Here is a 70965-nt window from a genome sequence, read left to right as displayed (position 1 = left end):
CTTGGTCAAAATATGAGACTTCTCAATGGAAAGCTGTACAATATGCACTCTCTATCTTCTACCAATTCCCTTTTCGTCGCATGAGCTTGGATGTGAGCGAGTTGAAATTAGAATGTAAAAGAAAAAAAACATTCAAGTTCTTCTTCATGTAATCGAGTGTGACACAGGCACAGCAAAAATATTAAAAATCGCGACCTACCAAACCAAACAAACGAGCTGCAATTGAGTTCACTTAACGCTGACTGATTTGTGTTCAATTGCAGTGAACTCTTGCGGTGAGCGGTATACTGCGAGCAACGAGTGAGTGAACAGCGTCCCAGGCAACCACCCCCATCCCACCCCAAGATGAGCAGCCCCACCGGTGGAAGTCCCTCGAAGAAGGGCACAAGCGTGGACATGCAAATATTTGCTTCCAATGGCAATACGATCGTGGACGAGAGTTATGATCCCCATCTGCACCGCAACCGACCGCACCCGACGACGTGAGTATGCAAAGGGAGGGAAACACACCTCCACTGCCCCACAGATGCGTGTCACACGTCACGTACGTTTTCCCATTTATTGCAGTAACTTCGAAACGTTGGTCCACCTTCTGAAGGGATCGCTCGGAACGGGCATTCTTGCGATGCCGCAAGCATTCTACAATGCCGGCTACATCTCCGGTATCGTTAACACGATCCTGATCGGCATCCTCTGTACGTACTGTTTGCACGTGCTCGTCCAGGCGCAGTACGCACTGTGCAAGCGTCATCGTGTGCCCATTCTCACCTATCCAATCTCGATGAAGATTGCGCTTGAGGAGGGCCCGGCATGTTTACGGCCGTTCGCACCATACGCTGTGTAAGTGTCGCTGTGTTGTTGGGCATTACCGCCGTACATTTGCTCATCTTAACGTTACGCATCGCAATTCCAGTGTTATCGTTGATGGCTTCATGATCTTCTATCAGCTGGGTATCTGCTGCGTGTACATAGTGTTTGTAGCGACCAACATTAAGCAGGTATGGTACAAATGGATCTTTTCTGGAAGACAGACTTCGTCTGAGGCACTGCAATTTTTGTGATCCCTAATTCGTCCACAGTTGGTTGACTACTATTGGTTGGAGCTAGATGTGAAAATCCATTGCTTGATACTTCTCGTACCACTGATAGGTATCAATATGATACGCAACCTAAAGGTCCTGGCACCATTCTCAACGTTGGCCAACCTGATCACCTTCGTCGGTTAGTACGCCTTTACCTCCAGCAAACACACATCAAATACTTATTCCATTCTACTCACAGGCATTGGATTGATATTGGCCTACATTTTGGATGACATCCCACCGATCTCCGAACGTCAGCCAATAGCTGAGCTGGGCAAATTTCCACTCTTCTTCGGTACCACACTGTTCGCACTGGAAGCAGTTGGAGTGGTAATTCTTAGCCAACTCTTCGGCATTCTGCAAGATTTCCATTGATCACTTTACCCCTCAATTTGCACAGATTATAGCACTGGAAAACAATATGGCCACACCGAAATCGTTTGGTGGTACCTGCGGAGTACTTAACGTGGGCATGATAGTGATTGTCTTCCTTTATGCCGGTATGGGATTCTTGGGCTATCTGAAGTATGGTGCTGAATCGGCGGGCAGTATAACACTTAACTTGCCACAGGAGGAGATGTAAATATGGGGTTTCCACCAGCCCACCCCACCATTCCACCAATGTTAAATGTACGAACCTATTTCCTATGCTTCTTCCAGTATGTCCCAATCGATCAGAATTTTGTTCGCCGTGGCCATCTTCATTTCATACGGTTTGCAATGCTACGTACCGGTCGATATTATCTGGAATGTTTATCTGGTGGAGAAGTACCGTGACTCCAACAACAAGCTGGTATACGAAATGTTGGTCCGAATTGTTGTCGTCATTACAACTTGTGAGTAGGAATTGGCGTTTTGCATGGGTTTGAAGTCAAATGTTGTAATTGTATGTTTCGTTTGCTTTCACAGTCCTACTGGCCGTTGCCATTCCACGATTGGGTCTGTTCATCTCGCTGTTCGGTGCATTCTGTCTGTCCGCGCTGGGTATTGCTTTCCCTGCAATTATGGAGATCTGTGTGCTGTGGCCTGACAAGCTGGGTCCGGGTAAGATCACACTCTGGAAAGACATCATATTGATCATCTTCGGTGTCATCGGTCTGGTAGCTGGTACCTACACGAGCGTGCGGGATATTATTCTCAGTTTCATGTAACTCGTCCTAATTATACATCTGCACACAAAAGAGTTCTATGGCAGATCACGGAAAGCTCTCGATTAGATCGCAGAACGCCCCTAAATTGAACAACTTACAGGAAATGTTTACCGAAACCAGAAACATAAACTATTTATAGCAATCTTTCCTAGATAAGACGGTTGTGCACTAAGCTTCCATAGATGAGGGCATTCCCTCCGCCATTCGCGGTACGGATCCAACGGCGAGTGTAGCGGCTGGCTGGTCTGCCGCTTGCTGGAAAATTCGTCTGCTGGTAGAGAAAGAAGATTTGTGACATATCATTTGTAGATTTGTAAAACAAATACTCAACTTACTGATTGTTAGCTTTAACTAGCGACTCATCGGCACAAGATGCGGCTGAGTAGCGCAAAAGGAAATTCTTTTATGTAGTGGTGTGCAGATGAAATTCAGTGTTTTTTCTCAAATTTGTTTCTACCACAAACCGCAAAGCAACCTCAAAACGAAGGGAAGACGACGATAAAGCCTATTTTGGTGTAGATTTAGATTTGCATACAAACGCCAGGCGTTTAGCACGCGCGTTATTCTTAAAGGCCGGTGAGCTTTGTACAATCACTCTCAAACGCACCACGACGGCGATTGCAGATTATGGCAGCGAAAGTATTCGATTAAACGAACTCTACTATGCATGTGTGTATGCTTTTACGCGGTGCTGATGCCACCACCCAATAAAGGATATATTCACGCGATCAAACCCAACCCGGCCGTAGACAGTGGCAGGAAAGAATCATGCAGAGAAGAGAAATTATGTTTACATTTTATTATAAATAGATTATTACCGTTACACACTACTAGGTCAGCATCCGGTCTCCACTGCTAAGTGATATGAAAATATAATTTTCTTCCGCCTCTATTACAATCTTCTCGATGTGCTCATCTTCTTATGGAAATTAGTATTCTGCACCTAATGCTGCTACATCGGTGTTATAAATATACGGATAATTTGTACACCATTTTCAGCCCCAGCCTTGCCGGCGATCGAAAGTGGAGTTATTTTTAATTCATTGTTTTCGCCGTAGTTTTGCGTGTTCCAATTGCGTTCTCGTTGCGAGGTTACGTGGTAACCTCGGCCAATAGAGTGATCGTTTCTTTGCCGGGTGTTTATGTGAACTTTTTGTGTAATGTTTGCGTCGGGGGAGAACATACAATAGAAAAACGAAACCATGCTTAACCGGCTACACATTTGTTATGGCAAAAAATACATGTCAAAGGTATAATATTAGGGAAAATTCAATGCAAAAGAAAAACAGAACGAAAAAAAAAAACACATTATGTCGATTGTACCTAAATCCTACCCTGCCTGTTTTGCTTAATCCTGTGTCTGACACCTTTTTTATGCACTGCATTGTTTACACGATCACAGTAGCTATCACAAAAATAAAACTAAAAGCTCTTAACTAAATGTCCTCTCACACGCACACACTTTAGGTAGTTCCATCGATAAATGGAAACACTAGCTCGTTGGCTGACGGTAAAATGGCTTTCATGGAACTGAAACCTATCACCTACACCGGTACTACTGCTCCATACCATTTTTCTGCTGATCCCATTGCACTAGAATCCATCGTATCCGTGAACTACAATTGATGATTCGGTATCGAGTTGGAATCCTCCGGAGTTATAGTATCCGCTGCAGGCTTTAGTTCGATGTCGCATACGAGCGAAAAATGATCGGAAGGATATTGGAAGCTAGGAGTGCGATCGACTCCAATTTCTTCGCCGGAAGGGAACATTAGACAATTTTTTACCTGCAATTGACATAAAACCGAGAAAACCTTCATTATTTTTAACTGAAAACAACATTATTCTGGCTCCACGTACCGTCAACTTTTCCTTGGAATAAAACACATAATCGATCGTATGGCAGACTTCTCCCTCTTCGCGAATCTTCCACGTGGTGTAAGGTGGTTCGTATGCAGCCGACTGTTCCGCCTTCGTCCTGACACCATTGGAGAGTCCACACTCGTCGTTGATACTGTGCGCTGATCCAATACTGCTACGGCTACACCGTTCACCCGGTTTTGTGTTCAGTGCGTTCTGATTGTTCTCGTCCTGCGATTCCTCAGCCAACAGATCCGAATACGCACTAGCCAATCCGAGCGGTTTATAGTTCAGCACCGTGCTATAGATCGGTTCGATCGGTTCGGCATTAAAATCGCCGCACAAAATTACTGGCCGATTTTCCGCAACACCATCAATAAAGTATAGCAGATCCTTGCCCTGTTCATTGCGCAGCTTCGACAGCAGTGCTCCTTTCCTTGCCTTCAAATGTGTAGTGGTCACACAAATCTCCTGGCGAGTATCACGTGTCCGCAAAACAGCCGCTATCGCTACCTGGTTGCTTTGCACACGCCACACCTCCAGCACGCGGGTAAAATGGTTAACCATCTCGAGCCGATCCTTCTTGTAAAACACGGCGCATCCGTCCGGGCCATTGTTACCATTGATGTATAGACAAGGCGAGTCCGGTTTGGGGAAGAACACACCTTCGTAGTTCTGTGTGCTGAGTATCTTTTGCAGGAATTTAAAGTGATCCACCTCCTGAGCAAGAGATAAACAAACGATTCGTTAAGCCGTGTTAAAATCATTCGCACCTTATATCGTACCTGCAGACAGATGATGTCGGGATCGTTTTGTACGATTTCCTCAATAAGCTGATACCGTCGACAATCCCACGTTAGTGCTTCCAGCGGGCATCGGACGAATCCGTCGTTGTGCATACCGAGCGCTACAAAGAAAAACAAGCGAATCAAACGATTGGGTCAGTTAATACTGTCAACTCTTAACAAGTTCTACTGGACTTCTCTTGGACTGGACTTGTCTACTTCTTCGAGGTGGAGTATCACCTAACTTACTTTGTGAGAGCATGTTCCATTGAAATATTCGTAACTGTGAAGCGATCAGCGATGGTTCACTGCATGCTGAAAATGGTAAAGAAGCTACAATTAAGACCTACTGTCCATTCCCCGCGTTGGCTGTAATCATTTTTCACAGCGGATGGTTTCCACTTACTCTTGGATATAGAATCTAGGTGGAGCATTTTGAACCCGTCCGTCAGATCGGTCCGATTTATGTTATCGCCTGGCTTGAGAAATTTGCGCTTTACCAGCGATGGTCGATCATCACCACGTGCTATCCGGCAGTATTCGACGAGATCGGGCACGGACATACCATCGGTAATTTCCAGCTTATCATCCTGATAGTCCACGTTTTTGATTTGGGGTGCGGACGTGAATGAGCCCATTCTGGGTGGAAGTGAAAATGGAAAAAAGAGAAATGATACACATGATTAAACTGGGAATCCTCTGCCACTCTGCAACGACTCTGATTTAATGATGAATTTTGTAAGGTAAGCGCCCACTACCTTTGCAGCATCACCCGCTGTAGATGACTTTTCTTCAGTGCCCCATTCATTGGCACACCTCCACGAACGGAGGATGGCTTTTCGGTAAGCTGAATTTCACTGCCCGTATCTAGCATTGTTTGCGAATGTGAGCGTCCGAATTCTTCGACAACCAAACCCGCACTAACCGAAGGATCGCACTGCTAGACGAACACGTACCAAACACGGTTCTGGATGATCTATGATAGCGTGCGCGCATATTCCACCTTACAACAGCAGAGATTGAGAGAGTCTGGGTGTGGTGGCGTTGCAGTAAATCTATGTAGATCGCCAAGTAAGATGCGCTAGTAATTCAATTCAGTGACCCCTGTTGAAAATGTTACCACACGGTTATCACGATTTGGAAGACTTTCTATGTAAAACGGTGAACAACATATTTTACTTAAAATATGCAAATAATTATCTTCCATGCTATGGCGTAGACGCGAGCCAGACATAGACGAATCGTTTACTGTTGTGTAGATCTGTCCGATTCCGGTTTGTGAGCAACTAATGTAAACTAAAAGTTGTTGAAAAACTTTTTAACGTACATTTTTGTTATTTCAAATTATTCCTGAATGTTCCTTCACTCGTGTCGTACACATCGGACCGGGGACACATGTGATAATTTTGCTAATTAACAACCAGACGCAAAAGTAGGCTGTGTTTTAAAAAAAAGCTCAACCCAGTGAAAGTGTTGGACCGTGTTAATCACGATCACGACGAGTCCAAAATTGACCATGTAAATACCCTGTCTACAAGTACAGTCGCACAATTCAATCTGCCGTTTTATATTACACAATATCACAAAAAATAACTTACAGTCATAAAGATCCCTTTTAAAACACAAGAAAACTTGTTTCATAATTCAACCAACATTAAGAGCCAATAAAATTGGCAGGATCAACAGAATTCGAAGGTCAAGGCAAAACAACCGACCTCTGGCCAAAGTGTGGGTGTGCGTTTGTCATTTTTAAACAGGTGAGCTGTAAACATTTACTTGCGCTAGTGCAATTATGGTTCCATGTTTGATCGATGAAATGTTAGTTGTTTTTTGGCGATGAGCATGAAACTATTTTTTTACTTTCATCATTGGATCGTGTGACGCGGGAATTTGATCTTGTCTGTTGTGTTCGCGAACGAACCTGCAACAAAACAAACGGATGATGATTATAACACACAATGGGCAGTACACGGTCAGCAGGTGCGCATTTGTTTGGCACACACAGAAAAAGGCAGAAACCATTCCCAAAGTCCCACGCAATCGGTGGCAGGCGTTGTCCTGCGTGTCCTTACAATGTCCGCTATTACATCGAATTTGCACAAACTGCGTAGAAACAGTGGAGCTGTTTCGAGATGCACAAAAAATCTAATTCAAACAATCAAATTACAAACACAATTTTGGGGAGCTGGAGCTCAAAAGCTTCCGTGAGGTATACGCAAACGGGCACCACCGAATTCACCAACATGAACTTTTATTTTGAATGTTAAGTAAACGTCGATAGTGATTATTATTGCACCTTTTCCTATTCCACAAGTACGCACACACACGCACGACAGTAGTCACCACACGGCCGATCTTCCTTCTCATCGAGCACCGTACCGATTTGGTCGTGTTTCTGCACCGCAAGAAGAATCGCGATTTGCGGATTTGACACAGCGCCTGTTTACATCATCTGCTTGACCGATGCCAATGACAGCGGGCGAACGGAGCCCTAGTTTGACAGTAGCGCCGGAATGGAAACATTTCATGCTTTCGCCCTGGTGTACCGATTTCAATCGTTTTTCAAAGGTCGTTGGCTTCGCTCGAGTCGTATTTTTTTACATTACACAGTTGTAAAAGGCATTAAATGGTAAATTCGAATGAAAATTTTAACATAAAACAATCAACTTCCTAAAACAAACACTTGGTGTACCAACAATTACCTTGGAATGAGAAGCAAATTCTTGAATCGCTTCGTTGTAAATACCCATGTCGTTCGAAAGAGAAGATCCATTCTGGTGGAAGTTGAACGAACGTTTATTCTTTGTGTAAATCACGTTCGCTTTGCTTACTTTGGTTTCTTCTCCTTTTCTTCGAGCGTGCTGTTTTGTAAGGTGAAAAGTTATCTTAACGTTAATATACGAAAGTATGCGTTAATTTAAATGAGTAACAATAAGCATTTATGTGAACCAACAGTGACGAATAAGTTTGTGTTTGTATTTTTGACGGAAATTTTGTCCTTAATTTACTCAATTTGTTACTTCCAATTTTTGGTATTTATCCCGTAATGACATGTTGCATTTGAAACCTAGCAATGATCATTTGCCCAGGAAGAAATCACAACTTAAAGAAACACGATCACGCTCACTAATGCTAGAAGTATTCCTCCAAACACGTGTTCTACTTCCGCAGCTTCCGGGCAAAAAAAAAACTCATCGATGGCAGTAGCACTAATGTTGATACAGGATCATGTCATTGCCCCGACCGGCCACTGAACCTTCACATTTATTCGGATCGATAATTACGCCGCGTGGAGTGTTGTCCATCAAACAGATGACATCGATCATCAACGATCACCCGGTACACGAAAGTGAATGGTTTATGTTCAGTTGGCAAAATCCACACACCACATCTAACCAATGCTCCAAAAGCCAAATGACGCAATGTCGATCGACAGGGAATTCCAATTTTTGATTGCAGTTTGCAGACATTGGAACATGCAGCGAAATGACCGGAACTGGAGCGATGTTGTGCCGGGCCTAATAATACGTCCGTTATGATACATGTTCTCCGATGTTGGCGATCGGCACCTGTTTGAAAGGAAGGGGTTATGACCTAGGTCACGACCTGAAGATCGCAATCTCCAACCAACGAACGAACGGTTTAGTGCGTCAATCTATGGAAGGGCTATGCCGTGCGGTGCACCCAAACGCAATAGCGTGCTCGGGCGCCATACGGATATGTGTACGGAAAGCACAAGTACATTCGTACGTGAGATGCATACAGTCATAGGCTTCGGAACTGGTTTTTTTTTGTGTCATACTCGTCGATTTAAACTGTTTTGGTTCAAACACAGTTTTTTTTCTTATCAATCAAATCAAATAAAAAAAAACATCAGCAGGGTGTTATCATTGATTGATTAGGTTACACGTTACAATTAACAAAGGAAGAGCTGCATAATTGTTTTAATGCCTAATCAGTGTCCAATTTGTCATAGTTGCATTCTGATCTAACATTTTGCAATATTAGATACTCCAAGTTCAATAGATGTCCTTAAAAAGTTTGAATTAAGTAATGACAGCCGCTACCAATACACCACCGGGCCGCTCGAACGAAATGCTTGAATACTCCAAGTTCAATAGATGTCCTTAAAAAGTTTGAATTAAGTAATGACAGCCGCTACCAATACACCACCGGGCCGCTCGAACGAAATGCTTGAAAAATTGAATTGCTTCGAAAGATAAGCTAAATTTTTAACAAACAATTTGGGATTTGATAGAAAGAGAACTAAAAGTCATTAATAGAGACGGACAATATTCGGAGTTACCCAATACAGTAGCACGTCGACTATCCAGGGCCTGCTTAACCGGCGGGCGGAACATGAGGCTTTACTATAACAAGTTTATTAAGTTAAACTCTCTGGAAATCTTGCATTTTATTAATAAACGTTAACTTCTAATACTAAAAATATGTGAATGTTTTTAGTGTTGACCTGCCACTTTCATCTTCAATGATTGCCCGTACAAAGCCGAAGGGTTTGTTATCCGTGAAACGGCATGCGGTCGTTCCGCAATTTACCGGATTATCGACGTTCTATTGTAGATCACGTAAAATTCCCCAAAATCTAAACAAATAAAAAAAAAAAAACAGAAAAAACGAACGATACTTAGTTGCGCACCTAATAAGCAACCTTCAACACTACTTGAGCAAAACGAGTAGTTAATACTTGCGATCACTTTCGATCGAAAACGTGCACAAATATTTTCGGGATGGTCATTGAGGTTTAAAAATATCTCAAGGTGCTGACTTAGAAAATGCGCCATGAGCACTTGCCCGGTCCGGTTTCGCCGATTGCATCCCATCCAGCCATTTCAAGGACCACCCTACGGATCGCGCACACATGGGCATAGTGGTAATTTATTTTTATGAGCACGGGTACCCCGTCACCCACCCTCCCCCATCCAACACCCACCTGTTGGAGAGGTCACGAAAACCGACCACATTTCGGAAGAATGGTCGGCTGTGTGGCCGCCCGAGGGCGAGCGTTTTATGGATGTGTCCGCCGACTGGAGGCGAGCGATCTTGCAAAATATCGTCAAGGTTGCGCGGGCCGACCAAAGCCGGCCCGGCACTAACTGTTAATTTACATCTCCCATTCCGCTTCCGCAACAGACGCTGCACCTTTCACCCCTCCGGTTTTCGCCGCGCGGTGCAGGTTGCGTATCGGACGCGTCGCGGCTCGTTGCAGTTTCGATGCAGCCGGTCGATGGTGCATCGATCTGATCGGTGCATTTCTTCCGTGGATGCATTTTTTTGATTAACGATCGTGGTATGATTGTACCGTTACGGATCGGGAAATCAATGCCTTCTGGAGCTGGAGGGGAAATAACGTAGCAAATTCTCGTACAGCACAGTTCCCGTCTCTCGCTTCTCGATCCCGATCTTTAGTCACGATTGAATGTGCGATCTAATGCTGTAGCTCTTGCTAGCATTAGTCAAAGCCATAACGGTAAGAACGCGCCGGTAAACAATGTTGGTGTGTGCGTCGTGTTCTATTCTAATCGAAACCGACACAAAGCGTAATAAATTTTATTCGCCCAAGACGGAAGCGTACGGGGCTCAAACTTCAGTGGCAAAGCAATAGAAAAGAGATTTTTTTCTCTCTCTCGCTGCTGGTAACGGTTGTGTCTATCTTCCACTTTGATCTTAACCCTTGGCAAACGTGCATCGTCGAAGTCATCCGACGCAGGTGGTGACCTTCAAAGCTGACCGATTCCCGGTTGTTTACGCCAAGATACAAAAGTCCGTCCGGATCTCGTGGTGTTCGAGTCGCGATCGAAGAAGGGACACCACGTGCTCAGACGTAAAGTCCCTGAAGGAGTATGGCAAACCAATGACACCCTTAGCGCACTAAAAGATTCAATCATGCAAAAAGCTTCCTTCCAATGACTCGTCACAAAGCAAAACCGAGATCCACAAAAAGCTTCACGGTAGGAGCAAGGGACGGAAAAACAAAACTCCATTCGTCTGGCAGAGTATCCCGAAATGACTAAGGGTAAAGTTTAGCCCCAATGGTCAGGAAGAAAACCTTGGGTGCAGCACACATTTTGCGTCTTGGACGATCAAAGACGTCGATTGTTTTGTTGAGAATCGGGACAAAACACTTGAAAAACCCCCAACCTTCTATTGTTGTTTTGCTTGAAACGATAAAAAAAACCCTCGGTGGAGGTTGTGAGATATAAATACAGCTAAAAATTTTAAACAGCATGCTCAACGGTAAACACCACCACAAATAAATCAATTAAACTAAACGCCATGCTGGGTAGGTAACGGGCTAATATTTTATTTCCGATGGTTTTATTAACAACCTGCTGCCATGATGTCATGATGATTTTTTTTTTGTTTTGTCGTGATCAGTAAAGCACTTTTAAATTTTTTTAGCTCACGAAAATTTTAAGAATGGTAAACAAACCTCAATTCTGACCGGTGGAATGACAACCCTTCATTAAACGATCGTGGCGACTTTGGCGCCGCAGAGGTTAATGATCCTGATCAAAACATTAGCCCAAAACCATACTGGCCGATTAGCACCCTCTAGTACAGGTGAACATTTGCATAATTCTTACTGCGTCTTAAGTTTCTCCCACGGGATCTGTTTGTTTTGGAATTTTTAGAGGTTCTCTGAGTCACCTAATTCCAGCCTAAACCGGTTGAAGTCAGATGTCGGGAAGCATTCTATTCCCTTTCCAAAATATCCTCTCACTTTAATGGGAATAATGCGAACGAGGACAAAAACATTCGAAACATCGCAAAAATCTTGCAGTTCTGAACTCTTAAGCCAATGAATCATTTTATTTTAGTCGTTGTTGTGCGTGCTTTTCTAATTAAAATGCCATTACAGTAAAAATTCTACCACCACAGGAACAGGTACAACGAGGATGAAGGGAAGCGCTGGGGCGGTTTGTTTATAACTTTTGGGACCATTCGGCATTGCTGGTATTTTTTTTCTCTCTGATAAATGATGAATTTTAAGTTTGCTTTATTTTGGGAAACTTGTTGAAAACAACGCAAAACGTCATTTGGTTGTAAGATGGTCTCTGCGCAAATCGTAATGCACGGTTGACTGAGCAGTACATAAGAATTAATGATACGAACCATCGTATCCTAGGATGGGTGAGTAATATCATCGGATGGGGTATATTCTAGCAAACGGTGAAGTTCTCTTCTATGCTCCAATAATGTAATCGGCGTCAAACCTTCTCTATTTGAGGCAGAATATAATTGTCAGCAGTACTGTTCACGGTTGGTTGCCGGTGTTTGTTGATTGGTGACGATGTTAGTCAGCGACACCGCGTAAAAATAGCGCTTCCAACAAGTAGAAAATAAATATAGCAACGTAATTTCATAAAATGTGCCAAACCAATGCACAAAGGCAATAAAAAGCACGACAAAAAACTTCCGGAAGGTGGGCTCGTCCGGGATTTGAACCCGGGACCTCTCGCACCCTAAGCGAAAATCATACCCCTAGACCAACGAGCCCGTCGAAAGACCTGCTGCATAACGCCGTACCGTATGTACGCGCCTGTCGCACATGCGCCTAATTCGCTCGTCGCTGTTGGAAAGAGGCACAAAAGCATAAATGCAACAGTTCGCCGCTGTGAGGTGCGGGAAATCTTTATTCTGCACGTCTTTCGTTACGCTGCATTAATGCGACACGACATACAGTTACACAATGGAGCACACGGGCAAATAAAGGGTAATTTAATGAGAACAAAAAGCAGCCCATAAGACGGATGTATTAATCTTTCACCTCATTAGGCGTTAGCCTCACCGATCTGTCTCATATACATGCAGCAATCTAACGTCACATCGTTTATCAACAAAGCACGGAAAATACCCAACGTCCCCATGATGAAGCGAGATTCGTCCCCACACATTTAATCATCCTTTTTATTACCAAGCGGATGTGCACATCATTGTCAGCGACATACGATCGCCTTAGACTACATCAGCACTCCAGAAGTGCACTAGAAGGAGCACCTTCACAATCTTTCTCGTACGATAGTTCTAAGTGCAAAAAGGGTAAGAATAGCTACAGGGAAACAGACGCTTCCCTTTCTCTTTGTGAACTGATGAGCTTCACCACCTTCATCGCAGGTGACAGATCATGGTCGGAGGAACTGCGCGGACATTGGGTAGTCCCCCAAAACGCGCTTCCGCTGAAATACGTACCTTACCAAGTACATGAGCAGTTGTCGTGGCGGAATGCAATCCAATTCGTCGATCGGTCCGGTACCGTCGGGCGGGTACGGCTCACCGAAACTGCCCTCCATTTCCAGCTTCCTCGCCGCCAGCCGTCTGTTGGCCGCGACCGGCGTCATCATGGACGCCTCGAAGATGGCCAACTTTCGCTTAAAGTACGCACGCGTATCTTTTTCACTGGCGAACCGGCTCAGGTCGATTTCGTCGTCATCGTTTCGCACCGCACCGTGCCCGCCCGCGGTAGCGTCCGGCTGTACGCGATGGGTCGCCAGGACGCCACCATCGGGGAACGAGTCTTTGCGACAGTTGCCACGCAGGAAACCGACCGAACCGTCCGGCAGCATCCGCGTGATGGTGCCGATTTTCTCCGTCAGGGCTTTCGGGCCAAACCGGCCCACCGGGAGCAGATCCATCACGTTCGCGTGATCGGTTGTTGGTGGATCGGTCGTAAAAGGTGGTCACCGATAGCAACAAAACCCCGGCACTCTTATTCACTATACACCGAACCGACCACGGTACTGTCAATCAGTGTCTTTTTTTTAAGTTCAGGTGTCCTGAGCTAGCAAGAAGATAAACGTTCCAAGCGCCAGGTTTCACTCAATTAGTTACGTCTTTACCGCGTTGTTATGTTTTGCGTTATTGGACTACGCACGCGATTCACTATTTGATCGAACGCGATGTGGTGTTCGCATGTGATGTTCGCTAAACGACGGCCCACAAGTGACTGGCAGCAGCGTGCCGAACACGATCTAGCCCGTTCACGATCATGTCTTGCCCGGTCGTCTCTAATGTGGACCGCGTCCGACGGGGGATATATCTAGCGTACACGCGTGTGCTTTTTGTTTTGCTTCTCACCGTGTGGAGTTTGTCGTTTTTGTTGTTGTTTTGTTGCTGATGTTGTTCGCCGTAGTATTTCGGGCCCGGTTCGCAAAGAAGTGGGACGCGTACAGGTCTCCACGGGGCCAATGGACGCAGGCTGGTGGAGTAGCAGAATAACCGGCCGCCCAGATGTTTCGTTTCTCGGGGCGCTACGATACTTTCCCAAGATCAAGGTCGTTTCTTGGTTAACGACTCACGGGCTGAACGTGGTTCCGGTCGTTTCGCCGTACAGCGAAAAGTTATAAAAACACGCGCACACGTCGAGGAATAGTTTCAAATTCAACGCGATTTTCACTCAAATTACATGTTTTTTTACGATCATGCACTAGAATTCTTTAATTCTTTGTACTTTTCTGAAGGGTTTTTCGTATTCCAAATGTTTTACTACTCAATAGAAGTGAGTTCCTGTCTAAGATAAAAAACTGCTTTGCACTTGATCGCGTCTAATCGATTCGATATTGCACATCAAGATTCACCTTACGTCACTCTAGCTAATCCCACGGCACGACAAGGCACGATTTCAATAATCGATGTGGTAACGAATGCAGGTTCGCTATGATTGTTTGTTTGTTCTTTTTGTTGGCGACACATCGGCCAATCTTCGTCACGACCCGTGGCGTTTGCAATTCTGGTCCACCACGTTCATCCAAACGTTCAGGTCCCGATCAATCACGATAAACGCATTAGGTCGCATTAGTCGCCACCAGGGAGTTATGATTATACAATGGCTTCACTAATGAATTACGATTATCGCCGATCTGGTGTGATCTTCCAATCGACACGCGTCACAACCGATGAGAATATCTCAATGGAAGGAAATTTTGGCATGCTTTACGATGTTATCGTTCCAGATTGCGGTTCAATGAATTGTTCCCCACTTGGCAAATATTCAACATCCGTCATTTAGCTTGTAGCTTCTTTATCCCTACAAACAATGCTTCAATAATCGTTAGGAGTTGCACTTTGTTTGAAGCACGACTCTAAATTACTTCCTAACCGAGGCACTACCTTTATGCACGGGTTTCTCTTACTTTAACACAACGCACTCCAGACGCTAGCAGAGTATCGAGTACTGGGGCCAACTGAGCTAAACTAAACAAGTTTAGCGCGCGCACTAGATAAAAGCGGAAGAAATTAAAAGGCACAAGCGTGTGCAGCACAGCACATTGCTTCCAACTTGTTCAACTGGACGTCCGTGGATCGGAGGGTGTATGGGATCGATGGTGTACCGTACTTGTGCTCACCGTTGCTCAGAAGCTTCAATGCGTTCGACTAATATAGGAAAGAGAGATCACAACGAGAGATCACTCGATCGAGAACCGAACTGCGATACTGAACGCGCACACGGTGCCAAGCATCGATTTTATCCATGTTTGTGATCAACGAACCACGGCAGGGTTGAGACGAGGAGTGCGCAACAGAACGGAGGCGCTGTAATTCCTCTAGAGATATACGTAGTCCTGGGATGCTGTTCTTTAGAGCTTTATGGTAAAGCGTGATCGTTGGATAGTGTGGGAAAGAAAGAGAAAACACCCTTCGCGTTCGCGGTTCAAAACGTGGGGAACTGCAAGAGAACTGTATAAACATTCGACATCGTGTTGTCCAGACTGTGCCCACAGAACGTCATGATGGATTGGGTTGAAGATGCAGGAACTGCATGCATAATTTGCGGCATAGGTGGTTTACAGGATCGTGCTGGGATCCTGATCGAGTTTGGATAACGTAGTTACTGGTAGTTTCTGATATATAAGAATATCCACCATTTTCACGCGGTTGAAAGGTAATTAACAAACACTTAAAAAATCATAATGTTCACCTCGGCCTGTCGTATGTGTCGTTGCCCCAAATCGTTACAAATATTGAAAACAAGCTAATGCACGTAACATAACCGTCGTAAACACCTACCGCAATGTCTATGGCCAATCGACAATAACATACACCCGCTATCTCTTTCCCGACTACGGCCAAGTTACTCTACAATTACTCTCGGGTTTCGGGTAAGTAAACAATGTGGCCCTGTAATGGCCATCTAGCGACCGATACTAGAAAAAACTAGTAGCCGCTTGAAGCCGGCTGTTCAGCTTATCACCGGCATGAGCTGGCACAGCAGACTTTATGCCTCTGCTCTGCCGTCTGCTGATTGCAGCTGATCGTCGATGCTCTCTTTAGAAGGGTAGGAAAAGTCCCAATCAAACGTACCCACAGCGAAGTATGTAGGGACGAGTATGGTAACTTTCCAGAATAGGGCTTGATTTTTGCAGAATCAACTACTGTACAAAGGAAATTTATCAAACGAGGAAGCTTCTAAGCCACTTGACGGTAGGTGTTAAAGAAGTGAGGGTGAACTACAGTTATCAATCTTTGGGGAAACAGCACAGTGAGGGAGGTTTGACGCGATTCCTCAACGGCGCATGCATTATGAATCAGGTCACGTTTTTCTTGTTGGCCGTATGTCCACCTTCATTGTTCGTCCGACGGTTGGGTCGATTTGATAAAAGTGAGCGCACCGTCACGATTATGCTTAATCACTTGCGCACGGTAGCGTTCTCTGTGCTACATGGTGGCAACCGTTGAGGGTTCTACCAATACACCAACACACGGCCCACACTTCACCTTGAAACGAATCAACCCCTAGGGATCTCTTCTTCGGGAGCCCAGTCCTATTACACTAACCTGCGTAAAAGTCGTGTGCGATGATGCATCAGCTTTCCAAATTCGATTGGACATGTTATCGGGCACGTTGAATCATGCCTGGATTGAAGCAGCACGATCACATTTCGTGTCCTGAGCTGTTGACGAGGCATCAGCACGATATGAGACAGAGATCGTTCGCGATCTTTCCTATCTAGTGCCTTTCATTTGACCGTTCCATCGATTGGATGCGTAATAATCAGTGGATAGGAGCTGAGGTGATTCCTTTTTTTTCTATACTCAACTGAAGAGTCGTCCTGGGAAGATTACCCACGATTAAGCTGAGAACGTACGTTATATTACAAGTTTGAGAGGTTCTGTTTTTGCTTTCATTTCGTCGCCCGGTTTGAAGGTGTAAAAAATCATATATGCTCCATCATCAACTTCAACTGCCAGACAGTGTCTGTAAGAGCTGTTGAAATTTTACTTTACTATGTAAATGACTCACTAATGAGGGGTACAGAAACAAGCGAGTCATTTTAACGATGAATATGCACGATTCTTCTGTGGTGAAAAGAGTACAGATCGATAGTTTTCCCGGGTTCAAAATACAGGATATTAGGAAAATATAAAAAAAAAAGATCTGAAGTAGCAAAAAAAAACAATTGAATCATAGTTTTGTTTGCGTTTAGGTATAGTGATTTGCTACTATTAAGCAGCCAGAAGGTGTTGAGAGAACACACATTAAACAATTAAATGCCTTGCAATTACACGCAGGCACTGCCGATTAATTATCGCGACGCGTCTTCTTACAACCGATGCCGTTTGAACCGGTTCGCGATGGAAAGCAAAAGAAACCTGCCAGACGGTTAAGTGCGCGATAAATTGCAGCCCGACGTTCATTATTCCGATCGGCTCTTCTTTCATTCCAGCGCACAGTGGCGCGTACACGCAAACACGCGCGCGGGTGATGGATCGTTTTCCGCCTTCGCGCATCTTGATCGTGTTCCAGGAGGAAGAGCGGCGTTTCGCTGGGTCAAAGAAGGTGTGACTATATCGTAGGGCTGCATGCAAGTTGGTTGAACTTCCTGCTTTATCGGTTAGTTAACGCCGCTGTTACTAATTGCTCGAAGGTCACCGGGAGAAGAAGTTTGTACCGGGAGAAAATACCCCATGAGTGGAGTGGTCAGTGTGAAAAGAATGCTGAGTGGTGAATTTAATGCGCAATTTATAATTTTGCGACAGATTTTTTTTTTGACTTCTTACCCAAACATTCGCATGGAAGCCAAATCCTGCACAGCTCTACATGCTTGTGCCAATGTCCGGCTTTTGGAGATAACCTCTCGTACCGGTGTAGGTCAAACTGAACCCACAACAAACAGTGATAAGCTATACCGTAGGCGTGCGTCCTTGGGAGTAGCTTTTGGATGGTTTGTTTTGGCAATGCGTTTCTTTGAACTGTGTTTCATTCAATGCCCGTGAAGTACTTGCAAGGGTAGAAGGTAAGTTCGTTGTATTGAGCGTTGAGATTGATCTCAAGTTGAGCATACTTCCAGAAACGGGCTTGGCTGTCAGTAATAACGGAAATCGTTGTAACTCAGTTGTTAAAGGTACTTCAGTCTTGGCTAGAAGTTCCGCGCTACTAATTCTCGTGACATGAGGACACGATTACGATCGAGTACTTGCGTGCCTCAAGTTTTACAACATAAAGAGATTAATGGAGCGATTGAGCTACTTGCTCGAGACGAGAGCACTATCCCAAAAAAGGAAACTTGCACTGCATGTTGATGAAGTCAGCTCGAGCTCAATTCACTTCCACTTTACCTATATTTATTGATCGATCGATGCATTGGGGTTCGGATCGATGAGAGATTTTCGGATTTTAAGAGCCTCGCTTTTTATCCTTAAAGCGTAAAGTTTAGACTCAAGATAACAATTTCTATTTCTTCCTCTGTACACCAGATTGTACTCATCTGATACAACATTGAGCTGAACAATTGACTGCACTGATGCAAATGCAATGGCTCCAGCCAGGTTATACTGGCTCAGGTATATGGCTAATAGGAAAACAGATAATGCAGATGAAGCGAAATCGAAATTTAAAACCGGCATTTTCGTCAGTTCTAACCAGTTCGGACTGCTTTACGTTCCTCTGCTGCTATACAACGCACTCTGATAAGCCCGGTTCGTCGGTCGACTTTATCAGTGGGCTTTTTACAACCCTCAAATAAACACAAGCACTCTATACAGGGAAAAGGCACGCTTGCAAACCGTACGCCATGTGTGAAAACAATGGCACATATCCTTGGTTCAACAACGCGACTTGTCACGTTTGGTTCACATGATGCTAATTACTCAGTGAGATTTGAAAACTGGTGCACCACTTACCTGCTGGCTCTGCTGGGTTTCAGAGAAATGGTCCTGTCATTACCGGTGATTGATCAAAACACACTAGTGAAGGTTTACAGCAGCAAGATTGCAGCTGTTACTAAACTTATCACACTTGAAGCGTCAATCGGTTGATATCACCTTGACTCAGTGATCTTTCGACTTTGTTCCTGACGTTTCATGAGTTCTGACAGATGGTTGGTACTATTTTTACCCTTTGAAGTGACACTAACCAGAAACTGCACAAACTGCTCACTACGCCACCCGGTGGCTTGGTGGCTTGAATGCCGGTTTCGGTGGTTTAAATGAGCCACGAAGCAACGGAACCGCACAACTGCTCGGTACGAGGCGTTAGGACGAATTGAAACAGCCCGGCCGGTACTGGGCTCATTCCCACAACGGAGGACCCACGGCGTGTTTCTTATCAGCTCCAGAGAGGAACATTATCACCGGTCGGTGTGGTCGGGAGAATATACAGCTGATGTTGATGGTGTTCGTTCCATGTAGGCTCGCGGAAGACATAATCAGTGAGTTGGTGTGTTTGTTTTGTTGCTTGCAAAGATCCATCACAGTACTTTCCATTACAGCTGTCCCTTGAGCAAATATGCTAGTGCAAAAACTCATTTCATTGTGGCTTTCGCAGTGTTCCAAGTAAAGTGAAACTCACCCGCGTCTACTTGTAACTGTAGCTGGACAGTTCCTAAGCAAAAAAGAAAGTACATAATATTCCGTACACCACTAGACGCGTGTCGTTAGTGGGTCACACATTCGCAAAGATTGTGTGACTAGCCGTTGTGTTGTAATCATGTTTAGAAATGTTTGTCCTTGCTATAGCCTTTCAAGAGCTTCCAGCGGTCTTCTTCAGTCACGATCGTTGCGCATGAGAAGGCGTACGATGATAAATATATATATTTACTATAATTACGCATCTTGGCGATGATTACTATCAGCAATAGTGGCAACAATTGCAAGATAATGCACTACGCGTACGATTATTCTAGGCGGAACTGGGCCGCACTGTATGTGTCCATCCGTCGACAGGTGATGTTTCTGATACGATTAATCTAGCCAGACGTCGCAAGTAAATGACGCAAGAACTGACTTGTTCGACTTGCAATTCAATGAACCGCAAATGTACTTGTAGTGGGTGTAATAGAGCTAGTCCAAACACATTACATTACAACTCAAATCTGGCCATCTGCTGCTCTTCGTGGTCCGTTTCTACTGCCTTCAAAGAGCAGTCCTTGGACTTGGGTAGCGATTGATAAGGACAACCATGTATTACTCTGCTCCCGTACCGGTTTGATGAACTGTGTGACTGTTCTAGGTCACAAAGATAAGTTTTCGTCAAAATTATTCAACATGAAACTGGTTTGGTTGAAAACATAGATAAACGGAAATTCACAAGTAATATTCAATCACCATACATGTTACGAAGCTGGATAGGGCCAGTTTAATATTTTGCTGAACAACTCATTAGCAGCGTTATCACAGTATTGTCTTCAGTTTCTTATCGGCGAAAATACTAGAATAGCCACTTATCTTTTTTTTTGCTTCACTAATCAACATCCTCAGGGAGGACCTGAACTTTTGTCTTCTTTATTGTTTCTACATTCAGGACGCATTTGCGGCGCTGGTTCCCATCGTATTCCTGATTGAGGTGTTTTGTGTTGTACATGAACCGATTGGTGCGGTCATTCTTCGACGTAGTCACTTGGCTTGAAATGGTTCACTACGTTCACAGTCCAGTCCGAGTCGACGCCTTTGGTAAATTCCTTGATAAATCGATAGTTGCAGATGCTTATTTTGTCCCGGAACTCTGGAAGAACGCTGTGCGAGAAAGATATAATGATCAGAAATTGTTTAAATCTGTACGTCCACAAAAGCATCAAATCTGTTTACCCAACATTCAGCGGAACTGTTTCACCACGTTCAATCATCCCTTTAAGACCTCTGAGCACGTGAAAAACCATCGTAATTTCGACGAACCGTTTCTGACTATCATCGTTCGATTCGTCGAACATGACGCCAACTTGGTAAGGAAACGAGAAGTATACATCTTCCTTTTCCACTTGTATGTCATAGCGTTCGGCAACGGACATTTTAGCAATCGACTGCTTTAGGTCATTTAACGCGGCTCGGTCAACCAGTCCTTCTAGTTGTTTTACCTCTCCTCCGGCAAGCGATGAAGATACCACCTATAATAATTGATTCAAGCTCAGTTATATGACCATTTAGCATGTCTGTACATTATTATCTGTGACAAATGGCACACCTGCAGTGCTTGTTTCGCTCCTTGGATGAAATCGGGAAGTGCAAACTCGCGGTCAAAGTACGGTCTGATAATGAAGTGAACCATTATCCAGTTGCGGATGGTTTTTATCACCGAAGGCCACACCAGTTGCGGGAAATCCATAAGCGTAAGAGGCTTGCGAATCCGTTGCCGGGAAGATTGTTCATCGGTGGAATTCCATCGCGTTTGCACAATATTGTGATTGTTGTTGTTTACCACTGAAGAACCGCTGAGAAGACCGTTCGTGCCTGGTGACCACACGGCCGTAGTACGTTGGACATATGTGACACATAATGGTAAATTAAATCCTACAACTTTGTGACTGTTTGCAATGCTGTAAAAGCGCGAAAAACTATGAAAACTTCGAGTAAATAGCTTGAACTTTACCACACCACTTTGAACAACAAACATTGTCGATGACGGATAGCTAGAAAACGCTTGGCACATGTCATTTAATGGAAACGCTTCAAACGTCACGATGGTGAAACGCTCGAGTAGCGTGTATCGTGGTCGTGTACAAAAAATGTTTTTTGGGTGAAAAGTGCCGTTAAAAATATTTATTTATTTCGGACTCTTTAACGATAACCAGATCGTACAGCTAAATTGTTGCAATATTGTAGAAGAAATTTATGCAATTGAAAGAAATTGTTAAAGTTGGGCAGCTCTTTTCTAACAAGACTTCGAATATTCAAGTTACCCAGAATAGTTTCGATTGATTTCAACTTTTTTTAAGGTGGTAGTCCAACTTCTGATAATTCTAGTTGCGTTGAGAAGACAAAACTGGTACCAAATAGTTTCGGAATAGGATACTTAAGGCCATAGCATCACAGGCAAGATTTAAGAGATGTCTCTGCCAAGGAGAAAATAATTTCTATTCGAACTGAAATGATTTGTGAAATAGTAAGGATTACTAGCCAGTTTTTCGAAATTTTTTTTTGGCACGGTGTTGGATCTAACACGCTTGGATAAGAACCGGATGAATTTCCAGCCAAATGGATGCGGAGGCAAATAAAGACAAATACTTTTTTTTGCCTTTTTATTTGTATTTAAGATTGTACCAGTTCTCCCAAAAAGATTTAAATTGGAGATATTTCCTAATTGTGCAACAAGCGAAGCGAACATATAGCGAAGTCTGAAGTCTATAGTAATATTGGACACCACAATGTTCGAATGCAACAATCTCAAAAATGACACTATCACTTTGGTAAGTACTTTTGTATAATTTGAAATTTTATTCATTTTTTATAAATTACTCTTTTTTCTTATTCTTTCAAATTATATTACTCGTTTAACAATTACGATTTTCTTCTATTGATTTATTTAATTTGTCGATAACGACTCGTTGGTGTGTTGGTAGCGGGAATAGTCTTCACACGATAGGACCATTCCAAAATCCGGATCAATGCATCAATGGTGTGCAAGGGCTATCCGGTTTCGTAGTAAAATAAGACAAGAAAGTTAAGAATGGCAGGCATGAACTGACAGGTCGTTACGCCAAGAATAAGACATATTTTGTCGAGCAAACATTTACAATAATTCAAACATTGGAGATTCTCTCGACTTTCAACTTTTTACCATTCAAGCCATTCGATTTCCGTTAAATCATGCTGCAAAACAAAAAAAACTCTATTGATTGCCTATTCACAGCGATTGGGTAAAGAACATTTTTTCAATCTCATTTCAGCGCCAGTTTTACAACCGTCAGGAGCTGAGGGCGTGATAGTAACTCGAATCAAGTTTAACGATTAAATAATTGCCCTTGGAAGTTCTAATGTCCAAATAAAAAAGGGTTTGGGTAGTCATTATTTTGCCAATCGTCAAAATATTTCTTTGTAGAGCATACAACTTTAGACGATGTAGGGGTTTCTGATGCGTTTTGGATAAGTCTTTCGGGAACTGAAATTGCACATCTGAGATTTTGACGAACAACGAGAAAAACCCGCTGGGTGATTGATTGACAGAATGATTCCCGGGGGTCATGGGTGAAGGTTCGCATTTAATCATTAATTATAAGTTGAAATCAGTTGACATTAATTGTTTTAAAATTTTTATTTATAATCTTTCAGAATCTTAACTTTACAAACAAAATGGGTGATGATCAAAATCGAATGATGATAATCCTAAACGGTTCGAAATACCTTTTATTAATAAAATACTCTTGTAAAACAAACTCTTGTAAATTATTTATCAACACAACAGCAACACGACATCAACAATACCTCCAAATCCGACACTGGACACTGGATAATCTTTTTTGTACAAACAAATACACAAACAAGTACACTGAATCACGCATGGAGTTCACGTTCTGTAGGTATATGATCATAACTTTCATCATAATTGTCAAATACACTCGGACAAATCACGACAAAACAACATTGGCTTTGCATAATCCTCGGATATCCCTTTTCCAGACGACGGAATCATTTAGCATAACAGCATAATGATTTACCAGCTCAACCTTCCCTTGCTTTCGAAATTTACTGAATTTCCAGTCTATCTCTGACCACACTCTTTATTCGTTTACCCTTTTTTGCGAAGGGATCGTACGACCCCGATACATAGCCTCTTATGAAAGTATGACACGCCCTACCACACCATTTCAAATCTGTTAGTTCCAACGAGGGACAATTATTTATGCGATATTAAACCACCCCGAGAAAGTGACAAATAGTTATTTTATGTCCTGTGGGGTAACTCTTCGGCACCTAGTGGCATCCGATGGTTTTGCTCTGTAGTACGACTTCTCATTAGTCAAATTAGTTTTACCGAAAATCGTTGCCTTCGTAAGAGCGTATGCCGTAACTCCCTGCACAATACCCTCCGATCATCGAAGTAATCGATTAAATTATGACTATATCATTTTATGACTTTCTCTACCGTCTCTACCGAATTACCGTGATGAAATCCGGGGAAGATGTGGATTGCGCAACAGTAGCATGTCATTAAAAGTGATAAAAGTTCCATCAAACAAATTGAGTCCACTGTCGCACGAGACACAACACGGTTCCACCGACAGTTGTTGCAAGTGCTTTCGCTCCATCGAGACACTTACCGTCGTTATCGTTCATGTTGTCCTGTTCCAGAATAGGACTAGCCGATCCGCACGATGACGAGCTGTGTTGTGGATGCTTCTCGGCACTCATGCTTGAGCCGCCAGTCGGACATCCTCCTGTTCCGAGTCCATTCGCGGATGTCCCGTGTGCTGGTGAACCTGCCCCACTCGGTGACTGATCGCCGGCCATCGAATGGTTAGAGGACGACGTTGTATTGAGGTTCTCGGTGGAACCAGACGAAGGGTTCTTGTTGTTGTTGCTATCACCACTGCTGCTGTTCATGGGAACTACGGTGTCTCGGTCCCGATCGCCATTTCCAGCCGAATGAATCAAGCCGGGCGTTCCGTTGTGTCCCGACATGCCGACACCGTTGAGATTCATCGACAGTCCGTTCGCTAGACCGTGCATAGCGGCATGGTGTGGATGGTGGGGATGGTGGTGCGGGAGACTATTTACCAGCGAGGACACCTGGCTATGATGGTGCAGAAATTGACTGGTCGGTAAGGCGGGTGTTGGCAAGATGCTTGGCCCATAGCGAGACGGTGAAAGTAGTGCCAACGAAACTGGAGGCCTGATAGATGAGAATGTAAACGTTTTCTGTTAGTGCGATATTAAAAATCAATAACAAGAACTTAGGCAAGTTGGGTTGAACAGTAGTCCAGATCTTACTGAAAAGAACATCAAATTAACCCTTAATATGAGTTTCAGGTACTCTACACATTAGTAATACAATGGCATATTGAGAAATTGTAACATAAAATTTCAATTCTCACCCAAACACTCCGACGGCAACGGCTGCTTCTCGTAAAACTCGACCCTGCTCCATATCCCGCAGAGCTTCCGGTCTGATTGTTGCTGTATTTCGTGGTTGACGCTCATTTTGTACGGCTGAAACGAAAAAAAGGAAACACATTAGACACGAGACCGCGTGGGTTTTTTTTGCACAAGATTTTCGCTAATTGATAGGCATGGATCACCCATGAAGGTTCACACCATTTAGAAATCCTCCCCAGGACATGTGGAAGGTCAGTTCCACTTTTATGCATAATTTATTTCGCCATATTTGCACCCGTAGGCGTCGATTAAATAAACGGAACAATTTGTTACTTGCTGGGAACAGTATGGCTACGTACATTGGTTGTTTTTACTCCTCATTAACATTAGCACAGAAACCGTGGAACGTTTTTTTCCTTTAAACAATTCCACGATCTTGCCATTTTCACACCTCATAAGTGTCCACATACGACCATGGAACGGCACGTGGCAAAGCTACGTCGTTCGGGACAGCAGGAGATTCCCCAAATTGTGGTTAAATTATCCACAACCCAAAGGAAAGCGCTAACCCGACCGTTTTATGCAAACGAACTCTCACAACCACACCTCGACCCTTTTCGGGAACCGATCTTTTGACATGATTGCTCATACATCCCGCAAACACCTCGCGCACGTACAACGAAATGCCATGCGGCGATGTCTTGTTAGCATAACCCGCCTTCAGCACTCTCATCACATCCGAAAGACAAACCAATTTGTTACACAAAAATAATTAGAACATTGTTCACGTCATTCGACTCCAGAAAGCCGCAGCGAACGCGTGCCATCAGTTTGTCCCGGCCACGAGAACCTGTGGCTTCGGTGGCCTTGGTCGACGATGGCCAACGCTGGTGCTTGTCATGGGTGCTTTACTGAAAATCGAAAGTATGAGATCATTTGAATAAACATACATACAAAACGGTTCACCCTACAACGGGGCGTTTAAGCAAAGCATGAGAAGGGGAGGGAAGGCCGTATGACAGTTTGTCTAACCTAGTGCGCTGAGGGAGGATTAAAAAACATAGAACAGTAAAGTTAGTGGCAGGTGATGACGGTGGTTACCAAATACGTCAATAATTCCTTTCATCTGCTGCTTCAAACTCCCTACGATGCACTGTATTGCTTATGAAGCGAGGGATGAAAAAGAGAGATAGAAAGAAACAAATACAAACACGAAAGTAGCACAGTTACGATAAGAATTTGGCTCAAAATCCACAACAAATAATCATACAGGCTGTGCAGGCAATGCATCAATTGACTTTCTATTTCTTTATCCCTGTAGATCTCTGTAGATTGTTTTACTGCGAACGTTATACTAGCAATCAATTTGACCAAAACTTCTTTCGTAGTACTAGTAGTAGTAATTGATAATTCAATTCACTTCTTCATTATTTTAAAGATTCGATGTACTCGATGATGCTCCTACACCAAACAAGTAGATTTCTTATCAAATTCCCCAACCAGATTATGTCGCCTACCCATCAACAGGTGCTCCATACTAAGAACGGATTCTTTCTTGCATAGCATTCTGTTCAATTTTCTTACCGAAGCTTTCATCCGATAGAAAGGAACCGTGCCCAGGGCGACATTCTCGCGTTATAATCTTTTCCGATTGTTTTCTGGTCGACCTACTGTAAGCCGAGTTTCGGTATTTTATTGTTATCATTCTCTGTTGATGGATCGTTTGCAAGTTCTTAAAACGTAATTTGTAATGTGTATTTAATAACAAGCAAAACGCAGCTTAGTGTAATATGGTTGACGAAGTCTGCTCTTCTCCTTTCCACGCCTAATATTGGTTCAGCTTTACTACAGAAGAATGTTGTTTTGCAGCTTCACTACATTGAGGTTGTTTGGGAGTGATTCGACGATGAGTACGTGCGAGTTTTGTGCCTCATTTGCGTGTGCCGTGAGCGCAATCAGTCGACATTGCCGCTCGACTTTGATGGTACCATTAATGAGCAAACTGATGATGGACCCCCGGGGGGCACCTTGTGAGCTTGTTTCAACATGGTACGACCTTCGGTTAGCAGCTGCAGGAGGATGAAACCGCGCACGTGTCTTGTAAAATTTACACCACCCAAGTGTGGAAACGACACAACAAACAGCCACACTCGAAATTAACACTCCGGAACGGGTGTGATGATGGAGGACATCCTCAACAATGTTGATCATCTCCAATCACAGCATGAAACAAGTTTTTCCTTTGACGGATTGCAACAATTTTAGCATTTACTCGTGAATAACCATATACGAACAAACGCCGTGTCATATCCGCAGTATTTCTAACAGGACAGCTTTTGATTGAGCCATACTAAGACCACAAGAAAACATGGCTTAGAACTCTCTAATCAAGTTTTGTGTTCCACTGTCGTTCGCTTTGGTGTTAGGCACACTCATGTGACTGTGGAATGTATTCCTTCGTTATTTCGGCGCATTTTCCATTCTATGTGCTTTGTTTCGCATTAGTGACTGAATTTTATTTTGCAAATATTAACAACGGCTTACGGACAGACCTGCAAAAGTACTTTGATGAAGCTATCGGTGAAGTTGACAAAAAAACGCATCATTTCAGTTTTCTCAAATTGCAGCATAACAACGTAACACAATTGTCACAAATTTTATTTCAAACGAACCTTTTGAAACGGATACGAACCAATTATCGGAGACAAATGCGCTATGTGTTTTAGTTTCTGGATGGATAGGTTAGGAAATAGCCAGTATTGGGAATGGTTTTTTCACCACAACTACACCACATCATACAATTGTGGTCTAAAATTAGAGCTGAAAATTTTCCGATACATTTTGCATTTGAAAACCTGAAAAGAATCGTAATTAAATTGCAATGCCTATAGTTCTTAAGTGCACTAATCACATCGCGTCGAAATGCTTCTGTGAGCTATGAAATTCATCAAGAAATCCAGTAGAAATGATGAAATGAAGAATTTAGATGGCAATGGCAATGGAAAAAAACATCAATTATTAAAGTACGCTTTACATTCACAAGGATCGGTCAATTTGCGTCGAAGGTATTTTCAGATCTGAAATCGGATTTCCATACCAAATATCTGCAGAGATGAACTAATCAGTTGAAAATTAATCCTTGTTTTTATTTAAGCTCCGTATTCGAAATGCGTATTGAATTTCGAGTTTGAGTCTTTCATATAATATTTTGCAATCTTTACTGAAGTTTGCGGCAAGGACACAATTCCTGGTCCTGGAATACTGGTCTAGCAATAATTTCACTTTCAGGTTTGGAAACGCAAATTTAGAAAAAAAAATCTACATTCCATATAAATATAGCGATCATAATCGTGGCCAACACATAACAACCATTATGTTCCCATATAAGTTTATTCGTAGGAACAACACCTTGCAATGAAGTTGCAGAACCTGAACATTTTTCATGACATATGCGACCCCATGACTCGGGTCTAAATTATCGAGTTAAAGCCATAAGCTCACACAAATTCACAGCCACCAAGCGTGCAGCGATTATAGCCCTTCCAGGAAACACACAAAGTAAATGCAAAGATACGCACCTATTCGCATCTATCCTCTCGCACCACAACCGTCTTGTCTATTTGGTGCTCTTCGTTTACTAGTCTAAATGAACAGAATTACAAGTACTCTCTCAGAGTTCCTCCATACAACAAAACAATGTTTAATACCGGATCAACTCTTTGCATTTTGGTGGGCTGGCATTGGTAAGCCCTACAACGTCGCATCGAACGCTCGAATCAACGTTCCTCCGAATCAACACGCATCCTGGCATTTGGGAGTATTCGTAATCTCATTAGATAGGATGCCACCGAAAGGGAGCTGTTAATTGAAATTGAAGTGTTCGCATGAGTCGTCCGTATGCCAAACGTTCACTCGTACAGCCTAATGCTCCACTCGGGATGGACAGACGTTATAGCTGGAGGACGGACGCCAACCATGCAAAGTTCAATGTGCCAAAGTGGAAAAGCGAAAACACAATTTTCTTTCCAATAAATTGAATACAACGAACAATGGTCGATCCTGGGGCACATCAAACCAACACACAGTCGAAGGTCCCATCTGATGCGTTGCCTTTTTTGAGGGGTTTAAGTGTTGGCTGGTGTGATCTGGTGTGTGTGTGTGTCTGGTCTCCGTTCGTCACGAAATGTTCGATCATTGCCGTTCAACTGTAGGAAGACAGCAAAATGGTGGATACGAAAAGACAGAAAGTGAAAGTGAATAAAAATAGAACCAGTGCTTAATTTGCACAATTGCGGACGTGGTGCTGTTGATTTTTCGGACTAGAAATAGTTTTCGCCACACATTTCAAACGAATTACATTTTAATGCGTAGCTGTTGAATGCAAATTTTCTTATTTATCTGAAATGAAGCTGTATTGACATTGATTTGTATTAATATGACAGCTTGACTCTAATATATTCTATAATTAATTGTAAAGTTTTGTTTCAAATTAATGACTTTAACTACCTCAAATAAACAATTAAAGAATCAGCACCACGAAATGGATCAAAACTATTTGAAAAAGTTATCGTTTCTCTGAATTTGTCAGAATACAGTATTTAAGAACAATCAAAACTGCTCAAAATACTCTAGTTTATATGTTCATCCGATTAACTTACTCATTCGCACGAAGAATTCTTCACCTGGGTTTGATACGATTTATTTATTCCCCTTATAATTTTTATTTAGTTACTTCCATTACCAGTAAATAGCGTTTAAATCTCTTAACATCTCAAAAGCAATGAAAAATGATCTTCATCTTTGATGAGCATCAGTAACGCCGTGGTCGAAAATTCTCCATTCTTTTTCGCATGTTCAAGTGTATTTTGAGCAAAACTTCAATCGCTCCCCTGAGATTCAACTATCAAACCGTAGGAGAAAGACGCTTAATCCTCGATCGATCAAAAGCATCTGTGCTACTTGCACAATCATCTCTGATATCAGATCTCCTTCTCATTTGAAAATCATTTTCTATTTTTTATTCCCTCCACGAGAGTACAGACAGTGAAACGACCCTTAAACCCCCGAAGTTGGCGTCTGCTCAACAGTGCACTTATAACTTATGACTATTGTAGCGAAAGAAAAATACATTCATTAAATCTCATCCGCCTCCTTCATCTTGCTCTTCAAACCGACCGTTTTGTACAAAATGCGCAATAAATCGTCTGTATCCATGATCGATGATGGCAAAATAGCCTGTCTGAATATTCAACTTCGTTCATCCTCGTCACACCGACCATTGACCAACTGCAGATAAAGAATATATAATGGCTCCCTGACGGCTTCATATCACTGACACTGACGAATAAACTTCAGCTAGTATCAACTATACTGTCCATCGACTACATTTAAAACCCTTTCCATCCATTTGTATCGCACCGCCACGTCTCTCACTCTTGACAGTATCAAGCTGAACACTCAATACGACTACATATCTATCAACGAAACGCATGCACCACAAATATCAAAATGTTGAATCAAAATTTGAGTCCACTCTGTTGGGTGTATCCCGCAGTTCCCCGGGGTTGGCCACGGATTACAGTGGGATTACGGGTTTGTATGATTTATGAAACCAAAGCTCCGAAAAATGATAATGTTCTTGCTGGAGGCCCAATTCCCCGGACGATTCTGGCACTACCAGGTGGCTCAGGTGGAAAAAGTCGATGAAGTTTAGGCGACACTGGGACATGAAACAGATTACACGTCAGGATGTACCAGGACCAGCCATCGTTGCTATCGTCCTTCACTTTCATATCGCGATGATAAAATGGAACCACGCTTTCTCGCTTTTTATGTTGCTTCATAAATCTGCTGCAGATGTGCTGAGCAAGACCCATCGACAGGGGTGGAAGACATCGAGTACCACCATTTTCTTTCGAAATCCGAAACTTTGAAGTAATAGCACTTCGAAAAACTCTTTCGTACTCTTTCGGGACATTGTGTAGTACCGTTTTACCTTCGCCTTTCGCTATCACGATTGTCTCAAAGCTCTCTTGAATTGTGGGTCCAAAGAGTTTCGGGAGTTTCAAAAACCATCATGCTAAGGTATTCAAAGGGAAACTCCTTGAATCCTGGGTATCCGAAGCATATGTTTGATTTACAATTTACGTACCACCATGAGCTTTACCAGGTTTCCAGAGTTGTAAAACCATAAAATATCAATTAATCATAACACCATTTAGTGGCGGGGTAATCGCCTCATGCAACGCCCTACGATCTCTAGCTCCGAAAACTGGTTCCCTTTCACGCCTCACACAGTTTGGGCAGCGAAACGGAACCCAACCTGACAGAAGGCACAAACCTCGATGCGAAAGGATCAGTGGTGAATCCTTGCACAAATCCTACACCAACTGGTGCTAGTTTACACGCAGCAAAAGTCCTAGGGACCGTTTTGGTGTGATCTGGTCTTCCCTTTTTTTAAATATGCCACATATTCTTCACGCTGGTCATTGTCAATCGTACCCACGAGTAAAGTGCATTAACTTCACCACGCATCCGGCGGCATCATCCCGGACACAATTGAATGGTAACATCTGATCGATTTCCGCCTAATCTTTCGTCTACCGGGAACAACTGGAAACTATTGCTACTTCAACAACTGGACTCGACCTCGGACCCGTTGCCGAGGGGTGCCGGGTGAATTGTTGATTAATTAGAATTTAATTTATTGAGTGGCACTCTAGCACTGGCGCTACCGACAACAACCAAAGCGCACCCCTGTTGCAACTCCTATCCGACTAGTCATCAGTCACGCCAACTTGGCGGTGTGCATTGATTCCGAGAGGGGTTTTTACGTTAAACTGATACAGGGATTAAGTTGTAGGATCTCGGGCGCACTTGGAAATCTGCCACCAATACGCGCGAGTCCTTTCCTCTGCACGGTGAGGTGAGCAATAGCAATAGAGAAAAAACCGAAACGAGGAACTCATTTCTATTCAAGGGATACGAGGGTGCTTCTCGTAGAGGAAATGGTAAATATTTACCAGATTTTGTTTGCCCGACGCGACCTCGCTGGAAGGCTTTAGCCTGAGGACCACTCTGTGTCGCTTTTCTTCCTTTATTTGATTCGATTGTTATCGGCTAACGAGGAGGTGTTTTGATCGGAAAGCTATTATTTTATTTGCGAAGGAAATCGGGATGGTTTGTTGTCTTTCGAAAGCACCAACATCAAATATGATGTATGTCGAAATAGCAAACGCGTGTCGGGATTAGGGCTACAAATTGTTTCTGTTTGATGGATTGTGGTGGTGTGGAATAAATGTATGACAACATAGCTTAGCCAAGCATGAATATTCAGTGGAAGACTCTGATGGTAAGGATCAATCGGATACCAAAAATATAAAACGCACCTTTGTCTTTCAAAGACTCATATACACTAAGAAATAACACCATGACGTTTGAAGTAAAATATAAGTATCGTTTGAGCTATCAACCTCTGTGACTGTCATTTTATGCACTCGTACTTACCGATAAATCAATTTCCTCCGGACACTGCGTTTGAAGAACCCAGAGCATCCGTTGCATGCCAATATGCCGTAATGCTTTCCGGAGCTCGTATCTCCACATACGACGCAAATCAGACCGAGATTCTGAGCCTTCCTGGCTGAGGAGCTCGAACTCTCGTTTACATGCTGGGGAGGCCACGGTAATAGTCGATTCTGAGGTGAATAACACGAGATGGGTGAAGCCCGGTGTTCTGTGGACGAGAGCGAGAATGAAATAAAGATGAAAATTACAATCATGCCCATTTTGCACAGCAATGAGTGGACACCACAGTCAAACTCACCTCCTTTTCCTGACATTCCATTCTCAATGCGGGTTAGTCCTCCGTGAGTGGCATCATCAATGCCGAACGTTCTACCCCCATCGTCCTTCTCCAATTTATCGTAGAAGTCCACGATAGAACCTTTACTGAAGCCTGAAACGAAAGCCATTTGGGAATGATCGCGATCAGCACGTCTGTCTTGTACGAATAACACCGTTCTACCCCGTGTATCCTTAATTATCATCTCTCATCGTGTGTTTGCCCAGCTACTTCTGTTCCTTTCCTCCCAGCGATAGCATTGACCTCGACACATCACCTCCAACCTGCATCGGCCTAACAGCCGTCTTACTCGACTCAACAAACAGTCGATCGGACGGTTAACAAACATACATCTCTCGCATATCCCCTACGCCGGTTCAAGAGATACTGGAAGGTAGCACCGCACCGAAACGTCTTCCGCTACGAATAAGAAATTAACTACTGTTTATTCAGCGGTCAATTCCCAAACAGACACGGTTACTTTGTAGTTCTGTTACACGTGGCTTCTAGGAAAATCTCATTATTTGAGTATGATTTAACAATCTTTGTCTATCACGTTGGTCCATTTTGAGTATCTTCTACTAATTTGCAAACCAATCTTGGCAACTGTGAGGCAATGCAGGTTCTTCAATCAAATTTTCATGCCATTGAATGTAGATCAAACACTCACCCATCCCTACCTGGGAAGAAACGTGACTGCCATCACTAAATGCGGAATGTAAATCAATTACGTCTGCTACCAAGCAGAAGCTAACACCATCGACTTGAACTATTCAATAAGGACAGAGGAAACCATTTTGGTTTCAACACTTCACTTCATGAATCCACCATATCGTCTCTAGCTTAGGATGAATTTCAAATTTGCAACTCATCTTTAGAACATCTGTAACAACAAACCGTGAGCCCCCATCCATAGGCCTGCCGTTGAGTTATGACAGACGAACAAAGTCACCGCGTAGAATTAACATCCTGCTCAATGGCGAGACAATCGAAACAAACAAGACAAGATCATCTTTTTTGTAGCGGCTCATTTTCGCCGAATGGGGACTTAACTATACGCTTCTTGTTCACCAATGTTCTAGCGATATTTAAACACGCATCAGGTCTCTTAGTGCGATCCAATCGCTGATTCAACAAAGCTCCACAGGAACGAGTGGAACGTCTCAGAGGCCTTTATTGTGAAATTCCTCAAGCACGAAGCTACTTTGTGCACCTCAAAATACCATCAACAACTGTATCAATACGCTGTTGAATGACATCAGATCGGTGGAATTAGTTGTCATCATCTCTTCGCCGAGACAGTTGGTAACAGTGTTGCTATCGGAGTCGAATGGAGTGGTTGGGACTATTATTTCGAGGTTATACGATGATCATTTTTCAGTTTGACTTTGTGCAATGCTAGTGGTTGTCAAAACGACGCATGGATTACATTCTTTAAACAAATTTGTCGTGAAAATCAGGGAACGTATAGCCAGTGCGTGCCATTTGGCTTATTTTATTCGCTTAAACCTACCACGATTGAGGTAAATTTTGTTGAATTATGAGCACCAAAATAATGCAATTAAATTATTATCTAATTTTCTCATGCCTCATCTCATTTGTATTTTTTATATTTCTTATGACATTAGTAAGTTTGTGTTCCTAAACCATCTGCAAAACGTTTCTTATTGTAAAAAGCATAGTTTATAAATTCTTACAATTTCAAGAAACGCTCTCTTACGACGAACTGTTTGCTGTGGATTATGTAGAATTCCTTGTTTAATACACTTATTTGAATGGGTCAATTCAGATAGCTAACTAATGCTCTAATTAAAATGGAAAATCTCATCCAAACATCAGACAAACAACCTTGGGCTAGCAAGGTGATCAATAGCCCCCTTTTAGCTCACTCACCACTCTTGTTATCCTGCAGTACGGTCGAGCTGTCCATGTTAACGTTTTTCCTGCTGAACCGAAACATCCAAAACCACTTGCACAAAAGCTCTGTCCCGACGGATGTGCTCCTATCAGCATCCCATTGATTCTTGACGTTGATGATTAGGCAAGTCTCGTTCGCGGTGGGATGATATCGTAGTGTGTGGAAGAACAGTTTGCAACTTCACGAGTGTATTCGCTAATAGTCTATTAATCCACACTGTCGAGTGTGGCTATAGAACCAGATTCGAAAGGCTTAGTGACACTTTTCACTGTCAAACGTACATTCGTTTACTGCGCTGATTTGCGAAAAGTTATACCTTCGTGCACAAAAAAGCACATCACGCGTATTGAAATAAAAACTATCATAGTCTGCGGGACTTCACGTACTTCCAGAGTCACCAGAACCCATATCGCATGCTGTCAACAGTACGGGAACAATCTGAGTTCTGTTCGAAACCTAATTAACTTCCGACACGCTCAAACCGACAAATGCACTCACAGCAACATGCAAAAACTGCAATTGCACTCCTCAGAGAAACAAACAGTACGACTCGCAACAATTGTTTTTTATTGCAGACCTTATTTTTTATCGTCGAATCTGCTTCACCACTTTGTCACTTCCATTCTTTGATGCGTGATGTCTTCACATAAACTGCCCTTTGGCCCCAAAAACAAGCTGTCTTGTTCGGCAATAATACACTGCTTTCATCCGACGGTATGTTGCTGGCCCTCATCGACACCTTCGGCGACGGTCGTTCGTTCTGCTACTAGAAATCACTCCGTCAAATCGAACACACCGAACACACCAGCCAGCACCTTCGCCAGTTCCGTTGACACAACTGCCAATCTTTCGATACCGAAGCCTCGTCACACTGATGCTTGTGCTGCTGCCTGACGGGCTGCTACTGCTGCCTGTGTATTCTCGCTGACAGCAACTGACGATCGGGGCGAAAATTCATGCAATCGGAAATCTATGATTCGTCCTCTCTTGATGTCGAAAGTCCACATTTGTTACCTTTGCCACTTGTAAGCCCTAAGCTAACTCCTCCCTTATTGGTCGTTTATGTACATGGTGCGCGCGAAAAAGTGCGGTGAAAAGCGAGACGTCAGCCAGGAGTACTGGTGGTAAACGTTTTCCACCCCTCGCGAACTTCACTGGGAGGATGCTACGGCAGTCTCTCTGGCTCTGTGTTACCATTCATGTCGAAGGTTCTTTCGCTCACTCTGCCTGCTAACACTGCGCCAGCCAGATCGCCCGAATGAGGGCTACATCAAATGGTATGCTCTGGTAGCGATATTGTTGCTTTTTGTTGGCCGTTATCGCTCTTGCTTTCTCTCTATTTTCCATCTCCCTGTATCTGGTCGCGGTGGAGCCGTGTCTGGCGAACAAAACGTAACACACGCTTGGTACAGACTAAACACCAAGTGAACACGACATCATATGATGCAAGTGAGTCTTTTGCCAAGGGCTTAGTCGATCACGATTATAACGGGGACTGTGACAGTGACTTCCGAATTGTTTGTGACTGTGTTGTAATAGTTTTGGGTGCATTAAGTGAAACTAGAGCCATCATTCATTTTATTACCAGAAATCATGTTCGGCTTTTATCCCGAATAGATTCATACCTATTTACTTTTCATTGACGATAATTCTAATTCTTGAAATATTCATTCGTGAGAAAAGGTTAGTAGTTTGTTAATAATTGTTACCATTAGATCAACGCCAAGACAACAGCTAATTTATTTCAATTTATTTCGGAACGTTTCCAGGTACGTTACTGGACAGGCGTTCGACTATAATAACTTGTAGACTTTTATTCAAAACTATGAGATGAAGTGCAATGACAGTCTCGAGATGTCAGTAACAAATATTTGGCAGATCAGATCTCCCGTTAGCATCGACAATCAATTCCTATCTGACTCATTCTTTATTCGTCACTGTAAAGCGAACGCTTGGCAATAGTCGTAGATACTATCGTCGTTCTGCCACAATGTTGATCGATGAATCCGGTTCATTCCGCTTCCCAAACATCTGCACTCCTGCAAACCACCATCAACTGTGTATACATAAAATACTTTTTTCTTTGCTTTTGGCGGCGCGAATATCTGTCCACCACACACACGCGGAGAGTATACTACGATGACATTTATTACTAGCATAGAAGTGGCGCCCTTTAGTCCGCTGTTGCTACCGCTTCGCTTTCGGCCTTATTGCTGCAGCCAGCAGCACGGCTTTTACTCTGTACATTTTGCTTTCCCCATCATGTCATCTTGCTACCGGCCATCACAATGCGAAGGGTTATGCGCATGCCATTTCTCAGTGTGTTGGGTCCAGTGTCAGTTGGCGATGTATTCTCTCCGCAACTCCAAACGACGAGAAGATTGTGCATGCATGAGAGCGAAAGAGCCCAACTCGAAGAATATGAAGTTGTGTTCGAGGCTCGAAGTTTCTCAGTTTCTCAGATGAGTCGTCGCCATTTGTTGAGCAGATAGGACATGGAGTGGACTGAAGGATGACTGGAGTAGACGAAGGATGCGAGTAGTCAGCTGAACTATGACAGGCGCTTTTTCCTGGGGTTGCACACTCTGCAACGTACATCTCCTTCGTCTCTTGGCTTTCTTGCCAGTGAATCGTTCCGTGCGTTGGATCGCCGTCTGGCTGTGCGCTATGGCTGGTGCAGACACGCCTCTCAAAGTAGGCGGAGCATACGCAACGAACGCACTCATTTTGCTCACCAAAGGAAAATCTTGCATTTCGCCTTATTCGTCTTTGGTGGTGGAAAACCACTGCCGCCGCTTGATGTGGGTTCGCGCAAGAGAGCAAGAACGATACAAAAAGTCAGCTTATGTATCTACCAAAAGCCTAACACCATAAAGTGGGATTTCGTGCGACAGTTGCTGTTCAATGTGGCACCAGCAGCACATAAAAACGTTGGAGCGGGGCGGTTAGTAAGGTTAAACATAGATCGAAAAAGCAAAGCATAAATATTCAACACTGCGAAGGATGTGGGTCTTGCGGGTCTTGATTGTTTACTGAGCCTCGTTTTATTTTATTTTCCGTTTTTCTCTTTTCCACAATGGAAAACCTCTTGCTGGCATTCGTTCGGTTCGGTTCGGTTCGGATGGAAATGGATCGAACTGATTTCTAGTCGTTATCAGACCCTTTCCCGCCAACCAACACTGGTGCTCGATGACGCAAAAGGCTCGCAATCACCGAACAAGAGTCAGCGTTCCATCCCCAGCCCACTTTCAAAATGGGTTGCTCATTGGGTCCATCCAATCCATTCTCTCCAATGCGGTCAGTCATTTAGCGTTTACCCTTCTTGTGTTGATGTATTGATTTTTCACTAAAATAAACTCAATTTCTCCTTCGTTGTTGTGCTTTTCGGGAGGTTGAGTTTTTTGTTTGTTGTTTAATGCTTTTTTTCGCATGCAGATTATTTTCAAAGGCTCTGTCCGCCCGTTGGTCTTTGAGATATCGCTCCAAAATCAAAAAGAGCTCGGGGCGAATCGGCGTCAATTGTCGATCGTGTCGTTCGTACGAACTCCAACAGCAAGCAGCCTGCAAGTCGACCGAAAATGGTCCACCAGGACGTGACTCTATTGGACATCGTGTTGCACTTGCATTCAGTCGACTTGCAGCTTGCAGATTGATTTTTTACTGCTACTCTTTCGGTATGGCGGTTGTTCAAAGAACAATCGATTGCACTTCGAAATCCGTGCCGTGCCGATTGAACGGACATGTGTAATTTGCGAACCGAAGACACCTGATAACTGATGCCATTTGCACCGGACCTCCGAGGCTTGGCAGCAGACTTCGTAATTGGGTTTGCTGCATCGTCGATAAACTGATTAACGGCAATCATCATGATGCTGACGGTGACCGTTGAAAGAGTCTGTAGAGACCGTCCAATGCGAAACACGACCGAAACGTACAGTCTTGCGGCTCGCGGTGCAAATACGTTTTATTTGTGCAATGATGACCATTATTGAGAACGAACGCCCAGCATGTGAACGTGGGACAAATGCCATTCGCGACGAGCCTCCAAATGGAGTGGAAAATTAATCGACGCGAGTTCAGTTTATTGCGATTTCTTTTCAGTTGTTCTTGTGTGATGGAGGAATTTGATGACTTTTTTCCCTCGACCGATTGTTGATTCAGCTTGAACTGGCCGTAACATCAGTGGTACTACACATGGCCACTACTGATCCGAAATAGACAAAAATGTTAAAAATAAGCTTCATCGTATCCATCAACACTTCTGCAAACTAAGAACATCCCATTGTGTGATTATTCAAAAGTACACCGAACTTGTTTTACACTTGTCGCGTTGTTTTCTTTACACATTTGCTCCACATTTGCTTCACACATATTTGCCAATTTTCTGGATTGTGTAATTTGTAGATCAGTGATGAAAATAAATGTTACGAAATGGATCACTTAAAAGTCAACAACTTCCACATTGTGTATAAGAATGTTTATTGTTTTACAACATTAACTGCCGAGATATAGTTCATACATCCGAAGATGAGTTAATTTCACCGTAGGTTACATTTATCAAGTATACCTTAAACTAATTACATTCGATAGCGGAACCAAAAACCGTTTCCATCCAAACACGAACCCCACGCGGATGGTTGATGGCAGATGTAAATTCATTCTTGAACCCATTTATTCCCGTTCCCATTGCAAGAGATACCGAAAGGGAAACATTATAAATCTAACCCCTAATACTACTTAATCTTTCCTCGCGCTTGTTTTGCTCAACTTGCCACCTTCATTCCGCACTAGATGGCGGATGGCGCTTGTTCACTAAATCAGGTCCTTGCTCTGAAACTCCGCGCTGTATGTGTGCGCCTGTTTGCTATCAGTCAAATATGTAGTCTCCCTCATTGTATCCGTACATTTCCTTCTAACAAACTCTCTCTCTCTCTCTCTCTCTCTCTCGTCTGCCAGGACGGTAACGCTAGACGACGAACATAACAAACACCAAAGCCCCAGCAAATCACCATGACGACGAGATGAGAAGGGAAAAGTTTTCCCCAACATCATCCGCTACCGTGTTCCGGTTCTAATACAATTTTCATCTATCTCCCTCTCTCTCTTTTCCTGTTCCGTAACCATAACACAAATGCGGCCATCGTAAATGTCAGGACACCGAACCAAATGGAGACCATAACGTTCCGTAGCAAACGGTAATACGATGCAAAAGTGCCATCAGAGAGCTGTTGTGGGCTTAAACCGGAGTTGGGCGTTCGCTTTTATCGCCACCCACCCATCACGGGACGCCTCACGTTAATGGAATATTGAAAATTTGTCACAGATGTTTAATGGCGGCGGTTTAATCTAATATATAAGCACCATGGAATATAAATTATACATAAAAGATAACGTTAGAAAAATAATTCCTGTTGATTGAGTGGCACCCGTACGAGTGGTACGGAACGGTACAACGATCCCATCGTCGTTTTCCAGCACGATTCGCGAAAAGCGACGGCATGAAAGAGCGACTTCCTCATGTACGGTGTGGAAGAATGAGCCATCATACCAAGCACAACGACGTAGAGTCGAGAACCGGACGACCGAGTCCGCACCTACTGCAAGTGCGGTGATGATGAAAGACTCTGCCGAAACCGAACCAACGCAAAGGACGCTCAGGGCTAAAGGACGAACTTTTATTGAATCGATCTACGCCCGAAATGGGCGGCCATTTTCCGCACTCCACCGTTCCTGACCACGATGACAAATGTTCATCGATGTGCCGTAGAAGCTTGTGACTTCATTTGCATATCCTTCGTTCCAAACGCTCCTACGCTGGCAGTTGAAAACGGTGCGTCGAGAGACATCAGTGCGATAGGCCTTGCCTGCCGGTTGGCTCGGCGCTGGTTTTGCATACAGATGAACGTTGGCTTCCTGTGCACTGAACCGTGCGAGGATTGCAATCGAATAAATCCGGATTGCTTTATGATTGATAGGGCAAAAGGCTTGCTATTTTGTGCCCGATATGTCAGGTGTAATCGAGAGTCGCCAGTGCATTTGTATCGATCGACTGCTGCGTTGTTCGTCTGTGGGCGTCACATTATTTCTATCATGCTGATATGGTGAAATATGTCGCGATTGGAGTAATATTTGCAATTCTGTATTTGCTACGACGAAAGACAAATTTTTCGTGCTTGTTCAAGTGAATCTTATTTGTCGATTATTATTACTTCGCTTGATAAAGTTGTTAGTACTCTCGTGGAGAAGAAGACAATCATTTGTAGCAATTGCTTGATTTGAATTTGACTCACAAGAAGGTTGATGTCCAGGAAGCAGAACTTCCAAAAAAACAAATGATGTGAGTTTTACATTAGTATTCAAATATCTGCACATCACACGCTTATGATGTTCAAACATTTCAGATGTAATGCCCTTCAAAGGGGTTTGTTTGTTTAAGACACCCATTCCCACTGTCGAGTACATTTGATAATACAATTCTGCGAATTTCCCTGGTGGGGGAACCGTTTTGTTTACTTTTCACGCAGAGTAAATTATTAGCTAACGATCGGTTGGCACGAGCTTTTCGTTCCTTCCTCCCTGTATTATTTCCCACTTCTTCCAGCCCACCCTTACACGGACAATTAAATCCGTTTCAATACTTCATCTTCAGCTCAGTGGCCGGGGTTAGTTTCGCGTTGCATGCGATCTATTGTCTCTTGATTGGCAGCGACCGTTCTTTACATCATCATCATCATTATAATCGCTGGTTAGCAGTATTGCAACAGTTCCCCACAGCTTGCAGAAAGGTCAAAATCGATATTGAAATAGTGCACACGCCTCGAGACCCCACGCAGCCTCGAGACTCGACGCTAGCGACACGGAAAGCGTACCGGAAAAGCGGAAAAACAAACACTTCAACCCTCGGGATTGGGACCTAGAATCAGTCAGTCAGTCAGGTTCGTCCGGCAGTCAGTCAACCAGTCAATCTGCCCACCTTTGCCGCGACTGCCGTCAGTTCCACGGGAGGTTTATGTTTTGGAGGTTAGCCGAACGGAAGGCAAACTGCAATAGCCACCGCCACCGTCGTGGCGCATGCAGGGATGTGAAATGAATTTCATCAAATTTTTCCATTCCTGTTTTTGACGCGTTAACCCTCCCCTCGCACTCCGCCTCATTTCACTCCGACCCACCGGTGTTCTGGGTGTGTGCCTTTTTTATTGGCATGTTTGCATTCGCATGGGTGGTTTCGTCGGTTTTTGGGACGTTATCAATTCTATATTTCATTCACGCCGTTATGAGCATTAATAGTCTGATTTTATTATCCCAACAAATTTTCGCACAATGCCATAACGAGAGCGGTTTCCTGTCGTTAGGTAGCGGCCATACGCCACACAAAAGGAGGAGGCAAAACGGGAGGATGTATGTTTCGTTGCAGGGATGGTCAGGATGCAGGAGATGGCATACAACTAATCGAAATTACGCACGCGTGTCGAACATGTATGCACAGACCGATACACCTTTGTCATATTATTCTAATACAGTTTTGGAACAATGTGAGGCACTGATAGAAAAATTCCATATTGAATGAGTTTACAATAGAAATACACTGCTTAACAACGCTAAAAAACAGATGAAGGCTTTGAGAATTAACAAGAGGGTTAGTAAGTAACGGCACGTTTTAAAGAAACATCTCAAATAAGTACTACCGGTTAGTTGAATTGTGGCTCAATTGTAAAATAAACTGAAAATGATACATTCAGCAGTTGTGTTTTGGACGATGCAATGATCAGGCCATGCTTTTGAAAGACGGTCGTCCATTTGCTCGAAATGATTCAAATGGAAAATCACTCTGTTATGACAGTGCTCTGTCCCTTGCATACCGTCCAGACTCGCCACACCCTACAGAGTCCTGTCCTCAGCAGCAAAATACTCTGAGTATTTGTGTTTCTTTTTTCAATATTTTCATACTTTCCGCTATAATTTGTTCGAACTTACGTGTGGGTTGTCCAGTTTGATGAATACTCTCTGTTTCTGACCGCCGTCGGCAATATTTATATGGTTCTGCCATCAACAGCTTATAAGATCTCGTTTAGTTGCAGGATGGTAAGGACAGATAGAGATAAAAGCAGAAAGCAATCATTTCACTAAAACAAAGGTCAGCATATTCCGTTCAACTCGCTCAAACAGCAGCACAACGCCGTGAAAGATCCTTTCGCTTCTCTAGGAGCCATCTTTAGTCTGAAGTTTGTTTCCACCGAATGTTCCAACCCATGGAGCATCACAAGTGCTGAACTGAACTCACCCGATTGACAAAACTGTAATTTATGTTGATTGAATTACGTCGCTGTGCGTCGCCATCGTCACTTGCACTCGCTCGAACGACTTCTGGCGAGATATCGACTGGAATGCCAAGAGGAGCCGTCGTCCGGATTTGGCACTCGAAACAGGCACACGATTCGCTGAGCCGGAGGCAACTTTGAACTCAACAAATCAAATCAAAATAAATCAAATCACCGACAAATAAAAAGGAACCGAATGCCACGGTCGAGGTACGAACGAGCTGGATGAACTTTTCTCGACGGCGTATGCGCTCGAACACTTTATTCGTACTGTGCACGTTGTTGTCGGTTGGTTCTTCGTTTGTTATTAGACTAAAACCATCGGTTACTGAAGATTAAAAGGGATCTTTTGCGTTTATTCTGCGATACGTGATTCATACTATAAACAATGTATGATCTTGGTTACATCTACGGATAGACTAACTGAAACATTTTATAAAGTATAGTGAAAGGAAAATTTCTGGTTATTGGAAATTTCCAATGAAGATTTAAACCATGAAAAATATTCCATTTAATCAGAATGAATATTATCAATTGAAATGTTTGAGTTTGCAGTGGTTGACAAAGTTAGACTGGCGAGTTGTTTACTGTTCATTGGCGGCTCGGAGGTGGAAACTTCGGGGGCCATCTTCTATAAGTCAATCCAGATCCTGGCATACGTTGATGACATAGACTACGTAACGGATGCTTACCAAAGGATCAATCCTTACCAAACAGGAGGCAGAAAACCTCGGGTTGGAGATTAACGAGGCAAAAACCAAGTTGTTGGTGGCACCATCAGCGGCTCTGCTAACACATCCTAACCTACGCAGGGGTGACGTACAAATAGGTGAACGCTCTTTCAAAGTCGTCCAAAATTTCACCTATCTTGGGTCAAAAGTAAAGACCGACAATAACATTGATGTTGAAATGTGCGCTAGGCGCATGACGCTTTTACACCTCTTCAATTAAGACTGACCACGGCTCCTTCATATGCATCCATATCCATAAGTCCACATGAAGGAATCAAAAGACTGTTATAGTCATAGTACATGTACATTCAGTACAAATACGTACATACTCTGTATATAATATACACTTTATACCGAGTACACCCAGGATAAAGTGCATCCGTAGGATGAGGGAAGGAAATTTACCCCATCCTCATAGCTATAAGTTGTTTTGTTGTTTTAATTTCATTTTGTTTTTTTTTGTTTGTTTGTTTTGTTTGTTTTGAAGAGTTTGTAATAAATACGTCCCAGCTGTTCTTCCGTGAATATGAAAAACATGTTGCTTATTTATGAAGATAATCAATAAAATTATAGACATTGTTGAAATTTTAATGGAGATCAATGAGAATTGAGATAATTTCTAATACTCTATGTGTTCACCATGCTCAGGCTCTCAGATTTCATTTTCTTAATGCACCAGCGCTAGGCCTCTTTTCCCAACACTAAAGCGACAGTGAATTTTTTAATGTTCTAATAACACAGATAATGAACTATTGTTAGTTTTTTTTTAATGATAAAGAGTTTCATTGTTGGGCGCAACACCTTTACTTTGCAGTGTGTCATCAATGATTTGAACATAAAGATATGACACATAAATGATATTATTCAATTATTTATCAAGATATAACTTTGCAAGTTAATTCAATATATTGTTCATACATGAATGTTGATTAAAGTGATTTGTTCAGGTTATATTTGTTCGGGGCAGCCAGTTGTGTATTGGTTGCGGCGCCGGTTTTCAAATGACAGGAGCGGTCCAAAATCCCATCAGGACCAATCCCCCGTATCTAGGACTGATTATCCGGCTACGTGATAAAATCAGGTCTAGTAAGCTATAAATGTCGGGCTTGACCAAGAAGGTTGTTACGCCAAGAAGTGAGAGCGAGAGAGATATTTGCTAGAATGCAATTATTTTATGTTCACTTATTTGCCTGGCCTAGGCAAAGGCCGCTTAAACGCCTAGGCCGAATTATATTTTTAAGATAAATCTTTTTTTTTGCTCCGAGAAGCTTGCCGATCCCTGACCTACATTATTTTAGGGACATTTCATATGAAGTTAAAATTCAAAGCAACTAAAGTTGTTAAAGTGATTAAAAATAAAGTACTAATAAAAGTATCACTTTAAGAGACACAAGTTTCAACTAATTTTGAAATACACAGATCATTCCGGATTTAGTAGATGAACGTTTGAAATATTTGATTTATTGGATCTTTGGATAGTTGATATACAACTTAGTGCCTTAGTACCGTTTTCACTCCAAATAATAAGTATTTTAATGATGGGATAAGTCAACGTAACCTTGTCCGTGATTAACCCCTTCGTCAAAAATTGGTCATGCAATAGCTTAGGAATTCAGTGTTCTACAGCAAATACAAATAATGAAATACTACGATTCCAAGGAATACAAAAAAATTGTGAAATATGTTAATTGAAACAAACAAACATATAAAGTGCTGAAATTGGACATTAAACTAGATACCGTGATTGTACAACCTTCCGATTCGTATGGTCAGTCCTTCCTATCGCTTTGTACTGTTCCTGTACTCGATCACTCTTAAAACTGAAATATTATATTTTAGGATTTTTATAAGACTCGTTTACATACACTCCTTGAGCACCCTGATAACATTTTTTAAACAGCCTTTCATCGTATGCGAAGCAAGTTTTTTACTGCAATGCATAACCAAATCCAAATATCCATTGACATTGAATAGATCACAGTCTGTTTTCACAGCCGAATCCTTCATTTGAACTGTTTGCTTCTATCTTCAAAAGGTAGGTCAGTATGGCAGTTTTGGTTTTAATTATAATAGAAGTATTATCCACATTATCAGAGAAATATTTTGTATGTAACTCCAAATACAACAATTTTTCGTCATTTAGACTATCCAGTTTCTAAAGCAGCACTTCAAGTTATTTTGATTTATCCGATTTATTATAAAAAGATTTATTTAATAATTCACCTATGTTTGAAAGGAGCTTTTAAACGACACCGCACCGCACCGCAACGACAACGCAGCAAAAATCAACAAAACCGATAATACGTTGTTGTATGTTGCAAAAATCGGGTTTTTTGTATACAAATTCCATTCAAGTCAACAACGCCATTCAAGTAACATTCCAGATAGTTTTTCTTTTTGAATATCACGAAAATTCATTCATTCATTTGAAACTTATTTTTTTATATAATATTTGAAGGGTCTATTAACCCATTACAACGATTGATTCCCTGTAGAAGTTACAAAAGTTATAGTTACATAAGTCGAATAAAAATAATAAAGTAAATTAAAATAATAAAGTAATAAATAAATAATAAAGTTAAATAATAAAGTTGAATAATAAAGTAGAGCCTTCTGCAAACAAACGAATATAAATTTCTTCTGTTAAATTTAGTAAATTGAAAAGGACGAGTTGATGGTGCAAAAAAAGGGAACATCTTGTTGCTGTTTATTATTAGCTTACTTTCTCCGGTAGTAGTTGCAATTAAAGCTTTAACAGCTAGCAAGTACTGAATAAGAACTAATAAAAAATATTAAAGAAATCTCTAACTCGAGTAGTTAGGAAATGTAGATGTTTGGTTTCTTAATTTTCACGGAAAGATAGCCAAAATGCTACCACCCTCTTTCAACACAAATCCCCTCCCCCGTCTCTTACATCATAGCGTAAATAAGTGGCCCCAACTATCTTCTTCGCTAAGGGACCTTCGAAGAGGCTTGATCCGCCACTGTAACTAAGTGAAGTTGTTGATTCACTTCCCAGAATCTTTCAGTTTCAGAATCCCAAATTATCTTTCAGGTTTCATGATAGGGAACATCTTGAAAGTGAACTTACATTCGTGGTACTTATTGATAAGGAATTCAGTAAAATCTAGCATAACTGCTCGAAAATCCTAGTGCGATATATTTTATTCAGAAAAATTTCCAAAGTTTGCAAAAAGCTAGCCATGCGTTATGTATTTTGCACTCCTCAGGTCTACGTGTATTGATCATTTTGGCATTTCAATTTCATTAACATCATTAACATCATTGGTATCTGTGAGAATTTCACACGCAAACACTGGTTGTGATACGGAATTTTATATTTTCTGCTTCACCAAAAAGACTGTGTGTCTCGGGCGCCGTTCTGTTTGATACTGTTTATTCACTTGTCAAAGAGTTCAATTTACATTGCTCGGTATCGATTGTCCAAGGTGTCTAGTTCAGTTCTTAGCTTGAAATATTTCATGAAACTTTTCTTCCTTCAATTATTGTAGATTATTCCCTTTCATTTTACACATTCCCGGCCACCAAAGAAGGAACTTCTTTATATTCTTGAAATCTAATTTTGTAAGTTTCGTGTTGCACCTACTTAGCACTCTTCGTCGGACAAAGTATTAGGATCAGGCAAAATTGCAATTCTAGCTGCCGCTCGAACGATTTCCTTTCCTGCACCTGTACGTAGTGTTACGACCCTAACTACACCGTCCTTTCCTGGATGTAATACCTTTATTCTACCCATCGGCCATAAGGTAGGTGGTACATTATCTTCCTTGATGACTACCAATTGTCCTTCCTTTAGCTGAACCGGTTGAACCATTAAGTGTTTCGCGCGGGCCTGTAACTGTTGCAGGTATTCCGGATACCAACGCGACCAAATAGATTGGAAGTGTTTCTCTACCAAATCAAACTCCTTCAGTCTATTTGATGATACCTGCCTTCTATCAATTTGAGGAAGTGATGTCATATTTGATCCTACTAAAAAATGACCTGGGGTGAGTGGTTCCGTATCTGATGGGTCACTTGATAGTGGAACCAATGGTCGAGAATTTAAACACTGTTCGACCTGACTTAAAAGTGTGACCATACCTTCCTGAGTAAGGCTCGTGCCTCCTAACGTGCGAATAATGTGTTGTTTCGCTGATCGTACAGCAGCCTCCCACAGCCCGCCAAAGTGTGGTGCCCGAGGTGGAATAAATTTCCACTGAATTTCATCGTTGACACACCAGTTGAAGATCGCGTTGCGCTCGCGATCACTGCACTTAAGCATCTCATAGATACGATGAAGCTCGTGTGCAGCTCCCTTAAATGTGGTGGCGTTATCCGAATGGAGTTCTACGATTTTACCTCTGCGAGACACAAAACGCCTAAGTGCAGCCAGGAACGCAGCAGTGGTGAGATCACTCACGAGTTCGATGTGGACCGCCCTGGTTGCAAAGCACACGAAAATAGCGATGTATGCCTTTGTGGCACTCCGGTTGCGCACAGTAGATTTGAGGAAAACCGGCCCACAGTAGTCGATGCCACTCACCGCGAATGGCCTTGTTGGTGAAACCCTTGAAACAGGAAGATCAGCTACGGACTGTTTCACTAGTGTGGGTTTGGCCCTGAAGCATCTGTGACATCGATGGAAAACAGATTTCGTCAGATTGCGTCCACCGATTATCCAGAACCGTTGACGCAGTATGGATAGCAATAGTTGCGGGCCCGCATGTAAATATTTCTGGTGGTAGGCTTCTGCCAACAATGAAGACAGTTGGTGTTTGGAGGCGAGTAAAATTGGATGTTTCGCAGAATCTGGGAGTTGTGCGTTCCGAAGCCGGCCACCAACACGCATGATTCCCGCCTGGTCGATGAAGGGCGATAACCATTTTAGCCTCGAATTACGCGGCACATCCTTGCCGCTTGCGATATGATGACGATCCTCCGAAAAAGAATCCTTCTGGGCTAAACGACACAACTGCAGCTCAGAATCCTGTAACTCCTTGCTTGTTAACGGTGCCACTGATGCGATGAGTTGAATAATAGTGGCATGCGTATTGTTTGATGATGATTTGCCCGTCCTTAAACACTGTATAAACCGCAAACAGTATGCCATAGTTCGTCGAAGTTTGAGGTAGGTGGAAAACCGTGCAAATAACCTGGTGCTGAATTCGGTCGTGGTTGCCATTGCAGTAACTTGCGGTTGTATAATTCGTTCTTCTTCATTGGAGTCGATTTCTTCTACTTCACGGCTCTTGGGCCAATCTTTGACCTTGCTGCTAAGCCAGACTGGTCCATGCCACCACCGTTGACAAAATAGTAATTTATCAGGTAGTAGACCGCGCGATACATCGTCTGCCGGATTGTCCACGCCAGGAACATGATTCCAGCAGATTTTGGTTTCTGCTTGAATTTGTGCCACTCTGTTGGCAACGAATGGCTTCCAGCGTCGTGGTGGAGATTTTAGCCAGTATAAAGCTGTCATTGAGTCACTCCAACCGTAAGCTTCGTATGTCCCATTGAGAGCTCGATTGACCTTTCGAAACAGTTGTATTGCCAATTTTACCGCACACAGCTCTAGCCTGGGGATCGAATTGGTGTTGGACAATGATACAACCTTTGATTTTGCTGCCAAAAGCTGCACCGCGATCCCGGCATGAGTTTCTGCCCTGATGTAACAACAAGCACCGTAGGCCAGTTGTGAAGCATCTGCGAACACGTGCAGCTGCACTCTAATTGCTCCTTTGAGTGATGCGAATCGAGGAATGCATATTTCACCAAGGAAGTGTAATTTGGAATGAAACGCCGTCCATTCCCTTTGGAGATGTGATGGTAGCTCACTATCCCAGTCCCAAGGCTTTCCGTTTGCCTTCAAGGACCATAATTGCTGCATAAAGAGCTTGGCGATGAGGATGGTTGGGCTGAGCAAGCCTAGTGGGTCGAAGATTTTGGCGATGTAGGACAAAGTTAATCTTTTTGTCAATACTGTCGCAGGAGGAGGTAGGTCAATCCGGAACCTACACATATCCACCGCTGGTTCCCAAACTAGTCCTAACGTTGATACAAATTGAGGATCTTGCCACTCATGCGTCGGGAGAACTGCCAAATCTTCTGATGGAATGCCAATTAAAGCTTCTGGAACGTTGGATGCCCATTTTTTTAAGGAAAAGCCAGCTGACTTGAGCATCCCTGTGATCTGCCTACGCATCTCGATTGCATCCGATATTTCTTCTGTACCCGATAATAAGTCGTCTACGTAGAAGTCGTTCAGTACTGCGTTAACTGCTAGCGGGTACTGTGTTTGATGATCATGAGCTATTTGCTTCAGTGTTCTAGTTGCCAGGAACGGAGCGGACGCAGTTCCGTATGTAATCGTTTGTAGCTGGTAAGTTTGAATGGGCTCTGTTGGGTCTTCTCTGTATCTTATGCGAAGGTACCGTTGGTCGCGATCATCGTGTAGAATTTGACGGTACATTTTTTCGACGTCCGCTGATAGGGCGATGGAATGTGACCGAAAACGTACAATAATCGAAAACAGGTCGTCTTGGATCACCGGTCCCACCAATAATTTGTCGTTTAAGGAAAATCCTGAGGAAGTTTTACAGGATGCATCAAACACTACTCTGACCTTAGTGGTTGTGCTCGTCTCCTTTACTACCGCATGATGAGGCAAATAGTAATGCTCATAGGTATCATCGACCGGTTCGGTAAGTCGCTTCATGTGACCTAAACGCTCGTACTCCTTCATGAATTTGCTGTATTCTTCCTTCATCACATGATTCGATCTTAACCTTCGTTCCACCGCAAGGAGCCGACGATCAGCAATCGCCTTTGATTCTCCTAAAACGATACTGGGATTATTATTTTGTGGCAAACAGACAACATACCTGCCGGATGCCTCTCTGGTTGTGGTGGTCACGAAATGCTTCTCACAGGCATCCTCTTCCGCAGATAAGGCAGTATCATCGCCAATTGTCTCGGTATCCCAGAAACGCTCCATAACCGATTCCAATGAAGGCGTTTCATTGGCAGCCAGATGACACAACTGTAAACCATGCGAAGCACCCGATGACGTGTTTCCAGCGATGACCCAACCGAATAACGTCTCCACTAGCCATGGTTTTCCTCTGCCGAGCGAACGTTTTCTACCGGAATGAAGCTCCCAGTACGTATCTCCGCCAATGATGATGTCGATCTTGTCAGGAACAAAGAACGATGGGTCTGCTAGTGGCAATTCCGGAAGCTTCCACGACGATGTATCAATGGGCGACGTTGGGATTTCCATAAATGGAGAATCCAAGATGAGTAGCTCCAGCTGAGAAGCATGTGTAAGGTTTCGGGATTCCACAGTTGCAAAGATTGATCCCTTCATCAACTGTAATGAATTGCCGATGCCCAGGATCGATACGTGAACCTTGTTCCGAGGTATCCCCAGAAGCTTCCGAGCCAGCGAATTACAGATGAAATTTGACATAGAGCCCGAATCGAGGAGAGCCCTTGCCTCATGACGGTTTCCGTAGCCATCTAGGATGTACAACCGCACCGTTTCCAAAAACACCATTCCATGGTTGTTTTGCACTGCCATAGCGATTGTTGAGTTGGGAGTAGGAGTATGTAGCAGTGTATGGTGACGCTGGTGACAAGTACGACATGTATAGTCCGACTTGCAAGCTTTTGCCTGATGGGAATCACTCAAGCAATTCCAACACAGCTGCTTTGATGCTACCATTTCCCGACGCTGTTGCACGTCCTTTCCAGAGAACACTGGACAGTTTTGAAGAAGGTGACTATCTACGCACTTTAAAGGACACTTGTAATTTGGCGTAATGGGAGATGATCGCGAAGACGCTGCGTTGGCGATCGATCGACGCGGTGGTGATGAGCGCAAGGTGCCGGCCACCTTTCTCGAACCATCGACTATATCACTCGCGAAATTGTTAGTCGACTTTAAGATTTGAATCCGGTCTTGTACAAAATGTACCACGTCCATGTACTTGTCCGTCGTAAAGTGCACTGAATGTTTCTCCCATGCTAGAAGTGTGGCACGATCCAACTTCATAAGTAGCATGTTTGATAACGGCGTGTCCCATGAATCCACCGGTTGATTTAGTTTCACAAAACCGCTCACATTCCGCAAAAATTCGTTCACTAAAGTGGTCAGACTATCCACACTCTCCGATTGCACGCCAGGAAGATGATGTAGTTTTCGGTAATACTCACGAACGAGTGCACGCGGATTGTCATACTGCTTGAGAAGCGCTGACCACGTTACCGAATAATTGTCCGCCGTCAACGGTGTATGTTCGAAAGGAACCGCCGCGTCCCCTTTCAATGACGACAATAAATATTCGAGCTTCGCAATCGACGGAAGATCCGGCAAAGCATCAATCATCGCAATGAAGCGATCACGAAACGATAACCATTTCGTCTGATCTCCGTCGAACGTTGGCAATTCGACCTTCGGAAGGCGGATGTGTGGAGCGTTTGGCCTACCAAAAGCAAGAGTCGAAGAAGCCAAATCAGTGGTCACGTTTAGAGCACCTTCCTCCCTCCGATGCTTTCGAAAGAAAGATCTTAGTTTTCTGCACCGCTCTTCGACGTTGATCCTTTCCAGGATACATGCCTCGATCGCCTCGATACCATCGTCGAGTTCCTCCAACTTCGCCACCGCGGCGAAGTAATCTGCCTTGTGCTTATCCAGGTCTTCTAAGGCCTCCGGGATTTGATCGACGTCGTCTCCGGCAAATTGGGCTTGAAAGCGTTCGAGGGCACTAATATTTTCCACTGCAATCCTCCTCTTCAACTGAACGGCTTTGATTTTTTTGTCCATGGCACAGTTAATTTACACACTCACGAAACGAACAAGCGAAGCCGATAAAAAAAACGAAACAAACGAAGCGACGCTAACAACAAAATTTGGGCGCAAATTTTGTATTGCGATGGCGCACTATCGTCGGCCGTTGCCCCTGATGCAGGGCTATGCGCGATGGCGGTAGAACGACGCGAACGATGATTTGCTAAATGCTCTTGATGCAGAGCGTTTGACCGAGCTCCTGATGCAGAGCGATGGAAGAGAAAAAACTCCGTGAATCACGAATCCGGTTCGAAGGACCAAAAAATGTGAGAATTTCACACGCAAACACTGGTTGTGATACGGAATTTTATATTTTCTGCTTCACCAAAAAGACTGTGTGTCTCGGGCGCCGTTCTGTTTGATACTGTTTATTCACTTGTCAAAGAGTTCAATTTACATTGCTCGGTATCGATTGTCCAAGGTGTCTAGTTCAGTTCTTAGCTTGAAATATTTCATGAAACTTTTCTTCCTTCAATTATTGTAGATTATTCCCTTTCATTTTACACAGTATCCTTAAACTCCGTCCATTGCCTAATCAAAATAAACGCGTTAGTAGTTACCTCGACATGCATTCTGCTTATTCGGTATGTTTAAGTAATCTTTATGCAATAGGAATATTGTACTGTCAAACCGAGAAACAACCGACAACAACGTGCACAGTACGAATAAATTGTTCGAGCGCATACGCCGTCGAGAAAAGTCGAGAAAAGAAGTTGTCGGTGATTTGATTTATTTTGATTTGATTTGTTGAGTTCAAAGTTGCCTCCGGCTCAGCGAATCGTGTGCCTGTTTCGAGTGCCAAATCCGGACGACGGCTCCTCTTGGCATTCCAGTCGATATCTCGCCAGAAGTCGTTCGAGCGAGTGCAAGTGACGATGGCGACGCACAGCGACGTAATTCAATCAACATAAATTACAGTTTTGTCAATCGGGTGAGTTCAGTTCAGCACTTGTGATGCTCCATGGGTTGGAACATTCGGTGGAAACAAACTTCAGACTAAAGATGGCTCCTAGAGAAGCGAAAGGATCTTTCACGGCGTTGTGCTGCTGTTTGAGCGAGTTGAACGGAATATGCTGACCTTTGTTTTAGTGAAATGATTGCTTTCTGCTTTTATCTCTATCTGTCCGTACCATCCTGCAACTAAACGAGATCTTATAAGCTGTTGATGGCAGAACCATATAAATATTGCCGACGGCGGTCAGAAACAGAGAGTATTCATCAAACTGGACAACCCACACGTAAGTTCGAACAAATCATCGCGGAAAGTATAAAAATATTGAAAAAAGAAACACAAATACTCAGAGTATTTTGCTGCTGAGGACAGGACTCTGTAGGGTGTGGCGAGTCTGGACGGTATGCAAGGGACAGAGCACTGTCATAACAGAGTGATTTTCCATTTGAATCATTTCGTGCAAATGGACGACCGTCTTTCAAAAGCATGGCCTGTTCATTGCATCGTCCAAAACACAACTACTGAATGTATCATTTTCCAGTTCATATAACAAATGAGCCACAATTCAACTAGCCGGGAGTACATTTTTGAGATGTTTCTTTAAAACGTGCCGTAACTTACTAACCCTCTCGTGAATTCTCAAGGCCTTCATCTGTTTTTTAGCGTTGTTAAGCAGTGTATTTCTATTGTAAACTCATTCAGTATGGAATTTTTCTATCAGTGCCTCACATTGTTCCAAAACTGTATTAGAATAATATGACAAAGGTGTATCGGTCTGTGCATACATGTTCGACACGCGTGCGTAATTTCGATTAGTTGTATGCCATCTCCTGCATCCTGACCATCCCTGCAACGAAACATACATCCTCCCGTTTTGCCTCCTCCTTTTGTGTGGCGTATGGCCGCTACCTAACGAAAGGAAACCGCTCTCGTTATGGCATTGTGCGAAAATTTGTTGGGATAATAAAATCAGACTATTAATGCTCATAACGGCGTGAATGAAATATAGAATTGATAACGTCCCAAAAACCGACGAAACCACCCATGCGAATGCAAACATGCCAACCAAAAAGGCACACACCCAGAACACCGGTGGGTCGGAGTGAAATGAGGCGGAGTGCGAGAGGAGGGTTAACGCGTCAAAAACAGGAATGGAAAAATTTGATGAAATTCATTTCACATCCCTGCATGCGCCACGACGGTGGCGGTGGCTATTGCAGTTTGCCTTCCGTTCGGCTAACCTCCAAAACATAAACATCCCGTGGAACTGACGACAGTCGTGGCAAAGGTAGGCAGATTGACTGGTTGACTGACTGCCGGACGAACCTGACTGACTGACTGATTCTAGGTCCCAATCCCGAGGGTTGAAGTGTTTGTTTTTCCGCTTTTCCGGTACGCTTTCCGTGTCGCTAGCGTCGAGTCTCGAGGCTGCGTGGGGTCTCGAGGCGTGTGCACTATTTCAATATCGATTTTGACCTTTCTGCAAGCTGTGGGGAACTGTTGCAATACTGCTAACCAGCGATTATAATGATGATGATGATGTAAAGAACGGTCGCTGCCAATCAAGAGACAATAGATCGCATGCAACGCGAAACTAACCCCGGCCACTGAGCTGAAGATGAAGTATTGAAACAACACGTTTAGCGGATTTAATTGTCCGTGTAAGGGTGGGCTGGAAGAAGTGGGAAATAATACAGGGAGGAAGGAACGAAAAGCTCGTGCCAACCGATCGTTAGCTAATAATTTACTCTGCGTGAAAAGTAAACAAAAACGGTTCCCCCACCAGGGAAATTCGCAGAATTGTATTATCAAATGTACTCGACAGTGGGAATGGGTGTCTTAAACAAACAAACCCCTTTGAAGGGCATTACATCTGAAATGTTTGAACATCATAAGCGTGTGATGTGCAGATATTTGAATACTAATGTAAAACTCACATCATTTGTTTTTTTGGAAGTTCTGCTTCCTGGACATCAACCTTCTTGTGAGTCAAATTCAAATCAAGCAATTGCTACAAATGATTGTCTTCTTCTCCACGAGAGTACTAACAACTTTATCAAGCGAAGTAATAATAATCGACAAATAAGATTCACTTGAACAAGCACGAAAAATTTGTCTTTCGTCGTAGCAAATACAGAATTGCAAATATTACTCCAATCGCGACATATTTCACCATATCAGCATGATAGAAATAATGTGACGCCCACAGACGAACAACGCAGCAGTCGATCGATACAAATGCACTGGCGACTCTCGATTACACCTGACATATCGGGCACAAAATAGCAAGCCTTTTGCCCTATCAATCATAAAGCAATCCGGATTTATTCGATTGCAATCCTCGCACGGTTCAGTGCACAGGAAGCCAACGTTCATCTGTATGCAAAACCAGCGCCGAGCCAACCGGCAGGCAAGGCCTATCGCACTGATGTCTCTCGACGCACCGTTTTCAACTGCCAGCGTAGGAGCGTTTGGAACGAAGGATATGCAAATGAAGTCACAAGCTTCTACGGCACATCGATGAACATTTGTCATCGTGGTCAGGAACGGTGGAGTGCGGAAAATGGCCGCCCATTTCGGGCGTAGATCGATTCAATAAAAGTTCGTCCTTTAGCCCTGAGCGTCCTTTGCGTTGGTTCGGTTTCGGCAGAGTCTTTCATCATCACCGCACTTGCAGTAGGTGCGGACTCGGTCGTCCGGTTCTCGACTCTACGTCGTTGTGCTTGGTATGATGGCTCATTCTTCCACACCGTACATGAGGAAGTCGCTCTTTCATGCCGTCGCTTTTCGCGAATCGTGCTGGAAAACGACGATGGGATCGTTGTACCGTTCCGTACCACTCGTACGGGTGCCACTCAATCAACAGGAATTATTTTTCTAACGTTATCTTTTATGTATAATTTATATTCCATGGTGCTTATATATTAGATTAAACCGCCGCCATTAAACATCTGTGACAAATTTTCAATATTCCATTAACGTGAGGCGTCCCGTGATGGGTGGGTGGCGATAAAAGCGAACGCCCAACTCCGGTTTAAGCCCACAACAGCTCTCTGATGGCACTTTTGCATCGTATTACCGTTTGCTACGGAACGTTATGGTCTCCATTTGGTTCGGTGTCCTGACATTTACGATGGCCGCATTTGTGTTATGGTTACGGAACAGGAAAAGAGAGAGAGGGAGATAGATGAAAATTGTATTAGAACCGGAACACGGTAGCGGATGATGTTGGGGAAAACTTTTCCCTTCTCATCTCGTCGTCATGGTGATTTGCTGGGGCTTTGGTGTTTGTTATGTTCGTCGTCTAGCGTTACCGTCCTGGCAGACGAGAGAGAGAGAGAGAGAGTTTGCTAGAAGGAAGTGTACGGATACAATGAGGGAGACTACATATTTGACTGATAGCAAACAGGCGCACACATACAGCGCGGAGTTTCAGAGCAAGGACCTGATTTAGTGAACAAGCGCCATCCGCCATCTAGTGCGGAATGAAGGTGGCAAGTTGAGCAAAACAAGCGCGAGGAAAGATTAAGTAGTATTAGGGGTTAGATTTATAATGTTTCCCTTTCGGTATCTCTTGCAATGGGAACGGGAATAAATGGGTTCAAGAATGAATTTACATCTGCCATCAACCATCCGCGTGGGGTTCGTGTTTGGATGGAAACGCTTTTTGGTTCTGCAATCGAATGTAATTAGTTTAAGGTATACTTGATAAATGTAACCTACGGTGAAATTAACTCATCTTCGGATGTATGAACTATATCTCGGCAGTTAATGTTGTAAAACAATAAACATTCTTATACACAATGTGGAAGTTGTTGACTTTTAGGTGATCCATTTCGTATTAATCATTTTCATCACTGATCTACAAATTACACAATCCAGAAAATTGGCAAATATGTGTGAAGCAAATGTGTGTGAGGTAAAACAATTTCGGTGTACTTTTGAATAATCACACAATGGGATGTTCTTAGTTGGCAGAAGTGTTGTTGGATACGATGAAGCTTATTTTTGACATTTTTGTCTATTTCAGAGCAGTAGTGGCCGTGTAAATTAACACTGATTTTACGGTCAGTTCAAGCTGAATCAACAATCGGTCGAGGGAAAAAAGTCATCAAATTCCTCCATCACACAAGAACAACTGAAAAGGAATCGCAATAAACTGAACTCGCGTCGATTAATTTTCCACTCCATTTGGAGGCTCGTCGCGAATGGCATTTGTCCCACGTTCACATGCTGGGCGTTCGTTCTCAATAATGGTCATCATTGCACAAATAAAACGTATTTGCACCGCGAGCCGCAAGACTGTACGTTTCGGTCGTGTTTCGCATTGGACGGTCTCTACAGACTCTTTCAACGGTCACCGTCAGCATCATGATGATTGCCGTTAATCAGTTTATCGACGATGCAGCAAACCCAATTACGAAGTCTGCTGCCAAGCCTCGGAGGTCCGGTGCAAATGGCATCAGTTATCAGGTGTCTTCGGTTCGCAAATTACACATGTCCGTTCAATCGGCACGGCACGGATTTCGAAGTGCAATCGATTGTTCTTTGAACAACCGCCATACCGAAAGAGTAGCAGTAAAAAATCAATCTGCAAGCTGCAAGTCGACTGAATGCAAGTGCAACACGATGTCCAATAGAGTCACGTCCTGGTGGACCATTTTCGGTCGACTTGCAGGCTGCTTGCTGTTGGAGTTCGTACGAACGACACGATCGACAATTGACGCCGATTCGCCCCGAGCTCTTTTTGATTTTGGAGCGATATCTCAAAGACCAACGGGCTGACAGAGCCTTTGAAAATAATCTGCATGCGAAAAAAAGCATTAAACAACAAACAAAAAACTCAACCTCCCGAAAAGCACAACAACGAAGGAGAAATTGAGTTTATTTTAGTGAAAAATCAATACATCAACACAAGAAGGGTAAACGCTAAATGACTGACCGCATTGGAGAGAATGGATTGGATGGATCGATAAGGGACCCAATGAGCAACCCATTTTGAAAGTGGGCTGGGGATGGAACGCTGACTCTTGTTCGGTGATTGCGAGCCTTTTGCGTCATCGAGCACCAGTGTTGGTTGGCGGGAAAGGGTCTGATAACGACTAGAAATCAGTTCGATCCATTTCCATCCGAACCGAACCGAACCGAACGAATGCCAGCAAGAGGTTTTCCATTGTGGAAAAGAGAAAAACGGAAAATAAAATAAAACGAGGCTCAGTAAACAATCAAGACCCGCAAGACCCACATCCTTCGCAGTGTTGAATATTTATGCTTTGCTTTTTCGATCTATGTTTAACCTTACTAACCGCCCCGCTCCAACGTTTTTATGTGCTGCTGGTGCCACATTGAACAGCAACTGTCGCACGAAATCCCACTTTATGGTGTTAGGCTTTTGGTAGATACATAAGCTGACTTTTTGTATCGTTCTTGCTCTCTTGCGCGAACCCACATCAAGCGGCGGCAGTGGTTTTCCACCACCAAAGACGAATAAGGCGAAATGCAAGATTTTCCTTTGGTGAGCAAAATGAGTGCGTTCGTTGCGTATGCTCCGCCTACTTTGAGAGGCGTGTCTGCACCAGCCATAGCGCACAGCCAGACGGCGATCCAACGCACGGAACGATTCACTGGCAAGAAAGCCAAGAGACGAAGGAGATGTACGTTGCAGAGTGTGCAACCCCAGGAAAAAGCGCCTGTCATAGTTCAGCTGACTACTCGCATCCTTCGTCTACTCCAGTCATCCTTCAGTCCACTCCATGTCCTATCTGCTCAACAAATGGCGACGACTCATCTGAGAAACTGAGAAACTTCGAGCCTCGAACACAACTTCATATTCTTCGAGTTGGGCTCTTTCGCTCTCATGCATGCACAATCTTCTCGTCGTTTGGAGTTGCGGAGAGAATACATCGCCAACTGACACTGGACCCAACACACTGAGAAATGGCATGCGCATAACCCTTCGCATTGTGATGGCCGGTAGCAAGATGACATGATGGGGAAAGCAAAATGTACAGAGTAAAAGCCGTGCTGCTGGCTGCAGCAATAAGGCCGAAAGCGAAGCGGTAGCAACAGCGGACTAAAGGGCGCCACTTCTACGCTAGTAATAAATGTCATCGTAGTATACTCTCCGCGTGTGTGTGGTGGACAGATATTCGCGCCGCCAAAAGCAAAGAAAAAAGTATTTTATGTATACACAGTTGATGGTGGTTTGCAGGAGTGCAGATGTTTGGGAAGCGGAATGAACCGGATTCATCGATCAACATTGTGGCAGAACGACGATAGTATCTACGACTATTGCCAAGCGTTCGCTTTACAGTGACGAATAAAGAATGAGTCAGATAGGAATTGATTGTCGATGCTAACGGGAGATCTGATCTGCCAAATATTTGTTACTGACATCTCGAGACTGTCATTGCACTTCATCTCATAGTTTTGAATAAAAGTCTACAAGTTATTATAGTCGAACGCCTGTCCAGTAACGTACCTGGAAACGTTCCGAAATAAATTGAAATAAATTAGCTGTTGTCTTGGCGTTGATCTAATGGTAACAATCATTATCAATTTACTAAACTTTTCTCACGAATGAATATTTCAAGAATTAGAATTATCGTCAATGACAAGTAAATAGGTATAAATCTATTAGGGATAAAAGCCGAACATGATTTCTGGTAACAAAATGAATGATGGCTCTAGTTTCACTTAATGCACCCAAAACTATTACAACACAGTCACAAACAATTCGGAAGTCACTGTCACAGTCCCCGTTATAATCGTGATCGACTAAGCCCTTGGCAAAAGACTCACTCGCATCATATGATGTCGTGTTCACTTGGTGTTTAGTCTGTACCAAGCGTGTGTTACGTTTTGCTCGCCAGACACGGCTCCACCGCGACCAGATACAGGGAGATGGAAAATAGAGAGAAAGCAAGAGCGATAACGGCCAACAAAAAGCAACAATATCGCTACCAGAGCATACCATTTGATGTAGCCCTCATTCGGGCGATCTGGCTGGCGCAGTGTTAGCAGGCAGAGTGAACGAAAGAACCTTCGACATGAATGGTAACACAGAGCCAGAGAGACTGCCGTAGCATCCTCCCAGTGAAGTTCGCGAGGGGTGGAAAACGTTTACCACCAGTACTCCTGGCTGACGTCTCGCTTTTCACCGCACTTTTTCGCGCGCACCATGTACATAAACGACCAATAAGGGAGGAGTTAGCTTAGGGCTTACAAGTGGCAAAGGTAACAAATGTGGACTTTCGACATCAAGAGAGGACGAATCATAGATTTCCGATTGCATGAATTTTCGCCCCGATCGTCAGTTGCTGTCAGCGAGAATACACAGGCAGCAGTAGCAGCCCGTCAGGCAGCAGCACAAGCATCAGTGTGACGACGCTTCGGTATCGAAAGATTGGCAGTTGTGTCAACGGAACTGGCGAAGGTGCTGGCTGGTGTGTTCGGTGTGTTCGATTTGACGGAGTGATTTCTAGTAGCAGAACGAACGACCGTCGCCGAAGGTGTCGATGAGGGCCAGCAACATACCGTCGGATGAAAGCAGTGTATTATTGCCGAACAAGACAGCTTGTTTTTGGGGCCAAAGGGCAGTTTATGTGAAGACATCACGCATCAAAGAATGGAAGTGACAAAGTGGTGAAGCAGATTCGACGATAAAAAATAAGGTCTGCAATAAAAAACAATTGTTGCGAGTCGTACTGTTTGTTTCTCTGAGGAGTGCAATTGCAGTTTTTGCATGTTGCTGTGAGTGCATTTGTCGGTTTGAGCGTGTCGGAAGTTAATTAGGTTTCGAACAGAACTCAGATTGTTCCCGTACTGTTGACAGCATGCGATATGGGTTCTGGTGACTCTGGAAGTACGTGAAGTCCCGCAGACTATGATAGTTTTTATTTCAATACGTGTGATGTGCTTTTTTGTGCACAAAGGTATAACTTTTCGCAAATCAGCGCAGTAAACGAATGTACGTTTGACAGTGAAAAGTGTCACTAAGCCTTTCGAATCTGGTTCTATAGCCACACTCGACAGTGTGGATTAATAGACTATTAGCGAATACACTCGTGAAGTTGCAAACTGTTCTTCTACGCACTACGATATCATCCAACCGCGAACGAGACTTGCCTAATCATCAACGTCAAGAATCAATGGGATGCTGATAGGAGCACATCCGTCGGGACAGAGCTTTTGTGCAAGTGGTTTTGGATGTTTCGGTTTAGCAGGAAAAACGTTAACATGGACAGCTCGACCGTACTGCAGGATAACAAGAGTGGTGAGTGAGCTAAAAGGGGGCTATTGATCACCTTGCTAGCCCAAGGTTGTTTGTCTGATGTTTGGATGAGATTTTCCATTTTAATTAGAGCATTAGTTAGCTATCTGAATTGACCCATTCAAATAAGTGTATTAAACAAGGAATTCTACATAATCCGCAGCAAACAGCTCGTCGTAAGTGAGCGTTTCTTGAATCTAATTGTAAGAATTTATAAACTATGCATTTTACAATAAGAAACGTTTTGCAGATGGTTTAGGAACAAAAACTTACTAATGTCATTAGAAATATAAAAAATACAAATGAGATGAGGCATGAGAAAATTAGATAATAATATAATTGCATTATTTTGGTGCTCATAATTCAACAAAATTTACCTCAATCGTGGTAGGTTTAAGCGAATAAAATAAGCCAAATGGCACGCACTGGCTATACGTTCCCTGATTTTCACGACAAATTTGTTTAAAGAATGTAATCCATGCGTCGTTTTGACAACCACTAGCATTGCACAAAGTCAAACTGAAAAATGATCATCGTATAACCTCGAAATAATAGTCCCAACCACTCCATTCGACTCCGATAGCAACACTGTTACCAACTGTCTCGGCGAAGAGATGATGACAACTAATTCCACCGATCTGATGTCATCCAACAGCGTATTGATACAGTTGTTGATGGTATTTTGAGGTGCACAAAGTAGCTTCGTGCTTGAGGAATTTCAAAATAAAGGCCTCTGAGAGGTTCCACTCGTTCCTGTGGAGCTTTGTTGAATCAGCGCTTGGATCGCACTAAGAGACCTGATGCGTGTTTAAATATCGCTAGAACATTGGTGAACAAGAAGCGTATAGTTAAGTTCCCATTCGGCGAAAATGAGCCGCTACAAAAAAGATGATCTTGTCTTGTTTGTTTCGATTGTCTCGCCATTGAGCAGGATGTTAATTCTACGCGGTGACTTTGTTCGTCTGTCATAACTCGACGGCAGGCCTATGGATGGGGGCGCACGGTTTGTTGTTACAGATGTTCTAAAGATGAGTTGCAAATTTGAAATTCATCCTAAGCTAGAGACGATATGGTGGATTCATGAAGTGAAGTGTTGAAACCAAAATGGTTTCCTCTGTCCTTATTGAATAGTTCAAGTCGATGGTGTTAGCTTCTGCTTGGTAGCAGACGTAATTGATTTACATTCCGCATTTAGTGATGGCAGTCACGTTTCTTCCCAGGTAGGGATGGGTGAGTGTTTGATCTACATTCAATCGCATGAAAATTTGATTGAAGAACCTGCATTGCCTCACAGTTGACAAGATTGGTTTGCAAATTAGTAGAATATACTCAAAATGGACCAACGTGATAGACAAAGATTGTTAAATCATACTTAAATAATGAGATTTTCCTAGAAGCCACGTGTAACAGAACTACAAAGTAACCGTGTCTGTTTGGGAATTGACCGCTGAATAAACAGTAGTTAATTTCTTATTCGTAGCGGAAGACGTTTCGGTGTGGTGATACCTTCCAGTATCTCTAGAACCGGCGTAGGGGATATGCGAGAGATGTATGTTTGTTAACCGTCCGATCGGCTGTTTGTTGAGTCGAGTAAGACGGCTGTTAGGCCGATGCAGGTTGGAGGTGATGTGTCGAGGTCACATCGCTATCGCTATCGCTGGGAGGAAAGGAACAGAAGTATCTGGGCAAACACACGATGAGAGATGATAATTAAGGATACACAGGGTAGAACGGTGTTATTCGTACAAGACAGACGTGCTGATCGCGATCATTCCCAAATGGCTTTCGTTTCAGGCTTCAGTAAAGGTTCTATCGTGGACTTCTACGATAAATTGGAGAAGGACGATGGGGGTAGAACGTTCGGCATTGATGATGCCACTCACGGAGGACTAACCCGCATTGAGAATGGAATGTCAGGAAAAGGAGGTGAGTTTGACTGTGGTGTCCACTCATTGCTGTGCAAAATGGGCATGATTGTAATTTTCATCTTTATTTCATTCTCGCTCTCGTCCACAGAACACCGGGCTTCACCCATCTCGTGTTATTCACCTCAGAATCGACTATTACCGTGGCCTCCCCAGCATGTAAACGAGAGTTCGAGCTCCTCAGCCAGGAAGGCTCAGAATCTCGGTCTGATTTGCGTCGTATGTGGAGATACGAGCTCCGGAAAGCATTACGGCATATTGGCATGCAACGGATGCTCTGGGTTCTTCAAACGCAGTGTCCGGAGGAAATTGATTTATCGGTAAGTACGAGTGCATAAAATGACAGTCACAGAGGTTGATAGCTCAAACGATACTTATATTTTACTTCAAACGTCATGGTGTTATTTCTTAGTGTATATGAGTCTTTGAAAGACAAAGGTGCGTTTTATATTTTTGGTATCCAATTGATCCTTACCATCAGAGTCTTCCACTGAATATTCATGCTTGGCTAAGCTATGTTGTCATAAATTTATTCCACACCACCACAATCCGTCAAACAGAAACAATTTGTAGCCCTAATCCCGACACGCGTTTGCTATTTCGACATACATCATATTTGATGTTGGTGCTTTCGAAAGACAACAAACCATCCCGATTTCCTTCGCAAATAAAATAATAGCTTTCCGATCAAAACACCTCCTCGTTAGCCGATAACAATCGAATCAAACAAAGGAAGAACAGCGACACAGTGTGGTCCCTCAGGCTAAAGCCTTCCAGCGAGGTCGCGTCGGGCAAACAAAATCTGGTAAATATTTACCATTTCCTCTACGAGAAGCACCCTCGTATCCCTCGAATAGAAATGAGTTCCTCGTTTCGGTTTTTTCTCTATTGCTATTGCTCACCTCACCGTGCAGAGGAAAGGACTCGCGCGTATTGGTGGCAGATTTCCAAGTGCGCCCGAGATCCTACAACTTAATCCCCGTATCAGTTTAACGTAAAAACCCCTCTCGGAATCAATGCACACCGCCAAGTTGGCGTGACTGATGACTAGTCGGATAGGAGTTGCAACAGGGGTGCGCTTTGGTTGTTGTCGGTAGCGCCAGTGCTAGAGTGCCACTCAATAAATTAAATTCTAATTAATCAACAATTCACCCGGCACCCCTCGGCAACGGGTCCGAGGTCGAGTCCGGTTGTTGAAGTAGCAATAGTTTCCAGTTGTTCCCGGTAGACGAAAGATTAGGCGGAAATCGATCAGATGTTACCATTCAATTGTGTCCGGGATGATGCCGCCGGATGCGTGGTGAAGTTAATGCACTTTACTCGTGGGTACGATTGACAATGACCAGCGTGAAGAATATGTGGCATATTTAATAAAGGGAAGACCAGATCACACCAAAACGGTCCCTAGGACTTTTGCTGGGTGTAAACTAGCACCAGTTGGTCTAGGATTTGTGCAAGGATTCACCACTGATCCTTTCGCATCGAGGTTTGTGCCTTCTGTCAGGTTGGGTTCCGCTTCGCTGCCCAAACTGGGTGAGGCGTGAAAGGGAACCAGTTTTCGGAGCTAGAGATCGTAGGGCGTTGCATGAGGCGATTACCCCGCCACTAAATGGTGTTATGATTAATTGATATTTTATGGTTTTACAACTCTGGAAACCTGGTAAAGCTCATGGTGGTACGTAAGTTGTAAATCAAACATATGCTTCGGATACCCAGGATTCAAGGAGTTTCCCTTTGAATACCTTAGCATGATGGTTTTTGAAACTCCCGAAACTCTTTGGACCCACAATTCAAGAGAGCTTTGAGGCAATCGTGATAGCGAAAGGCGAAGGTAAAACGGTACACAATGTTCCGAAAGAGTACGAAAGAGTTTTTCGAAGTGCTATTACTTCAAAGTTTCGGATTGCGAAAGAAAATGGTGGTACTCGATGTCTTCCACCCCTGTCGATGGGTCTTGCTCAGCACATCTGCAGCAGATTTATGAAGCAACATGAAAAGCGAGAAAGCGTGGTTCCATTTTATCATCGCGATATGAAAGTAAAGGACGATAGCAACGATGGCTGGTCCTGGTACATCCTGACGTGTAATCTGTTTCATGTCCCAGTGTCGCCTAAACTTCATCGACTTTTTCCACCTGAGCCCTGGTAGTGCCAGAATCGTCCGGGGAATTGGGCCTCCAGCAAGAACATTATCATTTTTCGGAGCTTTGGTTTCATAAATCATACAAACCCGTAATCCCACTGTAATCCGTGGCCAACCCCGGGGAAACTGTGGGATACACCCAACAGAGTGGACTCAAATTTTGATTCAACATTTTGATATTTGTGGTGCATGCGTTTCGTTGATAGATATGTAGTCGTATCGAGTGTTCAGCTTGATACTGTCAAGAGTGAGAGACGTGGCGGTGCGATACAAATGGATGGAAAGGGTTTTAAATGTAGTCGATGGACAGTATAGTTAATACTAGCTGAAGTTTATTCGTCAGTGTCAGTGATATGAAGCCGTCAGGGAGCCATTATATATTCTTTATCTGCAGTTGGTTACTGGTCGGTGTGACGAGGATGAACGAAGTTGAATATTCAGACAGGCTATTTTGCCATCATCGATCATGGATACAGACGATTTATTGCGCATTTTGTACAAAACGGTCGGTTTGAAGAGCAAGATGAAGAAGGCGGATGAGATTTAATGAATATATTTTTCTTTCGCTACAATAGTCATAAGTTATAAGTGCACTGTTGAGCAGACGCCAACTTCGGGGGTTTAAGGGTCGTTTCACTGTCTGCATTCTCGTGGAGGGAATAAAAAATAGAAAATGATTTTCAAATGAGAAGGAGATCTGATATCAGAGATGATTGTGCAAGTAGCACAGATGCTTTTGATCGATCGAGGATTAAGCGTCTTTCTCCTACAGTTTGATAGTTGAATCTCAGGGGAGCGATTGAAGTCTTGCTCAAAATACACTTGAACATGCGAAAAAGAATGGAGAATTTTCGACCACGGCGTTACTGATGCTCATCAAAGATGAAGATCATTTTTCATTGCTTGTAAGATGGTAGGAGATTTAAACGCTATTTACTGGTAATGGAAGTAACTAAATTAAAATTATAAGGGGAATAGATAAATCGTATCAAACCCAGGTGAAGTAATCTTCGTACGAATGAGTAAGTTAATCGGATGAACATATTAACTAGAGTATTTTGAGCAGTTTTTGATTTGCTCTCAAATACTGTATTCTGACAAATTCTGTGAAACGATAACTTTTTCAAACAGTTTTGATCCATTTCGTGGTGCTGATTATTTGATTGTTTATTTGAGGTAGTTCAATTCATTGATTTGAAACAAAACTTTACAATTAATTGTAGAATATATTAGAGTCAAGCTGTCATATTAACACAAATCAATGTCAATACAGCTTCATTTCAGATAAATAAGAAAATTTGCATTGAACAGCTACGCATTAAAATGTAATTCGTTTGAAATGTGTGGCGAAAACTAATTCTAGTCCGAAAAATCAACAGCACCACGTCCGCAATTGTGCAAATTAAGCACTGGTTCTCTTTTTATTCACTTTCACTTTCTGTCTTATCGTATCCACCATTTTGCTGTCTTCCTACAGTCGAACGGCAATGATCGAACATTTCGTGACGAACGGAGACCAGACGCACACACAGCAGGTCACACCAGCCAACGCTTAAACCCCTTAAAAAAGGCAACGCATCAGATGGGACCTTCGACTGTGTGTTGGTTTGATGTGCCCCAGGATCGACCAGTGTTCGTTGTATTCAATTTATTGGAAAGAAAATTGTGTTTTCGCTTTTCCACTTTGGCACATTGAACTTTGCATGGTTGGCGTCCGTCCTCCAGCTATAACGTCTGTCCATACCGAGTGGAGCATTAGGCTGTACGAGTGAACGTTTGGCATACGGACGACTCATGCGAACACTTCAATTTCAATTAACAGCTCCCTTTCGGTGGCATCCTATCTAATGAGATTACGAATACTCCCAAATGCCAGGATGCGTGTTGATTCGGAGGAACGTTGATTCGAGTGTTCGATGCGACGTTGTAGGGCTTACCAATGCCAGCCCACCAAAATGCAAAGAGTTGATCCGGTATTAAACATTCTTTTGTTGTATGAAGGAACTCTGAGAGAGTACTTGTAATTCTGTTCATTTAGACTAGTAAACGAAGAGCACCAAATAGACAAGAGGGTTGTGGTGCGAGAGGATGGATGCGAATAGGTGCGTATCTTTGCATTTACTTTGTGTGTTTCCTGGAAGGGCTAATCGCTGCACGCTTGGTGGCTGTGAATTTGTGTGCGCGTATGGCTTTAACTCGATAATTTAGACCGGAGTCATGGGGTCGCATATGTCATGAAAAATGTTCAGGTTCTGCAACATCGATGCAAGGTGTTGTTTCTACAGATGAGCATGAATTACAGTACGTTGGTGCTTTTAATCTGATGGTGTTAAGTGTTTTCGACGATTGTAATCCTCATCGGTACCCAGAGGTCATTTTTAGCTACCAAGGACAGTTTTAATTGTAGGCGTATAATCCAATGAACTAATGTGTACTTGATTTCCGTCATTACAGATGTCAGGCCGGAACAGGAAGCTGCACAGTGGATAAGGCACACAGGAATCAGTGCCAAGCATGTCGATTGAAGAAATGCCTTACGATGGGAATGAACAAAGATGGTAAGTTTATAGCAAGCGGAATCATTTTATGCAATATATTTTCTCTGAGTAATTTGCATGGCAGATAGACAAATGCGCTGAATTACTTTGAACAACATGAAATATAGATCGTGTAATGAAAAGCTTCCGGTTTGATGCTGAAGTTATTGTACATGCGGTATTAATTTCTGCCTTAATATCGTGATTAAACATTATGACTCTAAAGCGAGCGTTCAATACTTTTCCATAATTTAGAATAGTTCCATACTGGATAAACCCATACATTTTTATTGCGTTTAGCAGGAAACCAATCGAATGGTACCAGACACCTCACTTAAAAACTCCAAAATATTCTTAGTAATTGAGTTACTTAGCATTAGAGCAGGTTAGGCCGATTCGCCAATCCATAGCTCTTAAACGTGATGTTCTAGAATTCTGGACATTGCAATTTAATTACGATCCTGTGCGATTTCGCAATGCAATGTGTTCGTTTTGACGCATAAAAAAAGTCTTTTTTATGGGTGTGTGATCAATTTCCATCCCAAGCCAGACTACAACGACTTGCTGCGAATAGTTCAATCAACAGCATTTAAGTTACTAGTGAAAAAAAATGTTGTCCTATGGCAAAAGAAAACATAAGCATATCGTTTAAACAGAAGCTAAAGGGATTCAGAAACTAGAGCGCATTGCGCATCCATCTCTAATAATTGATTTATATTCGCCTGGCCAGATATTTCAAACAAACGTTGTCATAATTGTATTTTGCTCTTTATCTACAATTCGTGGGAAGAAAAATGGTGTATTTCTTCTTACTCAGGCATTTGGAACGGATTGAGTAAACGTTGATCATGTTTTAGTTAAACTCCAATAGCAAATGAAGTATGAACCTTTTAGGCAAGATCTGCAAAACAAGAAAAACAATCAAACAGCGATTAAAACAATTTAAAATTCAGCCAAACATTTAGATGAGAAAATTCAGCATTAATGCAAATGATAGACGAATGCAAAACTTGATTAGATGGTTTTATGCTATATTTTTATCTTAGTTGATCTAATAAAGGGCTGTGTATAATCAAATGCTTAAATTTGTTGCAATCCGTCAAAGGAAAAACTTGTTTCATGCTGTGATTGGAGATGATCAACATTGTTGAGGATGTCCTCCATCATCACACCCGTTCCGGAGTGTTAATTTCGAGTGTGGCTGTTTGTTGTGTCGTTTCCACACTTGGGTGGTGTAAATTTTACAAGACACGTGCGCGGTTTCATCCTCCTGCAGCTGCTAACCGAAGGTCGTACCATGTTGAAACAAGCTCACAAGGTGCCCCCCGGGGGTCCATCATCAGTTTGCTCATTAATGGTACCATCAAAGTCGAGCGGCAATGTCGACTGATTGCGCTCACGGCACACGCAAATGAGGCACAAAACTCGCACGTACTCATCGTCGAATTACTCCCAAACAACCTCAATGTAGTGAAGCTGCAAAACAACATTCTTCTGTAGTAAAGCTGAACCAATATTAGGCGTGGAAAGGAGAAGAGCAGACTTCGTCAACCATATTACACTAAGCTGCGTTTTGCTTGTTATTAAATACACATTACAAATTACGTTTTAAGAACTTGCAAACGATCCATCAACAGAGAATGATAACAATAAAATAGCGAGACTCGGCTTACTGTAGGTCGACCAGAAAACAATCGGAAAAGATTATAACGCGAAAATGCCGCTCTGGGCACGGTTCCTTTCTATCGGATGAAAGCTTCGGTAAGAAAATTGAACAGATTGCTATGCAAGAAAGAATGCGTTCTTAGTATGGAGCACCTGTTGATGGGTAGGCGACATAATCTGGTTGGGGAATTTGAAAAGAAATCTACTAGTTTGGTGTAGGAGCATCATCGAGTACACCGAATCTTTAAAGTAATGAAGAAGTGGATTGAATTATCAACTACTACTACTAGTACTACGAAAGACGTTTTGGTCAAATTGATTGCTGGTATAACGTTCGCAATAAAACAATTTACAGAGATCTTCAGAGATAAAGAATTAATAGAAGGTCAATTAATGCATTGCCTGCACAGCCTGTATGATTATTTGTTGTGGTTTTTGAGCCAAATTCTTATCGTAACTGTGCTACTTTCGTGTTTGTATTTGTTTCTTTCTATCTCTCTTTTTCATCCCTCGCTTCATAAGCAATACAGTGCATCGTAGGGAGTTTGAAGCAGCAGATGAAAGGAATTATTGACGTATTTGGTAACCACCGTCATCACCTGCCACTAACTTTACTGTTCTATGTTTTTTAATCCTCCCTCAGCGCACTAGGTTAGACAAACTGTCATACG

The 70965-nt window shown here is 43.1% G+C and overlaps 6 protein-coding genes and 1 non-coding gene across 7 annotated transcripts in view; 2 read left to right on the top strand and 5 right to left on the bottom strand.

Annotated features, from left to right (window-relative positions):
* The first annotated feature begins 345 nt into the window (after positions 1-345).
* On the top strand, positions 346-2233 carry LOC128715628 (proton-coupled amino acid transporter-like protein CG1139). Its single transcript, XM_053810538.1, has 8 exons — positions 346-482; positions 568-840; positions 914-998; positions 1080-1221; positions 1282-1412; positions 1483-1661; positions 1743-1918; positions 1992-2233. Exons 1-8 carry the CDS (start codon positions 346-348, stop codon positions 2231-2233), a joined length of 1365 nt encoding a protein of 454 aa, XP_053666513.1.
* A 1616-nt stretch (positions 2234-3849) lies between these two features.
* Positions 3850-13532, bottom strand: LOC128715627 (nocturnin). The gene is made up of 6 exons (XM_053810537.1): positions 13090-13532; positions 5285-5517; positions 5128-5193; positions 4879-5000; positions 4094-4813; positions 3850-4020 (listed from the first exon to the last, which is right to left on the bottom strand). The coding sequence occupies exons 1-6, from the start codon at positions 13530-13532 to the stop codon at positions 3850-3852; spliced, it is 1755 nt and encodes a 584-aa protein (XP_053666512.1).
* On the bottom strand, positions 12325-12396 carry Trnap-agg (transfer RNA proline (anticodon AGG)). Its single transcript has one exon. It is a non-coding gene; the product is annotated as a tRNA-Pro (tRNA).
* Positions 13533-20694: 7162 nt separating the features above from the next.
* Positions 20695-21721, bottom strand: LOC128716291 (m-AAA protease-interacting protein 1, mitochondrial). Its single transcript, XM_053811212.1, has 3 exons — positions 21293-21721; positions 20920-21215; positions 20695-20847 (listed from the first exon to the last, which is right to left on the bottom strand). The coding sequence occupies exons 1-3, from the start codon at positions 21719-21721 to the stop codon at positions 20712-20714; spliced, it is 861 nt and encodes a 286-aa protein (XP_053667187.1). The 3' UTR covers positions 20695-20711.
* Positions 21722-23497: 1776 nt separating this feature from the next.
* LOC128712544 (nuclear hormone receptor FTZ-F1-like) lies at positions 23498-34943 on the bottom strand. The gene is made up of 8 exons (XM_053807437.1): positions 34877-34943; positions 32966-33097; positions 32647-32875; positions 32529-32554; positions 26242-26301; positions 25140-25254; positions 24366-24937; positions 23498-23559 (listed from the first exon to the last, which is right to left on the bottom strand). The coding sequence occupies exons 1-8, from the start codon at positions 34941-34943 to the stop codon at positions 23498-23500; spliced, it is 1263 nt and encodes a 420-aa protein (XP_053663412.1).
* A 1427-nt stretch (positions 34944-36370) lies between these two features.
* On the bottom strand, positions 36371-52777 carry LOC128712543 (uncharacterized). The gene is made up of 3 exons (XM_053807436.1): positions 52536-52777; positions 50152-52436; positions 36371-36426 (listed from the first exon to the last, which is right to left on the bottom strand). Exons 1-3 carry the CDS (start codon positions 52775-52777, stop codon positions 36371-36373), a joined length of 2583 nt encoding a protein of 860 aa, XP_053663411.1.
* Positions 52778-61961: 9184 nt separating this feature from the next.
* Positions 61962-70965, top strand: part of LOC128710860 (photoreceptor-specific nuclear receptor-like) — a 14652-nt gene continuing 5648 nt past the window's right edge. The window contains exons 1-5 of the mRNA XM_053805715.1: positions 61962-62028; positions 63820-63951; positions 64042-64270; positions 68547-68650; positions 70817-70876. Coding sequence (XP_053661690.1) covers positions 61962-62028; positions 63820-63951; positions 64042-64270; positions 68547-68650; positions 70817-70876 — 592 coding nt within the window. The remainder of the gene's footprint in view (positions 62029-63819; positions 63952-64041; positions 64271-68546; positions 68651-70816; positions 70877-70965) is intronic.

This window comes from Anopheles marshallii, chromosome 3 (assembly GCF_943734725.1).
Source record: "Anopheles marshallii chromosome 3, idAnoMarsDA_429_01, whole genome shotgun sequence".
Lineage (NCBI taxonomy): Eukaryota > Metazoa > Arthropoda > Insecta > Diptera > Culicidae > Anopheles > Anopheles marshallii.
This window is presented reverse-complemented; position numbering and strand designations above follow the sequence as displayed.

What these genes read in the sequence shown, in the direction of transcription:
- LOC128715628 (XM_053810538.1), top strand. Translation starts at nt 346, where the DNA reads ATGAGCAGCCCCACCGGTGGAAGTCCCTCGAAGAAGGGCACAAGCGTG. An exon ending in TAGCGACCAACATTAAGCAG is followed by an intron (nt 999 to 1,079) that starts GTATGGTACAAA and finishes ATTCGTCCACAG; the next exon opens with TTGGTTGACTACTATTGGTT. An exon ending in CAACCTGATCACCTTCGTCG is followed by an intron (nt 1,222 to 1,281) that starts GTTAGTACGCCT and finishes TTCTACTCACAG; the next exon opens with GCATTGGATTGATATTGGCC.
- LOC128715627 (XM_053810537.1), bottom strand. Translation starts at nt 13,532, where the DNA reads ATGGATCTGCTCCCGGTGGGCCGGTTTGGCCCGAAAGCCCTGACGGAG. An exon ending in CCTAGATTCTATATCCAAGA is followed by an intron (nt 5,194 to 5,284) that starts GTAAGTGGAAAC and finishes TACCATTTTCAG; the next exon opens with CATGCAGTGAACCATCGCTG. An exon ending in CCGACATCATCTGTCTGCAG is followed by an intron (nt 4,814 to 4,878) that starts GTACGATATAAG and finishes TCTCTTGCTCAG; the next exon opens with GAGGTGGATCACTTTAAATT.
- LOC128716291 (XM_053811212.1), bottom strand. Translation starts at nt 21,721, where the DNA reads ATGTTTGTTGTTCAAAGTGGTGTGGTAAAGTTCAAGCTATTTACTCGA. An exon ending in GAGCGAAACAAGCACTGCAG is followed by an intron (nt 21,216 to 21,292) that starts GTGTGCCATTTG and finishes CAATTATTATAG; the next exon opens with GTGGTATCTTCATCGCTTGC. An exon ending in ACAGTTCCGCTGAATGTTGG is followed by an intron (nt 20,848 to 20,919) that starts GTAAACAGATTT and finishes TTTCTCGCACAG; the next exon opens with CGTTCTTCCAGAGTTCCGGG.
- LOC128712544 (XM_053807437.1), bottom strand. Translation starts at nt 34,943, where the DNA reads ATGTTTCGGTTCAGCAGGAAAAACGTTAACATGGACAGCTCGACCGTA. An exon ending in TGAGTCTTTGAAAGACAAAG is followed by an intron (nt 26,302 to 32,528) that starts GTGCGTTTTATA and finishes TCGCTTCATAAG; the next exon opens with CAATACAGTGCATCGTAGGG. An exon ending in AGGAATTATTGACGTATTTG is followed by an intron (nt 25,255 to 26,241) that starts GTAACCACCGTC and finishes TTTTCGTTTCAG; the next exon opens with CCGTACAAAATGAGCGTCAA.
- LOC128712543 (XM_053807436.1), bottom strand. Translation starts at nt 52,777, where the DNA reads ATGGACAAAAAAATCAAAGCCGTTCAGTTGAAGAGGAGGATTGCAGTG. An exon ending in AGGATCAACGTCGAAGAGCG is followed by an intron (nt 52,437 to 52,535) that starts GTGCAGAAAACT and finishes TGCTTTTGGTAG; the next exon opens with GCCAAACGCTCCACACATCC. An exon ending in ATCGGATGCAATCGAGATGC is followed by an intron (nt 36,427 to 50,151) that starts GTAGGCAGATCA and finishes ATTACAACACAG; the next exon opens with TCACAAACAATTCGGAAGTC.